The sequence below is a fragment of the Ammospiza caudacuta genome, chromosome 16 (genome assembly GCF_027887145.1).
Source record: "Ammospiza caudacuta isolate bAmmCau1 chromosome 16, bAmmCau1.pri, whole genome shotgun sequence".
Lineage (NCBI taxonomy): Eukaryota > Metazoa > Chordata > Aves > Passeriformes > Passerellidae > Ammospiza > Ammospiza caudacuta.
This window is the reverse complement of record NC_080608.1, coordinates 6,615,083-6,685,186: the sequence shown is the minus strand read 5'-3', so window position 1 is coordinate 6,685,186 and position 70,104 is coordinate 6,615,083. Positions and strand designations below refer to the sequence as shown.

The 70,104-nt window shown below is 42.3% G+C and overlaps 4 protein-coding genes across 4 annotated transcripts; 3 read left to right on the top strand and 1 right to left on the bottom strand.

The window, feature by feature from the left end:
* The first annotated feature begins 6,864 nt into the window (after positions 1-6,864).
* On the top strand, positions 6,865-13,192 carry CCNG1 (cyclin G1). Its single transcript, XM_058815184.1, has 7 exons — positions 6,865-7,017; positions 7,425-7,682; positions 8,685-8,938; positions 9,527-9,605; positions 9,688-9,786; positions 10,032-10,226; positions 10,839-13,192. Exons 2-6 carry the CDS (start codon positions 7,425-7,427, stop codon positions 10,221-10,223), a joined length of 882 nt encoding a protein of 293 aa, XP_058671167.1. The 5' UTR covers positions 6,865-7,017; the 3' UTR covers positions 10,224-10,226; positions 10,839-13,192.
* Positions 13,193-15,143: 1,951 nt separating this feature from the next.
* NUDCD2 (NudC domain containing 2) lies at positions 15,144-19,371 on the bottom strand. Its single transcript, XM_058815375.1, has 4 exons — positions 19,080-19,371; positions 17,753-17,801; positions 16,386-16,537; positions 15,144-15,479 (listed from the first exon to the last, which is right to left on the bottom strand). Exons 1-4 carry the CDS (start codon positions 19,266-19,268, stop codon positions 15,396-15,398), a joined length of 474 nt encoding a protein of 157 aa, XP_058671358.1. The 5' UTR covers positions 19,269-19,371; the 3' UTR covers positions 15,144-15,395.
* A 190-nt stretch (positions 19,372-19,561) lies between these two features.
* Positions 19,562-31,739, top strand: HMMR (hyaluronan mediated motility receptor). The gene is made up of 18 exons (XM_058815280.1): positions 19,562-19,616; positions 20,077-20,175; positions 20,774-20,850; positions 21,413-21,493; positions 22,165-22,353; positions 22,590-22,676; positions 22,957-23,057; positions 24,119-24,193; positions 24,327-24,505; positions 25,263-25,411; positions 25,702-25,916; positions 26,574-26,690; positions 27,480-27,638; positions 28,768-28,920; positions 29,030-29,129; positions 29,369-29,545; positions 30,039-30,201; positions 30,832-31,739. Exons 1-18 carry the CDS (start codon positions 19,562-19,564, stop codon positions 30,849-30,851), a joined length of 2,196 nt encoding a protein of 731 aa, XP_058671263.1. The 3' UTR covers positions 30,852-31,739.
* A 3,564-nt stretch (positions 31,740-35,303) lies between these two features.
* Positions 35,304-46,421, top strand: MAT2B (methionine adenosyltransferase 2 non-catalytic beta subunit). Its single transcript, XM_058815176.1, has 7 exons — positions 35,304-35,463; positions 38,394-38,588; positions 39,401-39,515; positions 39,800-39,952; positions 42,569-42,762; positions 43,679-43,792; positions 44,811-46,421. Exons 1-7 carry the CDS (start codon positions 35,401-35,403, stop codon positions 44,979-44,981), a joined length of 1,005 nt encoding a protein of 334 aa, XP_058671159.1. The 5' UTR covers positions 35,304-35,400; the 3' UTR covers positions 44,982-46,421.
* The last annotated feature ends 23,683 nt before the right edge of the window (positions 46,422-70,104 follow it).

Here is a 70,104-nt window from a genome sequence, read left to right as displayed (position 1 = left end):
TGATGATTTGAAAATCTAGAACACTTCAGATATAGATTTGCAAACTCTATTTGTCAAGTGAGTGCATCTTATTCCCTTCAGCAAGTTGTCCTGATTTTCTTCAAAATTCAAAAATCCTTCTGGCGGGAGGTTAAGTTGAAAGTTCTCTATATAAAAATATCTCCCTTCACATTCTTTTCTCGTATTTCTCAGCCCTGAATTTATAAAAGTAATTCCACAACACATTCGCTGAAACTCCTAATATAAATACAGCAAATCTCGCAGTCTGTAATGAGCGTCACATGAAACATGAGCAGGGACTGTGCTATCTGTGAGCCACCACTGCCCTCATCTGGGAGAAGGCTGAATCTCCCTTTCTACCAGGACAGATTTTAATTTTCCACATGATTGTTTGTTTCATTAGTTTTGGTACTACAGATCTGAGAATACATGCTGTCATTTACATTTTCCTTCAAGTTTAAGTGTCCTCTCTCAACGAAGAGATTCCTTTTAGATCCCCTAGCAAGACAAGGAGAAAAACCTGCTAGTACACCTGGGCAAACGAACAAATCAAATCACCAAGCCAAGAAAACCACAGCACTTTCTTCCACACGAGTGGTAACAAGTGATTTCAGTGCTGAATCCATCTACATACAAATGCAAACACCAAATATGCAGTGCAAACAAATCAAAAGCTGAAAACAACTGGGATTGAGATCAAATAGAAAGAGGTAACAACAAAAATAGTGACAATGGGAATAGCTTAAACATTCTCCACTGTTATTCATAAAGGAATAACTACTCAAGGGTGGATGAAAAACCAACCTAAAGGGGGCAGAAGGACAAGAACTGCTATTGAACAGATCTGATTTCCAAAAAAGGCAAGGAAATGGAGTCATGACAAGAAAAAATTTATTAACCATAATTTAAACCAATCAATGTGTCAAAAACAATAAGGAACCAGATCAGTTTAAAGGAGCAGAAGGACTCACACAGCCTTGACCCAGTATGACACAGAAACAGAAAAAACCCAACTAACAAACCAACATTATTTTGCTCTCCTCTTAAGTAAATCACAGCCCTATTGAAATAGCATTTTAAACAATAATTTTGGCTGTTAACCTTTAATTAATAGCAAAAAACTATTTGAAATGCCTCTATTCCACAAGACATGCATTCATAAAGAGCATTCTGTGCCATTTAAGTTGATTTTTAAACACTCCCTCCAGAAGCTGAGGTCAGGATGATATTTTTAAGGAAAATAATTAGTTAGCTGTTTAGTCTAAATCAATCCCTAGCAGTATCATTAAATATTTGCCTATTTATGCCTTCAATGCACTACTCATTTGGCCCTTTCCACAAAAAAAAAAAAGCTAAGTCATCCCTTCTCAGACTGGAAACCCAGTCCCTAAAACTGGCAGCTAGTTCTGAGGCTCACAAGCTAAATTTTAACTGTTCAGTAATCAGTGCTGGTTTCTGCAGAAATTACTTCTCTCAGCTGTTTCAGATCTTGCAGTGGGAGGGTGACACAAGCAGAAGTCAGTGAGGCTGCTCACAAGCATTTCTTTATTTAAGCAAGAAGGAATGTGTTCCATGTTTTCAGCAAACAGCTTTGGCCAGCTGTGAGCAGGTTGCAGGGCATTTGGTCTCACTACAGGATTACTGAGTAGTTACAGCACTGTTTGAGCCTCCACAAAGTGGTATCAGAGACCACTGACTAAAAACTTGGAATTCTATATGCCATAGTTTAAGAAAACTATAAAAATAGTAGAGGCACGTACAGGTCAGAGGCAAGGTGAGAGCAGCACTGAGGGGACTGCAGCATCTCTTTCAATTACCAAATTTCACAGCACCTCTCTCACCCATATATTAAAAACTAAAAAATAGACTTTCTTCATCCTCCTCTGGGATCTGCTTTTCAAATGTGCAGCACCAGACAAGCAGCACAACAGGGCTCATGTTCCCCTCAGAGACAACACTGTCACTCCAGCTACATTTGTCTGACATTTTACATTCACACATTAGGAGACTATGACTATTTCTGGACTGCAAAATACTATCTGAAGGACAGATAGATTATATACCCTGCATTCTAAAGTGGCAGGTTGCTATGGTTTCTCCTTGCAAGAACAAAATTCACTTCATTAGGTTATCTGAAGATCTGCACTAAAACCAAAAGGGGCCATCAGGGAAGCAGCCTGTCCTTTAATCACAGCTCTGCCTTCCTGAACACCAGTCCATTTTTCTTCTGAAACAGCTTTTGAAAAGAAGGATGTAGTTCTGCACATGAACTGAAATATCCTGATACTCCATATTCTGAGATGAGCTCTAACCACAGGGTTGGCACAACAACATGGATCCTGACTGAGTGGAGACTGCTGTACTGAAAACCTATGGTTTAGAAAAAGATATTTAACTCCTGGTTGTTTAAATTACTACATGAACTACTTAAGTCATTTGGTAAATCACATTAGGAATTAGCAGAACCTCTTTTCTTGAAAATAAAACACAGATAACAGGACAAAATATTTATTTTTTAAAAAGATACAAACCCAGCCGAGGCAAACTCCCATGATCAGGTATCACCCTGCTTCTGGAGATTGTGGCAGGAATAATGTATCCAAGTTACTTTTTTTTTTTCCCCAGCAATCTTTTCTGTGTATTTTTGCTTATCTCCAACTCCTATGTGATCCATCAAACAAAAATTACTTGCTCATGCCATCTCTTTGGGCTCTTTAGCCAAGCACAGTGCCAAAGACTCCCAGTACTGCTTTTAGCAAATTGTTTTCAACCACTGAGATCTCCTGAGCCCTCAATTAGTGCATTCTTTTGGGATTTATTGAAAAGTTGACTTTCTAAAAAAGAAATAACATCTTCCAAGTGCAAGTGATTGACTTCCTATTTTTTTTTCTTAACAAAAAAAAGACAAACCATGTATTTCCATCTTGCCAAGTCTCAGCTTAGAGGGCTCACCAACTGTTATTCCAGAGTAGTCAGGAACAATGAGCCCACTATCAGTAAGCCTAAAGCAACTGTGCAGCACCCACACAACCATTGGAAACATTCAGTCCATAAGCAAAAAAAATTAAAATATTGAAACATGAAGCATGACTTTGTACTGTCTTGTAATGACTCAAGTATTTCTAACAGTTCTCTCTGAAGGGAACTGACACTTTCCCCAGGCTGCTCCTCCCAGGGTGATTAACAAAAACACACTTTTGCAGGCCTCTTAATCACCACAAGTGCCCAGTCTCAGCTTTCCCTGTCTGTTCAACAAATTACTCTTTGTTCCAAATCCAGCTGACATGACACTTCCTAAAAAAGCACTCCTGAATCTTCTCAAAGTGGGAGAAAATACCTGGCTGAAAATTATCAGGGGAAAATATGTAACCATGAAGAGCACAGGACTGCTGCTAGTTTTTAAGTTTACACTGCAGATCCATGATTTCATACCTCATCCACACCCTCTTCTTGTAGGGCAGCTAACTACACTCCAGTCATATTCATAATGCTTGCTGATGCTCTTAGCAAGGGCTGGGGGAAAGGAGTGTGAAACAGCAAAGGATTTTCCGGAATGGTGTCAACAGAAACACCATGTCAACACGGGAGCGTGTCTGGCCAAGCAGGAGAGCAGGCCAGCCACAGTCCTTCCTGGACCCTGAACTTACTGAGGCTCCTGGATCCTTGGGTGTATGGGTGTGTGAGAGCATGGGTGTGTGAGAAATGACTGGTCACTTTTAAAATTTCAAAGGTTTATTAAATCTTAACAAAAAATACAACAGAAGGATCAAATACGGAAAAAATACAGCACTGAGAGCCCCTGTGACTCTCAGCCACGTGCTTGTCTTTGAAACAGATGCTCTGCCTTTTATACCACTAGCCCCTCCTAAAGTCTTGTCAGTCGACTCCTTCCTTGCTGTCCAGTGGTGGAGATCACTTTCTTACACCTTGATTTGGGGTCAGGTGTTACTGCAGTAGAGAGCCAACCCTCCCCAAATGCCCCAACCACCAAGGCCATCCTGTGCTAATGCAAGGGTGAGGACATATTACAGTAACATTACATTTACAAAACTTCTCTTAGCATGCATATAATGTTCACCCCCTAACTGTGAGAACCAACCATGTCATTACTCATCTATAACAGGTGGAAATCTCAGGTGAGCCAGTGCACATATTTACACCCTGCAGGTGCTGACTGTGGCAGTGAAGATTAAACAAATAAATTTCTGAAATACATCTGACATGGGTTAAGCAGACAAGAGGTGAAGATACCACTCCTGCAACTATCCACTCTGCTTCTGTGGCAGGCTCCCCACCCAGCCCTGCAGCACTGCCAGCACTCCTCAGCTTGGCACAGGCACTGGGAGCAATGGGGGAGTGCCCTCAGTTACCAGACCAATCCACAAGAAATGTGTGTGTCCTTGTCTCAGGCATGACACCCACTGAAGAGGCGGAACAGACATCTAGGAGAGAAGAGGTAGCATCTTTGCTATCCAGTCTGAATCCTCCATCTCATCTCTGCCCTCTCTTGAAGCAGCCTGCAGAGCAGATGGACTATGAGCACTCACTGCAGCCACTCCAGTGAGAAGTCTGGCAGCTCACAGCAAGACACTTCTCAAGCTGCTGCCCAAGTGCCCACAGTAGCCCCACAAAGGTGTTTTGGGCTTCTGTTTGCCAAATGCCTAATCCCAAATTTTAGAATCATAACTTATATGTTATATTTAATCAACATGAACTGCTTTTCCTTGCTGTCACCTCAGTCCAGAATCCTTCTGAAAGAACAAAAAGCAGTGTTGATGAGTTTGCCTGCTGTCAGTGGCTTCAAACCAGATCCATGGCCCTCTGCTTTTTACAGCACTCCCTTAGTCTATTTTTAAGAGCAGTTTGAGAAATAAAAAATAAAAGCTATTTAAAACAAGCAGCATGAAAAGAAGTATCATTTGCTTCACATGATTATTATGTGCATAGTAATGACAGGAAGAATACTGCAAATGTTTTCCAACTCTTAAAAAAAAAAAAAAAAGAAGAACACTTCCTTTGCAATATATAATTTTGAATTTTAATTTAGATAACTCAGACTATTTACTGGCAACATAAATATCCATATTCATGACATCTGATTTGCTATAATCTTTATTTCTGATGTGCTGCATCTGTGAATACTTGAAGTACTTGAGTTTGCTTTCATGGGCAATTATATGGGAATGTCATCCAATAGCAACAGATTGATTTACAGTTTAGACTTCATAGCACCAAAAGACAATTCATTTTCTCTCAGATGGGCTGTGGCATGAGACCTGGGATTGATGCTTCAATTCTCATTTTTTTAACAAATTACTTTTTCTTGTCCAATAGACATGCAAATCAAGGGCATTATAATGAAGGTCAAACCAGTGCCTTTTCAATGCATTCTCTCAGTGCATCTCAGTGGTTTGCAAAGGTCAGAGGAAGGAAGCGAAATGGACAGCAAGTAGAAGAAATCTTAAGTTTCTACTTCAAGTGTTTTGGAGGGGAAAGAGGCACAGGTATGGTATTTGGTCATTTCACCTTCACACCCAAGGACTCCCTCATTCTGACTTCCACTGAGCCTTCCAGAAATCCAAGCTTTTGCTATGAAAAACACATTTTTCTTAAAAACTTCTGCATCTCTAACTATATTTCCTTCCAGTCCTGCCTGCTGGAAGTTATTCTGAAGTAGAAAGGTTCTTCCAATAAAACAAATTTTAATTAATTTCCACAGGTGACAGGAAGAATTAAACAAACCCACAATAAATCCACAGTAAGTACAATAGGAGAAAGTAGTATGAATATCACTTTTGATGCATATATTGTCAGAGGGGCTGGAAAGTGTTAAAGACATGAACCCTTTAATGCCTTGTACTGGAGAAGTTTCAGTCATGCAGGAGGTGGGAGCAGTAAAGCATTGAACCTCACCAGCCTTCAGCCCTGGGGCACAGCATCTGCCCTGGCCCGGAAACCCAGCCAGGAGCCACCCCAGGGCTGAGAAGCCATTTATGCTTTAAGAGCCATTTGTACTGATGCCTTACCAAGGCTGGCCTAGAACAGAGGCTAGACAGACTTAAAGAGTAAAGCAGGTATTTATTAAAAGGCCTCAGTGGATCCACCTTGAGCAGCACAAGAGCCCAGCCAGGACTACACTCAAGATGAACCAAAGTGGCCACAAAAATATGGATGACTGGTCACAAGATCTCTCACTTTTATAAGTTCTGGTCCATTTGCATATTGGAATTAATTGTGCCATTACAGCTTTAGGTTATGAAGTCCCATCCTTCTTGTTTTTTTCTTTGTTGTTTGGCCACGTTGTTGTCCATGCTCTTGGGCCTGAAATCTGGGTGGCTGTCCTTAGTCCCAAGCTAGAGAAGGAACTGTTTTGTCTCCCTACTCTGTGAAGAAATCTTACCAACACTTAAAATGAAGCTCAGAACTACATACTAAAGCAGCACAGAACCTGAAAAATACAAAAGTTAAAACCTAAGCGTTTTAACTCTAAGTTAATACCGCACGCTCGGGGAGCTCCAAGCGCCCCAACGAGCGGGACTATCAGAGCGGTCGGGCCGGGCTGGGCCGGGCCGGGTCGGTCCCTCTATGGCCGGGCCGGTCCCTCGATGGCCGAGCCACACCGGGCCAGTCCCTCAATGGCCAAGGCCAGGCCGATCCCTCAGCGGCCGGGACACACCGGGCGGCTCCCTCCCGGTCCCTCCCCGCCTAGGGGTGAAAGGAGCGCGGGCACGCTCCCCCTTCAGGCGCGGGAAGGGGCGGGGCCAGCTGGCGGGGGCGGGGCCTGGCGCGGCGGGGCCGCCAGAGGGCGCCACTGCGCGGGCGGGGCGCGGCTCGCGGGCTGGGGCTGCGCGCCGGTGCCGCGGGGCCGGACAGAGCCCGGCCCGACCGCCGGCCCCAACCGCCCGGCCCTGCTCCCCCTCCGGACACTCCAGCCCGTCCGGCCCTGCTCCCCCTCTGGACACTCCAGCCCGTCCGGCCCTTCCCCTCCCGGGCAGGGAGCGGGGCCGCACAGACAAGGTAAGGGCGCGCGGCCGGCTCCCGTCCCGCCGGCTGCGCGTTTGGCGTCTCCGTGCCGTGTCTGTCCCGTCGTCTCCCGTCCCTTCCGTGGGGGGGGCGTTGTCCCTCCGTCCCTCTGTTCCTCTGTGTTTCTGTCCCTCTGTTCCTCCGTCCCCCGGCGGAGCGCGCAGGTCGCCCGTCCACCGGCCGAGCCCCGCGGCAGCGAGGGCAGGCCCGGGCATGTCCCGGGAGGCGCGGCCGGCGCGGCCCCGCCGTGCCCCTCACAGCCCCGGGCTGCGGGGCCGCGGGTGCCCCGGCGCGCTCCGAGCGTGTGCCCGGCCTGCCGCGCCTCGCCGCAGAGTTTGTGCGGGTTTGGTGAGTTTGCCGCGTTCCAGCTGTTTGACCGGCCGCGCTGTTTCTCTCGGCAGATGATCGATACCCCGGCGAGCGCTCGGGACCCGGTGCTGGAGCTGCCCGCGATGCTGGAGCAGGAGCTGCGGGCCCAGCCCCGCGCCGCCGGGCTCCGGCTGCTCGAGGCTGCCCACGACAATGGGCTGCGAATGACAGCACGGCTGCGAGACTTCGAGGTGAAGGATCTCCTCAGCTTGACTCAGTTCTTTGGCTTCCACACCGAGACGTTCTCTCTAGCCGTGAATTTCTTGGATAGATTCTTGTCAAAAATGAAGGTAAGGCTTTTTAAAGGGTAAGCTCTCAGCTTAGTTCCTATTCGAAACTGGAATGTCTTGGGTTTAGATAAAGGTTAAGCTCCTTCCAGAGATTTATGATTGCGCAGAGCTAAAAAATTGTGTTCTCCGTTCAGATTTTGGTATTGTTAAGAAAGGTTTCCTCTGGAAAAGAAATAACTGAAGGATGTCCATGGGCTGGGAAACAGGACATGTTAATGACTTAGACCAACACAGACTGCCTGTGCTGCTGCATTGATACAGAAAAAGTTAAATTACTTCTTATTTAACTGCCTTTTCAACCTATCAATTTACCCTGTGTATATGAAGATCCTGTTGAACACTTAAAATCTGGTCAGACATCAGTTAGCACTGCACTCTCCTGTGCAGATGTGACATGCTGACCTGAGTTGTTTTAAATTGTCGAACAAGACAGGATTACCATTGTACAATTTGGACAAGGACAAAAGCTTGTTTTGCTTGTGTGTTCAAACAAAAATGAGAAAGCTAGATGGAATGGATGGGAAAATGATGATTTCAAAGACTTGTGAATCCAGATTAGGCAGTAAAAATCAGGGAATAAAATAAGACCATTTATATATACATGTACATATATATGTTTGTATACATAGTTAAAATAAAGTTGTAATCCCCCAATATTTTACTATCACTCACCACGCAGAACACTTTATGTCCTAAAGCCTTCCTATTAGGCTATTTTAGAACTTTATTAGCAAGTCAGTTCTACCTCAATCAAAATTGCTCTGCAGTCTTTGCTTTTTAGAAGAATGAGACGCAATTTACAGTGCATAACTGTTTATTTGTTCAGCTAAATAAAGATAGTAACATAGAGTAAAAGATTTAGTTTTCAGTCTCCAAAACAAAACAACCCCTCATCCCTCATAATTTTTTGATGAAATAGATTGGTGCCTACAGTTTGATACTTGCATGTTGTAATAACTGATCAGAGGCCTTCTTCTCTAAAAATAATTCACTTTTCTTTAGGTACAGCCTAAACACTTGGGCTGTGTTGGACTCAGCTGCTTCTACTTGGCTGTGAAGGCATCAGAAGAAGAGAGGAATGTGCCCTTGGCCACTGATTTAATCCGAATCAGCCAGTATAGATTCACTGTTTCTGATATGATGAGGATGGAGAAAATCATACTGGAGAAATTGGGTTGGAAAATCAAAGCTATAACTGCCTTCCAATTTCTACAGCTCTATCATTCATTCATTCATGAGAATTTAAGCTGTGAAAGGTACAATAACTAATGCTGATTTTGCTATAACTGCCTAAGACCAGAAAATGTAGAATGTAGAACAATAAGCAGGGAAATTGCTTGAGTGCTTGGCCTTTCTATACTTTAAAAATTCCACAGACTTTTCCCCCTACTTGTAATTGTCATAAATGTGAGCATCTGTGGTTTAATATTATTGTAACTTTAAATATTATTTGTATAAATGGAGTATTGCTCTCTGAGCCGAAAACCAAACTTGCTCAATAATGATGGTATAATAAATCTCTGCTTATGCTGCAGTGAAGTATTGCCTCATTGTAAAGATTGCAAAATCTGGTTTAAAAAGATTCCTTTTGCTAGTAAGCACTGAAATTCCTTGTTAAGCCTGCTTTGGTAATGCAACTCTTCCCCAGTGTAACACAAGATTTATTTTTGGCATTGAGGCTGCCAAAACTGAACACCTGTTTGAATGTAACCCCAGAAGTTCTGGGACAAATGAGGCCTTTGTTTAGATAATGAACATTCTTGCTGCTTCTCTGAGTTCCCAGAGTGATGTTGCCTTGATCAATCTTGCATTCCTCTAGATTCACTTATCTGTTCTTATTACAGGAGAAAATACCTTAATTTTGAGAGACTTGAGACCCAGCTTAAGGCCTGTCACTGCAGAATCATGTTTTCTAAAGCCAAGGTAAAGATCTTCAAAGTTCAGAGAAAATTAAACTGCTGAAACTTAGCAAAGCAGTGTCTAAAACCATCTTCTCTCTCTCCAGCCTTCTGTCTTGGCACTGTCTATTTTGGCACTAGAGATAGAAGAGCAAAAACTGCTGGAGTTGACAGAGCCATTGGAATTTCTACAGTTACATTCCAAGGTATGTGCAGATAAAGTTTCAGGGGAGGGTGGAAGCAAAGTGCATGGAAAGGTCTACACAGTGGGGAAGGAACAGGTGCATTGGCATATTGGTTTCTTTTGTGGCTTTCTTGTGATGTTTTGTTGGTTTTTTTTCATTTGGCCTGAGATATTTGGCTGCCTGTCTTGTTGAAGAAGCTGAAAGTGCATGTACAAAGTAAAGATTTAGCTAGCTGTTAACACAGGACATTCTGTCTTGTTATGTAGATAAGCAACAGAGAATTGACCTTCTGGAAGGAGCTAGTGTTGAAGTGCCTTAGAGAATATTCCTCAAGCAAGTGTTCCAAACCAAATGTGCAGAAATTAAAATGGATTGTGTCTGGACGTACAGCTCGGCAGCTTAAACACAGCTACTACAGAATAGCACACCTTCCTACCATTCCAGAGACCACCTCATAATAGGTAAGGCTTTGTAAAATCTGTAAAATCAACTTCTGATAATGTAGAAGTAAAATTAGCTGTTAACTACCTCCAGGGTTTTACAGGTTACCTCCTGGAATCATGGAATAGAAGTGTAGTTGCCTGTTCTCATGTTCATGCTTAGACCATGCTGTACCTAAAGAAGGGACAACCTAATCAATGTATGAACTGGAGAAAGAACTGATGTGTGTTGTGGTGCCAGAAATGTTCTACAGACATTGGGACCACACTCACACTAAAATGTGAAGTAAAGCTTGGAAAAGGGGAAAAAAACCTTTGCCTTGCTCTTAGCCAAAAATAAAACCAGGCTGTTAGAATGAGTTTCTTGTAATTGTTCACTTAAGCCACTTAGACAGTTTAATACAGTTTTACTTGTAGAACTGCTTAGTGAAGGCTAAAATCTGTAATTCAGTTATTCCTGTTACTGTTGTTTTACTCTGTAAAATGGTAAACTTCTTACCTGGACTTTACTTCCAGAGGCTACACGTTTTTCTCTAACAGCCATCTTGCTGTTTTGCTATATTAAGATCTCATGCTTTGCTTGCTCTTGTAGAAAGCATTTCTGTTGACTGCTTTGTTTGGGTTTTTTTACAGGAGTACAATAAAATGGGAAGACCATCCTGTGACCTTGTCAACAGGCACACAGATATCTGAAAAACAGTCTGAACCGTGATCTTAATAATGAAGAGCTCAACTCATGGAAAGAACATGTAACATTTCAGACTAAAGATCCTTCCAGCAAATACCAGTTCTTTTCATGATGAATTCAGTATGTGGTGTCAGTTTTCATTCTTACTTGGTAGACTGTTCACTAGTCAGTGGAATAACACAATCCCAATACAAGGGATTTTAACACCTTAGAGTTTGTAGAGCAGTTTGTGTAATCTAACCTCAGTTTACAGTAACTGCAGGTGCTGAATTAGGTATTAATTTTTAAAACCTGGTTCACTTTCTGAGGATTATGCAATACTAGGAAAATCTGATGTGCAGTAGTGCAGTGCTGCAGTGTGTTAAGAAAAGAAAGACTAATCCAACTCAATCCTGATGACAACAGCAAATGCCTGCCAGCTCACCTGGTGTGCTGCTTGGGCAGTACCTTGTGTCCACGTGTTCCTGCCAGGATGGGCACTGGCCTCCTACCACAGACACATTAAACAGCAGCCTGTGATACCCACTGAATGTGTCAGGTAGGTAGAGCAGGAGAAAGGAGGAACTTTACTGTGTTCCTTTAGCAAAGACAGTCACTAGCACAGCATCAGTCATTGCAGTATTTGGTAAGAGCTGTAGTTTGCTGATGCCACTCATTGAGTGTAAAACTTGGTGATACCTGATAAAGGACTAAGGCAAAGAACTGGGTCACATGTAACCCTGTCATGCCCTAAATCTGACATTAGTTTTCCAGAGTTTTGCTGTACTAGAGGTAAATGCTGATACTGAACAGGCACATTGTTACAGGTACAGTAGGAGCAGGGCTAGTTCCCCCCGTGGCCTCTGTGTAGGAGTAATCCAGATGAGAAACACTGAAGATTGCTTCAACTCTGATCTCTTTCATGGTAAGCTTTGTAAAACACAACTGTTCTGAAGACCAGGTCAATATTTGAGGCATTCATGCTTCTAGTGCTACCAAGGAAGTGAATAATAAGAGTGTATTATTGTAAGTTAGATGAAAAGGGGTTCTGGGAGAGTTGCTAATGTCCTCTTGAATTCTGCATCACTGTGGGACAGAGGCTGTTGGCAACAGGCTGTTAAAGCTAATTGTTATATGGACTGATGGAGTGGAGAAGGAGAGATCAGAGTGTGGGATGAGGTGTTGGCCAGCCAACCCTTCCCTGTCATGGTACCAGCTGAGGTGGAAACCATTCTTTGCATATCTCAAACTAGTTAAAGCTTTCACAGAAGACTCCATACCAAAGCTCTCTATTGGACAAATCAAATCCTCTCATGAGCTCATGGGAGTGATTGCACTGCAAAACATGTAAGTGGCTGTCACACCTGTCAGTGCTGCCTGGGCATTGTGCTGACCTGTGCAAAGTGATTCAAAGGTGTGGTCAGCCTGCTGGGAGAGGATGCAGTGTGCAATTCTAATTGTCCTGTCTCAAGATATGTACCTTTAAATTAAACATTGAAATGTGCTTAACTAAGTAGCTTTTTTCCTGTAATGTGTGTTATGAAAGATTAGTAGGAAGCCTATAAATGTGACTTAGACCTGAACAGAACCTGGAGAAAAATTTTCAGGCAGGAGGTAAGACATAATGCAGATTTTTTTTTCCCCCAGTTTATTTTTATAAGAGGTTGAGGCTGTGTAGGAGGAACCATATGAGAAAATGCTAAATATATGAAAATATCTGTTCTTCAGCAGTGAATCACAGAATGGTCAGGATGGAAGGGACCATGGGTGGGATCAGCTGGTCCCACCTTGCTCAAGCAGGGTTATCCCAGAGCACATGACACCAGATTTTGTCCAGACATTTCTTGATTAACTCCAGTAAGTCAGACTCCATACCATCCTAGGGAAACCTGTTCCTGTGCACAGTGGCTGCACAGGAAAGAATTTGTTCCTCATGTCCAGGTGGAACACAGGCATCACAGAATGACTAGGTTTGAAGAGACCTTCAAGATAACATTGAGTCCAACCCATGCCCTGACACCTCAATTAAGCCATGGCACTGAGTGCCACATCCAGTCTTTTTAAACACATTTGGGGGTGGTGACTCCACCACCTCCCCAGGCAGGCCTTTTTAATTCATCATCACTCTTTCCATAAATAACTTTTTCCTAGTATCCAACCTGTATTTCCTTTGGTACAGCTTAAGGCTGTGTCCTCTCATTCTGTCAGTTGCTGCCTGGAGAAAGAGACCACCTCCCACCTGAATACAGGCACCTTTCAGGGATCTGTAGAGAGTGATGAGGTCACCCCTGAGTCTCCTTTTCTCCAGGCTGAGCACCCCCAGCTCCCTCTGGTTCCTCTCAGGTTTGTGTTCCCAGCCCCTCTCCAGCCTCGTTGCCTCCTCTGGATGCGCTCAAGCATCTCAACATCCTTCCCAAGCTGAGGGGCCAGAGCTGGACACAGCACCCAGGGTGTGCCCTCACCAGTGCGCAGTACAGGGGCAGACTGACCTTCCTGCTGCCCACACCATTCCTGATCCAGGCCAGGAGCCACTGGCCTTCCTGGCCACCAGGGCACGCTGCTGGCTCATGTTCAGCGGGCTGTCAGCCAGTACCCCCAGGTCCCTTTGTGCCTGGGCACTGTCCAGCCACACCGTCCCCAGCCTATAACACTGCAGGGGGTTACTGTGGCCAAAATGCAGGACTTGGCACTCAGGTTTATTAAATTTCATCCCACTGGACTCTGCCCATCCATCCAACCATTCCAGGTCTCCCTGCAGAGCCTTCCTACCTTCCAGCAGATCAACACATGTTCCCAGCTTAGTGTCATCTGCAAATTTACTAATGAAAGACTCAATCCCCTCATCCGTGCCATCAATAAAGATACTGAACAGAGCTGGCCCCAGCACAGAGCCCTGAGAACACAACTGGTGCCTGGCTGCCAGCTGGATGCAGCACTGCTCACCACCAGTCTGGGCTGGCCATGCAGCCAGCTCTGAACGCAGCACAGAGTGCTCCTGTCCCAGCCCTGGGCTGCAGCTTCTCCAGGAGTGTGCCAAAGTGCCAAAGGCCTTGCTGAAGTCCAGATACACAACATCCACAGCCTTTCCTGCACCCACCAGGCAGGTCACCTGGTCATGAAAAGAGACCAGGCTGGTCAAACATGACCTACCCCTCCTAAACCCCTGCTGGCTGGATCTGATACCCTGGCCATCCTGTAAGTGCTGTGTGATGGTACTCAATATAAAATGTTCCATTTCCTTACTGGGTACTGAGGGCAGGCTAACTGGCCTGTAATTACCAGGATCCTCCTTCCCACCCTTGTGAATGAGTGTCACATTGGCCAGCTTCCAGTCATCTGGAACATCACCAGTGAGCCAGGACTGCTGGTAAATGATGGAGAGCAGCTTTGCAAGCTCATCTGCCAGCTCCCTCATCATCCTGGGGTGGATCCCATCTGGCCCCACCGATTTATGAACATCCAAGAGGCTCAGCAGTTCTGACTGCCTCCTCCTGGATAACGGGGACCATTGTGCATTGCTCCCTCACACCATCTACCAACCCAGGAGGAGAGTTGTCCTGAGGACAAGGCATCTTCCCACTACAGACTGAGGCAAAGAGTGTGTTAAGCACTTCCTCCTTCTCATCTGTGGGTACTGAGTTCTCTCCCACATCCCATAGGTTGGTCTTAACAAAGGTTGGTTGGTTTGTGCCCATTGTCTCTTGTCCTGTTGCTGGGCACCATGGAGCAGAGTCTGGTCCCTGCTGTGAGCCCTCCCTGCAGACAGGGACAGACAGGGATGAGGTCCCCTCTCAGCTCTATCTCCTCTGGAGGCTGAACAGCCCCAGCTCCCAAAGCCTTTCCTTGTAGGGACATCCTTCAATCCCTTCCACAGCCTCTGCTGGACTCACTCCATGTCCCTCTCATCTTGAGCAGCCTAGCTGGACACAGCACTCCAGATCTGGCCTCACCATGGCTGAGCAGAGGGGCAGGATCACCACCCTGACCTTCTGGCAATGTTGTTCTTGATTCACCCCAGGATATAATTGGCCTTCTTGCCCCCAGGGCACTGCTGGCTCAGGGACAGCTCATTGTCCACCAGGACTCCAAGGTCCTTCTGCACAGAGCTGCTCTCCAGCAGATCAGCCCCAGCCTGGTGCATGGGGAGATGCCTTCCCAAGTGCACATAAGCAAGAATAAGAATATATCCTTGCATTAAGACAAGTGGTAGATTAATATCTGACTTGTTTACTATAGTGTTTCTAAAAAGAAAAAACCACCCAAACCAAACATTCTGCTTAAAGGCATTACTTTTTATGTACACCTTTCTCTATAGATTGTGCCTTAGTATCATAAAGTTATCACAGCTTATAAATCAGCTGGTAACATTTTGTCTTCAGTCTGCTGGAAAAGATCTTCTTTCTCTTCACTGAAGTAATTTTGACAACAATCCATTGAAGAGATCACTGAAGTCTTCAACAGTTACATGATTCCAGTCCTTAACTGTAACATGTAATTTGTCTAAAGGGTCACATATAAAAAGTTCACTTTTCAAGACTAGAAAAGTCTGGTCCTCCTTTGCTGTAGTTTCCAGAAATTTCTGCCCCACTGAAGTCAAATCCAGGGTTCTGATGGAAGTAAAATTAAAAATTGTTTAGTAAGTAAATTATGTAGAATAAAAATGCCTTAAAAAATCCCAGACAACCCACAAAATAATATTCTGCCATTGTAACAAGAACATACAACAATCAACTTGTCATACATTTATCACAGCACTGAAATTCTTGGAACATGCATCAACAAACACTGAATTGTCATGGGTTGGTTGCCTGCTGCTGAAGTGACTTTGTAATGCTGTTCTTGCTTAGCAAGTAGTCAGATCTGTCAGAAAAGAATTGTTAAGGAAAGTTTAAGAACAAGATATGGCTTTTGGTGTCCTTTGAAACTGCTTTTTGAAAATCTAAGTATGTGTGCTGATGGATAGCAAGGTTCATAAAACTGCTGTTCTCTGCTGCAGTACAGAGCCTGCTGATTCAGCTGGTATGTAAAATGTAATTGTACACCTCTGCAGACATGTACAGGAATAGTTGTGTGCCAAAGGTAGAGCAAAAGAATTTAGGCAATTTTAGTAAAAGTGCAAGGAACATCTTTTCCAGCCAACTATTGTACTCCATCTTACATCATAAACAAGCATATCCAGCAGAGTTGATGTTCAGATTTTATTGTAAATATGGTTTTGTCACAATTCTAGATAATAACAGAAGCTGTGTGGAGCCTAACAGGTGAAAAGTTGTTAGGAAGATGCAATTACTAGAACAGCAACAGCACCTCCAAACTCACCTGAACTTATCACAAACCCTGCAGACAGAGTGCAAACAGAATAATCTCTTCAAAGCACAGTGATAAAACCTTGTAAGCATTTTATAGATATTTAACTAAAACATGTATTTCCATGGCATTTGCTCAGCTTTCCTGGCCATAACCTCTGTGTGCTAACAAAACATCTAAGGAGTAATTATGGTGCTTTAACTTACTTCTCTTTGGAATCTCTCCAGCGTAAGTTTCCTTTGCATCTGGTCCTGTACCCAAGGGTCAGCAGCATATTCATTTTCTAACAGAGAGGTCCAACAATTTCCAGCATCTCTATTTGTCTTCATTAGAACAATTCGTATCAGCTGCCTGTCTTCTGTTGAATGAAAACACACAGAGCAACTTTAAACTCAGTCCTACCTGCTGGTTCTTTTCTTGGTTTGGTGAATTCAACATTAACAAGCACAAGATATGAAGTAATTTAAATTCTTAATGCCAGTGCCAACCTAGTTCTTGATAAATAAATAAATAAACATTAACAAAAAAAGGCTGAGGCAAAGACAGCCTGTACTGTCATCTCTCTCCTTCTGGCCTGTAAGATGCTGAAGCTGTTTTAAGGGATTAAACACAGTTCATAAGTGCTTCTATTGCAAACATAAAGTAACCTTTTGGAGATGTTCACAACAAAGATTTAATCTACTAATACACACAACTCTGCTAAGGCAATAATGAAAAATTTAAGGTCAGACTGTACAGAGAGTTATTACCAACAAAAAGCCAGAACTAAGTTTTAGCAACATATGAACAGATGGTGTGTATGGCCACAGAGAATATATTGAAAGTATGTTTCAAAATAAATGTGCAGTGCAGGGTGTTCAGTTCTACTGAAGTGAATAAATACAGCATTATAAATGTATTTTGAAGATTATTTGTGTACTGTTAAATACTGGGTTTCACTTCACAATGTGTATTAACACTGTAAATTTTATTGGCTTAAATTACTAAATTATCAATAAATATTTAATATAAATATTGAATGGAAAAGAAAACCCTTCACAGAAAATCACTGAGAGGCACAGTCCACAAATATGATTGTCAAACCCCAAAATATTCAGAATACTTTACAGTATTTATGATACAATGGCCCAATATGCTTTTTTTTCTCATTATATGTAGGAACCTTAGTGTGATTTTAAAATTTCTTTCTGATTCTCTTGGACTGTAGATTTTGTCATTCATTCAAAAAATGTAATGCATAAAGAGTAGTAATTATGGGGAGTCATGGACCACACAGCTCTACCATAACTGTTTACCTTCAAATAAAAGTTTGCAAAAAACTTCTCACTTTATGGAAATGTTGGCAACCCATTGATTAAGACCTTCCAGGATGTGGCATTTTCTCATTAACCTTAGTCTCAAGTGCTTTTGTAAAACCTCAGTTCCTTAATCCAGCAATAATGACTTTGCCTTTTTACAAAGCTAAGGGAAGGAAGTAATCTTTTCCATTAATAAAGAGGGGGTAAATTATTCTGCAGTGTCTACTGGAAAGTTTTACTGTCTTTATAATGTCACTTCAGATGTAGATTATTACCTAAGGTCCACGTTCCTTCATCAGTTACTGTAGAGTCAAAAAGTTTACCCTGCAAAAGACAAGTACAATATTACAAATCAGTGAAACTTTTTCAGCATCCAGTTCACATTAAGAAGTTTTACTCACAACTTAACCACCATGTATTCTGCTGAAAATAAACAGGGTGACCTAGCCCTACAAGTATACACTTGTCAAAGAATTATTGCTTATTACACAATTATTTTTTTTTTAACTGGAGCATTTAATACCTTGTTTCAGTATCTGGAGTCATTGAAAAGGCTTGTGTTTCTCAGCAGGAAATGCCATTTTTAATAATCTTGTCATGAAAATGCAAGGGTTTTTGTCAGGAGTAACATCTAGCTCTGGTGCAGGATACAGGTAGCATAAGCAGTTCATTATAAATGTGAAAGTAAATCTGTCTTTAGGCTGGGTTTGTTTTTTTTGGTTTTTTTTTTTTTTTTTTTGTTGTTGTTGCTGTTGTTTGGTTGGTTTTGGGGTTTTTGTTTTTTTTTTTTACCTTCTCGAGCAATTAAAGCTGTACACTGAAATGCTGTCCATATTCACAGTAAAATCCATGTGAATTAGTATTTTTATTTTTCATAGAATCACAGAATGGATTGGATTGAAAGGGACCTTAAAGTTTATCTAATTCCAGCTCCCTGCCATGGGCAGGGACACTTTCCACTATCCCAGGTTGCTCCAACCCCTGTCTAACCTGGCCTTGAACACTTCCAGGGACGGGGCATCCACAGCTCCTCTGGGCACCCTGTGCCAAGGTCTCCCCACCCTCACACGAAACAACTTCTTCCTAATATCCAATATAACACTGTATTCTGACAGCTTAAAGCTTTTCCTCCTTGTCCCATCACCACATGGCCTTGTAAGAGCCTCTCTACAGATCTTTCCAAGTACTGGAGAACAGGCACCATCTGTAAAACCTCGTGCAAGTGAACACAATTGTTTCCAATAAATGCCATTTTTAATGTATCAAACCTGGCATAAAGAACAGAGAGGTGGCACAGGCGTGCCAACCTTCTCCCAGGCGACTAATGACAGCACATGGGGACACAGTCTGGGCTGTGCCAGGGCAGGTCTGGGCTGGACATCAGGAAGAAATTTCACAGAGTGTGACCAGACCTCGGATCGGGCTCCGGGGGAAGTGGCGCGGTCACAGTTTAAGCAAAGCCCGGCTGACACAGTGCTGGGTCAGGGGCTGTACTCGGTGATCTCAGGTATTTTATAACCCAGCTGAGCCCGTGCCTCCCCGGTGCCCCGCGGCCTACGCGTCGGACGGGCCGGCGCCCGCTGCCCGGGCTGCCCGCGGTACCTGCAGCAGCTCCTGCCCGCCCACGGCCAGGGCGATGTGCCGGCTCCGCAGGCTGCAGCGCACGTCCTTGGCGCGGGTGCCCGGCGGGACGCGCACCTCGATGAACACCTCCTCCAGCGTCTGGTACCAGCGGCCCCAGGGCGTCGCGCAGGGCACCACCCCGCTGCGCTCCTCGAACGGAGCCGACATGGGACACGGCGGCAGCGCGCGGCTCCGCGACCCGCACCGAGCCCCGCACACACGGAGTGAGCGAGCCCCACACAGCGAGGGAGCCCCGCACCGCTCCCGGCCCCGCTCCCCGCGCCCGCCCCGCGCACGCGCACCGCCGGCCACGCCCCCCGGCAAGTCCGCAACGCGCGTGCCCCGCGCCGGGCGCTCCGATTGGCCGAGGCGGGCGGGGCGGCGGCAGCTGATTGGCTGGTCGGCGCACGCCGCGGCCGTTGGCCCCTTTGAACGCCGGTCCGCGGGGTCCCGGCGCCGTAATGGCCTCCGCGCGCGCGCCGCTCCGCCGCCCCCTACGCCGCGATGGCAGCGCCGGTACGTGAGGGGAGCGCACGGGGGGAGCGGGGAGACCTTCGGCGGGACAGAGGGCCCGGACCGGCCTCCTTTCCTGTGGGCAGCAGCCCGCAGCGCAGTGCCCCAGGGCTCTTGCAGGGGTCCGCTTCTAAGGCAGAAGGTGCCGACTTCGTGTCTAGCCTTGGCTTGCCGAATACAGCCGTGAACGTGTATAATGTTCCGTGTATTTAGTTAGGTGTAGTAACTAAAGCGGTGCCAAGCCTTGCTGACCTCTGGTTCCGTAGTACAGCGCTGTAAGAGGAGCATGCAGAGCTTGCCACGGCTGAGGCACTGCTAGCCAGAGTGTTTGCTGATGTACGAGTCTCTCACAGTGAGGTTTCGGTTGTAGATTTACCCCAGATGTGTGATCAGTCTCATCGAAGCTGAAAACCCTGTCGTTTGCCTTCATTGTTGCCTATTGTTCTGAAAATCTCATTTTTAGCACGTACTCCCTTGCAAGAATCCCGTAACGTTAAGCCATCAGGTGGAGGGGGAAGTTTGCTGTCCTCTGAAGCATGCCAAGGGGTTAGGAAACAGAAAAGTAAGTAAACATTGCACAGAATACACAATGATAAGGTATCTTTAGATGCTGCAGCTGTTAGTGCTGTTGCTGTTCTGCTGCCCAGAAATTGGTTTCTGTTGCAGAGACTCGCTGCCTGCTTTCCAGCTCAAAGGAACAGCTGTAAAAACATCTATTGGAGTCTACCAAAAATAGCTTTATATGGGACTTCTGCTAATTAGGGGGGCGTCTCTGGAGGTCTAATCAACTACTTATTAACCTAGGGTTTAGAGATATTTTCATGCCTATTTAATATCTAAAGCATCCCTCAGTTTAAAACTGACTTTATGGATCTGGATCATGGCAGGGAATTTTGGCAGAAATGGAAATATCAAAGCTAGTCTGGTAGTCTCTTAACTTGGTCAAGTACCCAGAGGAACAATATTGAACTGGCTGATTGCAATAGAAAAGTAGCTGGTATTGAGTTGTGAAGTTGATGGCCTAACAAACAGGTGGAATGCTGTGTTTTGTACACAATTAACCTTGTGTAGTTTTTGTTGCATTTGCCTCACACTCTTTTTTCACCATTTGTACATGCACACCCTCTTTTTTCACCATTCCCTTCTACTTCCTTCTGCAGGTGAGACCAATCTGAGCAGTGAGAAGAGTGTACCCACCCCAGTGACTGCAAGGAGACTCACATCTCTTGGATCAACAGTAAGACTCTGCTGTGGTGTCTGTAGCTCTGTTAAATCCCAGCTAAATCTCTGACTGCTTAAACAATGCAGCCTCTTCATACAACTGTCATTAATCTGCCAAAGTGGAATATGGAACATATTGTTTTATCTGTGTTCCTTAAGACCTAAGCAGGAAAAATGAAGTTGCTGCATTCTTGGGAATCATGTGATAATTAACTTGGGACTAGAGAGCAGCTTGCTATTTTTGATGCTACACTCGTGTTCTTTTTCTGTTTTTCACCATATAAGTATGGTGTGACTCCTTTTTAAGGAGATGGTGTTCCTGCTCTCAGGGGATGGGCAAGGCAGAGTGGAAACCTGGTGGTGAAAGGAACAGGGTACTGCATGTACAGGTTCTGAATGTCCTATGCTGGCATATGGATTTCAAGATTAATAGCTTAACAGGCTGAAAAATTATATCCCTGACATGCTAATTAGATTCATGAGTATTGATGATGTAGGATGAAATTCTGCAAATTCTTGTATTTAACTGTGTTCAGCTACTTGAAGCTACAGATTTCTAACACATCTCTCTTCCAAAGCCTGCTAATGGGATTGGGAAGACTAAAAAAGATGTTCTCCTTATGAAGGAGAAAAAGAAGCAGAAGGCACTGGAGAAGGAGGTATGAATCCATCATCTGAGTCAAATCCTGTCATGTCTCCTCCCCCTTACAATAACAATAAATATTAGCTGATAGACAGCATGCAAGTATTTTACAAACAGCTCTGTGCAAAATAAAGATTATCAGATTTTATGGGTGTATAAAGCTCATGGAATTGCATTAATTCCTGCTGACTGTGATCAACTGTTCTGTCAGTGTTTTCAAAAACAGAACTAAGTCCTCTGTTTGGCTGCCCAAAAAAATTCTGTTTTATTGAACATTGTCTAGCTGAAATTTTTTGCTCACTAATTGTCATACTTTTGATGCTGAAGAGGCACCCTGAACTGTATCAGTGCACTTTGGTGTGCTAATTAGTGCCTTGTGTCTCAAATGTCACGTTCTGCCTTTTTGTGTCTCACAGCCAAAAAAGAGTTGGTTTGTGTTGCCCATTAAACCGAAGACTATTCTAATTTTTACATTTTGTATTGGCTTGGAAGCATAAAATAAGTCAGATTAAATGTTGCTGTTGTATGCTGTGTGATAATGGGGAATTGTGGTGATTATTTCCTTCCTGTGAATGAGTTGCAGATACATATTCTGAATGAAAGTAAACACAATTTGGATACCTATGCCTGTGGTTTACTTGACTAAACTAAAGATAGTAGGAAATAAAGAAATACCTCATATTTTAGATTCGTGCATTAGTGAGAGAACGTGGAGAGCAGGACAAAAAACTTCATGCTCTGGATGAAGATCTTGTAAAGATGGAAGCAAAGCTGAGTGCTGCATTTCAGGAGAAAACCTCTCTTTCAGCAAACGTTGCGTGCCTGAAGAAACAGCTGCTGGAGTTAACAAGAAGCAATGAGCTACTAAAGTCAAAGGTATTCAGACAAATAAATGCAACTTTGCTTTGCCTTGGCTGTTATTGAGCTTCCTGTGCAAGAGGAGGCTTTACTTGCTGATCAGCAGGTGTTTTGATGTAAAGCCTGTCTGGTTTGGGATCTTGTGCCCCCCTGTCTAAACACAGAGTGGGAGGGGAACACTTGGAAAGGGTTGTGTGAGCAGCAATTCATAGAAAGGAATTACACTGAGTGATTTTATCTTCTTTTCTAACAAGCTGTCGGAAGATGGTGTGCAGAAGAAAATGAGCAGCCTGTGCATGGAGTTGATGAAGCTCAGAAACATGAGGGATGCTAAGGAAAAGGTATGACCATTTGTACAGGACAGTAATTCTGAGCTTCTCATCAGGAATAAAGCCAGTGATCCTCAGTATAGCTTGAAGCTCTTGGTGATAGTAGTTGTTTAACAAGTGGCTGATATCTTTACAGAGGGATACCTGCAGTCACATTTAGCATTGTAGCTGGTGCTGTCATAAAATTTAATCATCACTCCTGTTTAATTTCACCACTGTTTCCCACGATGCCTTTTTATTTACTAAATCTCATTTTAATGTTAATATGGTGTATTTTGTTTGGTTTTTTCAGAGTGCACTGGCAAAGCAGGAAAACATGGAAATGAAGCTGCAGGAAGTGCAGAGGAATCTAGAGCATTCAAAGGGCAAAGTAGCTCAGTTACAAGAAAAATTGTAAGTACTATGAAGGGAATTAGATGATATGATATGACTTGGCCGCATTTCCATGCGTATCCTTAGTAGTAACCAAAATCAACGCTGTCTCTCTACTGAGAAGGAGCAAACATTATCAGTGTTTGGAATAAATACAGTGAAATGAAGTTCTAACAACTGCTGTGGTGTGATAAAGCTACCATTAGAAACATTGTTTCTCTAGTGTATGTAGCCAGTTTTGAAAATACAAACTGTATCACATCAACCCTTTGTCTTCCAGTGTGGTATGGGTGGGGTTTTTGTGGGTATGGGGTGGGGAGGGAAGACATAGGTTGTTAGAAAAGAATGGTTATTGAGGTTGGAGGAGAATGTTTGTATGGATGGGATATTTCTGGCCCTTCAGACTACTAAGTCAGCCATAAGCAAGAATAGAAAAGCATTAGAGCAGGAGCTGAAATCCTAATTAAGCAGGCATTTGGCTTGGATTTGATGAACACATTTATGTCCTCCAGAGAAGTGCTCTGAAGAGCCACTGTGGTGCCTTCAGAGCTGCTTTGGTGTAGACACATGCTCTGTAGAAAGGCAACTGCAGGGTCTCTTGGTTCCAGCAGCTCTAGGTAGATAGAGTGGATTCTAACTCAGCACTTTCTATTCTGCCCAAACCATGTCATGTGCTGCACAGCAACAGAGCACTAACATGCAGCCTGTTGCTGAGGACAGTGACCTGGGATCAACTTCCAGCCATGTTCAATGTAAGGTTGGCACAATTGGCACTGCGGCACAAACTTGGCTGTGAAAATACACAAAGGTAATAATGCAGGTAGTGCAGGTCACAAAGGGAGGAGGTGCTGATTTGCTAAAAAACTGCTTTATGTTAATGCATTATCGTGCTTGTGGCAAAATGTGGCACAGCATCATTACTACAATGAGAAGACAATCTGGAACAAGGATGAAAAGAGGGTAGAATCACCTCTTAGAGCCAGTATCAATTTTTCAGCTAAACTAGGAGATGAAAAGTATGTGTTACTGCTTAACTCTGGATTTGTTTAAATGTATCTGTCATAAAAACTGTCTGGTTTTAGGTCTGCTACTGAGAGAGACAAAGTTGAAGAAAAGTCTGACACTGAAAAACTCTTGGAATATGTTACAGAGCTCAGGTAAAAACAAATTATTGTCAAGAAGGCAGTTTTCCTCTTGAAAACGAACAGTCCTAAGCGTTTTCCTTTGTGTTGGTGTGGAAGCCTGCAAACAAAATTTAGTGGTCACAAGTGCCTGAATTTTCTTCTACAGTAGCGTTGCAGAAACAGCAGAAAAATACAAACTACAAGTTGCCCAGATGGAGGAGACACTGAGTAAGAAAGACCAAGATATTGAGATCCTGAGGAATACCTTCAAAGCAAAAGAGGAAGAGTCAGGTAAACTGATGAAAGAACTTAATGAGCGGTGTCAACTGCTTCAACAAGAGAAAGGTAATTGTTCTTGTACACTGTTCCATATGTGGGATCACTCCCATGTCTTAAAGCACCTCAAATAGGTGTTTTCTAAAATGTCAATTTAGACTGGTTTTTCTACATGATAAGTCAAATTTCTGAGCTCCAGCTAGAAACACCAAGGCATGTTTTTAACAACAGGGAAATCACTTCACATCTGACATCTCTTAAGTCTGAATTGGTGTTTCCATGGAGGGTGACTTGGGTAGTATACAATGAAAATTGTAGGAGTGGCTTTCATCTGAAAGGTGAACACTAAGTTCTTGTTGCTTACTCTTCACTGAGAAGCAGTGTAATATTGTGTGAATTCACTGCTAGCAGCTTGTTCACAGATTCACTGAGGTGTTGGGAATGTGGCAAGGATCCTTCTTCACCTCCTTTCTCCTCCTCTCCCAACTCTAGCAACTCTGCAATCTGAGACATGTACTCACTTTTCTGTATCAGCTGCTTTCTGTGTGCTAGCTTGTGCAAGAATCTTTGGGGAACTCATGTAGTTGCTTGTCCCTGCTCTTCTGGTGGAAAAAGCTTGGTCCAAACACTCCTGCTGTTAAAATGATTTTGAAGTGGTTACCCTGAGCCAGTTTTGAGGAGTTTTCAGATGAGTTGTAGGTATGGATTTGTTTCCCTAGATAGGCAAGGGAAAAACTAAGATAGAATGGCAGTGTTATGATTAATATATTGTAGCTATTTGAAGATAGAAAAGGGAATTTGTTATATTGACAATTTTTCTATGCAGAGAAGGAGTCATCTGAGGCCAAAGGACAGTTCCTGAGTATGAATGCTGAAATAGAAGACCTGAAAAAGAAAATTGATTTGGTGGAACAAGAACACCAAAAACTCCTTCAGAAACATGAGGAAGTAATCTCTCAGCTGCAGCAAGAGAAGGTAAATACACACTATGAATTAGTCTAAAAATAGATTGTAATCCCAAGGACTGGCACTAAAAATTGTTGTTTGCACATGAGATGTGCATTCCACAGATTAGGTTATCATTAATATGGCCAAGTGGGAACTGGCCTGCAGAACTTATGTGATCTAATAGGTCTAAGAACCATTCCTGGTGTGATGGGGGGTTTGGTTCTTCCCATAGATTTGAAACTTAAACACTGCAAATTAACCCTTGACTACTCAGGAACTACTGGTAGTTTTAAAATCTGTGGTATTCTGGCATGCAGGAGTCATCTGCATCAATGCAGCAGAAGTTACTGGAGTTTGAAAATGAAGTAACAAGTGAGAGACATCTTCTGGAAGAAGAGCTGAAAGGTACCATGAAGGAGCTGAATAAATTGCATGCAAAGGAAAAGAAAGCTGAAAAGTTGGTGAAGCGACTGGAACAGGAAATCAAGTCTCAAGGTCTTGAACTCACACAGATGGAAGAAGAATTGAAAGGGTTTGTGGAAGAAACTTTTTAATTCAAGCTTTGAAAGGAAAAATGTTAGTTAGTAGTGTAAGCAGAGCTTCTGAGCGCAATTCAGGTTTTAGAGACCTGAGCAGATCTGAAGTGATTTCTTGCTGATTGTTGATTATTGATAGTGATGAGATCTAATCACTTGCACTAGTAACTTGAGTCAGTATCAATAGTAATTTGAGTCAGTTTTACGTTGTTGTAATTTAAAACAAAAAAAGCCAGTTGGGATTTGCTTGGAAGGCTGGTGTTGTAGTGCTCTGGCTTTGCTGTGCTGGACAAGATCTGTGCATGTTGCACTGGCTATTTCTGTCCTGGTGAAGGCTATGACAAAAGTACTTTCAAACCCGTTCTTTCTTGTTTAAGTTTACTATTAGGTTTTTAATCTATTCTATAGCTCCCTTAGAAAACAAAGGGAGGGGGAAATCCTTAGCAATACCTGTTATGAAGATTGTGCTTTAGTATGTGAGAAGTTACTGGTTTGTCACAGTTAATTTATTGCTGCTGCTTCAAGCTTTCTGTAACTGATGGCAGCATTTGGTGATGTGTTCACACTTCAAGCTTTCTGTAACTGATGGCAGCATTTGGTGATGTGTTCACACATGCTTCTCTGCAGAGTGCAATGCTGAGTTTTTATTTCAGGAAGAATGCAGAGCTGGAGCAAATCAAGGCAATGCATAGCAGTGCTGTATTGAAAATCCAAGAAGAGCACAGCAATACACTGCAGGAACTTGGAAAGATTATTGCTGACTTTGACAGGTATTTAGGTTTTATTAATGTATAGGAGAGGCATTATCTCTAAGATGACAATAAAATGTACTGTTCCTTTATGTGCCACATGTGAGTGTTGGCATGGTATTTGAGCAGAGAATTTTGTGATGGTGTTTGGTGGCATTAAGAATTTATTTCCTGAGTACTAGGCTAGTATAGTGACACAGTATCACTATCTAGTTCAACAAGTTGGATATTTCTTCTTCCAAAATGTAACCAGTTGTCAGTGGTCTTGAATCACAAAGACTTGTAACTAGTGATGGTGTTCTTGATAATGAAATATCTTACAAAAAGACTTATATAGACTCAAAATTTGCACTGAATTGAATGTAGTTTCCTACAGTTACTGCAATTATTGTACCTTAAAATACTCAGGTAGAGAAAGGATATAAAAAGTGATACTGTTATTACTGGGTATGTGTGTCACCCATGAAGGATCCTGTGGGATATTTCCAAATGCCAACTACAGACAGTAGGTGCTTTACTGTTTAAAATAAATTTCAGAGGGAGTAGGCCCTTTGTTTTAAAACACCTACAAAATATAGTAATATCTGTATCAGAGTTTGTCATAGTGTTACTGCTTATGGCTTTAGGGAGCTGTGTGTGGTTTCTTTCTTACCTTTGGATTTATCAGTGCCTGTACACTGCCACATCTTCTGGTTATACAATCTTGATACTTGCTAGCACAAGTTTGTATTGCTCTTGTAAGGTGTGAAGATTTCCATCTGTTTTTTGCCTGAAGTAACAAGGTTTTTCTCATTTGTACTGTAATACCAGCTACAAGAAAACATCAGCTGAAGAAATTTGCAGTTTGAAACTGGAGAATTTCTCTCTGCAAAAAGAAGTTGCCAGCCTGAAAAGAGCAGGCCAAGAGAATCTGCAGTTGCTTCAAGAGGCAGAATACACTAAAAACAAAGCAAAGGAAGAATATGCAAGGTACTACACAGACAGACTTTTTCTTAAGCTAAAGAATGCAAACTGAGGCTAGGCTTTCTAACTAGAACCTCATGTGATGCTCTAAAGATCACATCAGTAGCTGGTGTAAGCTGAAGTTTCTTGCTTTTCCCATTGGAAAAGGTTGAAAATACTGATAGACAAAATTCGTTAAGTTAATATGCATTAGAAAACTGGTCTGTCCAATCAGTTATTTTGACTTTTGTTTATACATGGAACATGGAGGAAAAGGAAAATACTTGAATGAAATATGTAGGAGTATTGTCTGTTCCAGAAATATCAGTTACAGTGGCTTCTCTGCAAATGAGATCCCCAGGGATGACAAGCAGATGGTTAATGCACAACTCACTCCCTGCCACTCCAGTCTGAATGATGTCAGCTCAAATTCTGCTCACAAGCAGATGCCAATTAATCATCCATGAGATGCTGCACTGTGATGATAGAACTGAGGTCCTTTCTCTGCCTAATATGAAGCATCACAGTGCAGCTGATGAGAAACAGAACCCAAGAAGTTGTGTTAGGCCAGTAGCTGAGAACGTGCTTCTGACTGTCTAGCAGTTTAGTGATCCATGTTCTCTATGCTTCTGTGCTGTTAAAATGCTGCCCTTTCTTTCCTCCCACCTGCTTAATGTCTCCAGTTCTGATTAGAGCTGGTAAAAGAAAAACTGAAGAGCTGTTTGCTGGCTCAGGTGGCAGGGGGGGATGGAGCAAAGCTCTTCAGCTGGGGCTGAAGAGAGGGTCAATGCTTTTTTGATATATCCACACTGAACAGTATTGATTAGTTCCTGCTTGAGCAAATCTCTCCATGAAAAGCTTAACTACTAAACCATCCCTGCTAAAAGCTGTTTGGCTTGAACAACCTTAAATGAGCAACACCATCTTTCTTTGCTTGAAAAGGACTGCTTGCATCCTTATAGAAAAAGCTTAAAATGTTGTTCGTCTTAAACTTTACTGCTTTCTGTACTTTTGTTTTCTTTGTGGCAGTTTTTGTGCAAACTTTTATTTCAGTTCTACTAACAGCTTTTCAACCATGGTTATTTGTGGGTTTTAGATTTAGTGTAGTGGAAAAAAAGTAAAAATCAAAGGCTCAATACAAAATGATCTTCCTCAGGATGCTTTCAGAAGTCCAGACCAAGCTTGCACTAAAAGAAGCAGAAACAGAGAGAACAAAAGAGTCTTGCCTTGCACAAGTGACTAAACTTCAGGAAAAATTTGAGGAGCAAACTGAAGATCTGAAAAGAGAACTTGAAGCAGAAAGAGCAAGGTGACTTTCTCAAACTTAAACTGCATATGATGGCATAGCCACGTTTTATTGGGAAGAAGTGCTGAGAGCTAACAAGGAACATAACAAAACTCTGTTCCTTGCTTTTTAGGGAAACCATAAGTGAAGATGTGACCTCTGCCTTAAACAAAGAGATCCAGACCTGGCGTAAACTGTATGAAGATTTACATAACAAAGTGAAGCCTTTTCAGGTGTGTTGTGCAGTAGGTGTTTGTTAGTATCTCTTGACATAAGACTTTTGCACTTGGCTCAAGTTGTACTCTTGAAAGGTAAATATGCTTCTAAGGCATTTATTCTGCAGTGGTTTCCTAAGTTACTATCCAATGAGCCAGCTATTCCCTTTGCCAAACTCATCTTCCTTGGTAGATTTCAGTTCAATAAAAAGTTATGCTGAGTTGCAAGATTTCTAAAACATTCAAGTATATTTCAGCAACAACTAGATGCTTTTGAAGCAGAGAAGAATGCTCTCCTAGAGGAGCAGGGGGCAGCCCAAGAACAACTGAATAAACTGAGTGATGCATATGCTAAACTACTTGGCCACCAGAACATGAAGCAAAAAATCAAGCATGTTATGAAGCTGAAGGAAGACAATGTCCACCTGAAACAGGTTTGTGAAATGAAAAATTAGAAATCTGCATGTTACTAATGTGCTTGATACCTTTGTTAATTACTCTAAATATTTACAGACTAGTCCTGCAAGCTACTTATTTCTTGGTTTTTAAATTCCCTGCATGAAACAGATTACAATAAACCACCAGACTCCAGAAATGCCAAGAGTTTTATTTTTGACAGGATTTACAACATACAAAGGGATCAGCAGTACAAATAAGTACTTTTACTCTTAGCTTGGTTGGCTTTTCTTAGTTTTTTTTGGGGTCCTAGACTTAAACTATCTGCTGAAAGTTTGAGACTGCCATACTGCTTGTTGGTGTTACACAGTACCTGTATGTGCTGTTGGTTTCTCTACACCTGCATGTTTGGGTTGTTTTAATGCCACCAATAATTGTCTCTATGTTTAGCATTAGGCAAAATGGCTCCCTCAGTAAATGATGAAGCAGAATCTTGTCATGTTCTTTATCTAACATCCAAGTTTTGCCTAGGATGTGTTCAAGCTGCGTGCACTGCTGGCCAAGGAGAAGCAAACCAGCAGGCAGCTTCAGGAGCAGCTGTGTGCAGTACAGGGCATCAAGCGCTTTGATCCTTCCAAAGCTTTCCAGCATGACAGCAAGGAAAATGTTCCTCCAAAAACACCTCTAAAAGAAGGTAAGTGTGAGCTTGATGTAGCCTTTGTACCTCTTAGCCTTAACCAAGGCAGGTATGAGAGCCTTGCATGGTCTGCTGCATCTGAGGGAGGTGAATGGCATCTCTGGTTCCAGAGCAGGTGTTGGAGGCTGCCAGCAGTGGGGCACTCCCAGGGTACTTTCCAGCCCAGATCCCTACAGCCTGGCAGGAATAGGTGTTGTGCCAGGTCAGACAGCAGAGCCATTCTCCTTCTGTCACCAGCTCACATATATTCCTGCTGATGAGGTGACAGGAAATGTCTCCTGCACAGGTGATGGGGTACAAGTGGCTCAGCCAGACCCCTTTGCACCCTGGTTCTTTAGCTGCTACCTGGCAGGACCTTACACCACTGCAGGTGTCAAAGTAAGGTGCAAAAGGTCCTCAGATAAATGTGGAGTGGAAGAACAGATGGAGAGAACATGGGGACACACCAAGGGAAGCAGGGTAGGGGACGGAGTTTCATTATAGGATCTGTTCCAGGGTCTGAAATCCTGGCTTGCCTGCATGGTTCAGAGTGTAGGGCTTTCTGCCCCCCAGGAGACAAGAAATTTACTTACTGTGGTGGGAGCAATAAGTGAAAAACTGAAACTTATTAACGTTTTTCCATTGCAGGTAATAAAAACAAAATTTGAAGTTTTCTTGTTATCAAGAAAATAAATCACCCATAAATTTGTGTGCTACAGGAGACTTCAACAGACTGCTGCTTCAAGGTGAAATTGGATGCTCTATATAATGCAAATAAGTACGAGCCCTAGAGAAATGATCTAAAATTACATGTATGTCTAAAAACTGTTTTACTGAGAAGCAACAGGTGACAGCTCATTCCTGACTCCTGGTAACATCCTTACAGGCATGAACTCTGAAAAGTGTTCACTGTTGCACATTTTGGATATGCTGAGGCTGCTTAGTTAGGTTTTGAACAGAGCATTTTAAGCACCGGAGATTAAGATGACAAATGAAATCAGATTTTATGTGAGTTTTTTAATTTTTATGTTTTTAATTTTTTTTGCATCTATCCAGTGTATACAATTCTATGATAAATTAATTTTGCTGTTTATAGCTGCTTTGGTACCAATACTGCCAAGAGACCTTTTTACTTCTGTGGCCTACGCACTATAGAACCTGATTAGAAATGGGACTGTACACTTAATTTTGATATTTTACAGGATCTATATTCAGTATGTGTGAACTTAAATCCTGGGGCTAGGTGTTGCAGCTGTTGATCTTCAGAAGAGCATTTTCAGGTCAAAGTTGAATTGACTGCATTTATCTGAATGTCTGTGCACTGTGACTAAGATTAGTGTCTGTCTCAAGAGCAGTGCTGTGTCCTCTGGACTCTTGAACTGCCATAAAATCTCTGTAGCCAGCTGTTGTACGTGATCAGTGCCACAGTCAGGGAATAACAACACAACTTCTCTCACTGGGGTGGGAGGGCATCACAGAGCTCACATGCATTGTACAGACTGGAACTTGGACAGTGGGGAAAGAATCTGTTAAACTGCATTGAAAATTAGGAATATTTTGGCGCAATAAAAATTTTAAATTCATGAATTTGTCCTTTTCCTTTGCAAGCCAGTTATAAAACCCAAAATTACATTACAGTGGGATTCATCTAATGTTCTTTTTTTCTAGTCCGGTCTTCAAAGCGAAGCCCAATGTCAGTCTTGCTTCAAAAACTATGTGTTCTCTAGTCTTAGGCAAGTTATTTAGCTGAACTGTACAATACATAGAACCTGCTATTCTCTGATTTCTCTTAATACAAAAGCGAATACTGAATTTAAGTCAAAGGTGGAACTGTGTTTTTGTTATTGTATCTCTGTGCAGCTCCCTTACACAGAGGTGCTGCAGAGGCAGCACCCAAAGCTTAGCTGGTAGAATTTGTTTGCATTTATGCTGACATTTTGAGCCTTACAGAGATATCATAATTCCTAGGAAATTATATACAGAAAATGCAAATTAAGTCCAAGGAAAGAAGTTGCTAAATGATTTCTCTTAATGTCATATTTGTGTATTTGCTGGATTACTTAGTCCTTTGAAGATTGAGGGTGAGGATTACTTCGTGTTTTAATTAAGAGAGCACTTGGTGTTCAGCCTGAAGTGTTGAGAGATTTTTGATTAAGTTGCTAGAAGTATTTTTTTAATGGAGTTCTCTCCTTGTGGAGAAAAAAAATTAAGGTTTTCTTGTCTAAAGGGTGTAAATGGAGTAAAAAATTGTAGAGGAAACGGGCATTTGTCTGAACGTTGATGAAAGATTCCACTAAACTCAAAACAGAAAAATGGGGATGCTGATTTAAGGTTTTGATTTTTTTTGACTGAAGGTACCAGTATGCCAAGGGAAGCCGAGAATGGCAGGTGTCACAGGACTGGGCTTTTAGGGATCCTACATCGTTTGATACAGCTGGCAGGAGCAGGCTTATACTGACAGAAGACAAACTCCAGCAAATAATTCTGCTAGCCTTACAGCAAGGGGCATCCTTGAGCTTTAAAACATTGATAAGTCATAGAGGAGAGTGGGGAGAGAAGCAAAGGATGGAAGTCAAGGCAAAGTTGAGGGCTTTTGTCAACTTCAGCCTAGGAGGCTTTTTTGTTTCATGCACTATGAAATGAAGTATTAAAATCTAAAACCTTGACACTTATAGCTCAACTGACATTAGTATTCACTGCAGGAATCCATTATTTTCATGTCGTGGAAGACTTTTAATTGCAAAATCCATGATTTAACATAAATCTCTGATCATGTCTTGCTGTATTGTAGCAAGAGCTGGGCTGTGCTCATTTGAAATGTAACATGAAGAGCTCCTGGAATTCTCAACCTGCCTGACCTAATTAGAGCCCTCCTCCTGTTTGCCATAAGAGACAAACTGTCTAACACTCAGTGCCAGTGCTTTGACTGGATCTCATGCACACAATGGCTGTGCCTGCTCATGCTGGCTGTTGTGAGGTAAAAATTTAAGCTCATACTGAGCTGCTTAAATGGTACCAGTGGGACCAGACCAAAAGCTTACCAGGAATCAGAGGCACACGTGATGCAGGCTTGGATGTGTGTTGTGGTTCCAAAGGTCAGCAGAGCCAGTGCTGCTCCCAGCCCATGTGCTCTCTGCAGGCACAGCACACAAAGGGACAAGTGCACAGTTGAGCTGCAATGATTTCCCAGGCTGCTAATTCCCCCTGTGCCTTGGCAGTGCCTGAAATGCTGCTGGAAATGGAGCAGGTAAGGCTCTGAATATTTGCATTAACAGGTTACTACCACACTTCGGTTACAAAATCAAGGGAAAAACAAATGGGGAGGAGAGAGAGACTTAATTATGCTGTATTCTCTGTGAATTACAGTCTGAAATGTGAATTTAATGAGTGGTCCATTTAATCACCCAGGGATGCATAATGCTTAAGGGACTGTGATCTAGACAACAATACAATTCTTATTGTAAAATCACGGTGTTTCACAAAGTGGATGTAACAATAATAAAGAAATTAAAACTATAGGTAGAAGACTACAGAACTTGAAGTAAATATTTGAGGGAAAAATAGATTCTATTATATAATTAATATACAAAAACTGTATATAATTAATCAGGTGACAAAGATGGTAAGATCTTTTACAGGCTGATTGATGATTGTAGGTTGAGATTTCAGTGTTTGCTTTTGGCTATTTTTCTCTTGATCTGAGCCCAGATGACCAACTTTTTATTTCTCTATCATGGTTTTTGTTAAAAAAAGAGCCCAGGGAGCTCATCCAAGCTGTGCTGGGAGGAGATGGTGTGACATCAGGTGTACTGGGAGTTCTTGCATCCATGCTGCTAAACAGTTTGGTATTGCTTTGTGGTTTCTTCTTGATTTCAAGTTATGAATTACTGATTTGGAATAGAATTCTGAGGTTAATGGAAAGGGATTAAATGGGAATAGCTTGTTACAGGGGAAAAAAGGGCATCCGTATGAAGGCAGAAACTGGCTGAAGTGCTTTATTTTTTTATGAGTATACACATTTTTTACCTTAAACATTGTGATAAAGGTAATTTACAACATTCTGTAAAATTTCAGTATGATTTGATTAAATTTTGGTAGACTTTTCTGGTTTCCTTCCTTGAGTTGTACCAATTAAAACTAGTTTAATCAAGTCTAGTTGAAATAAACCAATTGGCATAGATACAAGTGTGAAGTAGCTACAGTGAGTTTTGGCCAATAATTTTTATGCATCTACTTATCTTTGGTTCTGTTGATAAAAAAATCTCTTGCCAGGTACAGTCTCTGCCTTTGTGGGTCAGAAATGGTACAGTAACACTTTGGATACAGTATCCTGTTACCTTCAAAACTTTGTAATGCAGAAATCAAATCTGTCACCTTGTAAGCATGTAATGATACATTCAGGATCAGTACTGTAAGCAGGGATTGCTCTCTCAAAAACAACCTCTCTCTCTGTGGGATTTACCAGTTGCTTTAATATTAAACATTGGATAAAGGCAATTGAAAATGCTTTTCTCCACTCTAAAACGAGGAATTCAGTAATTTATAGTGAATATATAAAGTCACTATAAATGCCAGAGCTATATGCAGGATCATATGGCATTTTGGCCTAATTCTGAAGTTTAACTTTGTTTCTTACAAATGAGAACTCCCAGTAAAAAGTTGACAGTTTCAATAGGGGAGGTGTGGTTAGATGTTAAAGGGCAGCGCCAGACGTGCTCGGTGCAGTGACTTTTGTTACTGTTTAGAGCCCCATGAACACGGCCAGAGGAGCGGCCCTGCAGGCAAGGCGGCCCCGGGAGCACGGAACCCCGTTTCCCTTCTGCCGCGAGGCCAGCAGTGCTCGGGGTGCCCGTGGCGTGTTGCCGTGGCGGTACCGTGGCGCTGGCTGCGGGCACTGTCCCTGACAGCCCCATTGTCGCTGGCAGCTCCCCTGCCCCTCACAGCCCGCTTCTCCCTCCGGCCCCGCGGCTGCCCCGCCCGCCCCGTGTGGGCCCTCCCTGCCCCGCGGGGCCGCGTCTTCCTCTTTAAATACCGGTGCTGGCCCCGCCCCCTCCGGCGCGCTCCGGCCAATCAGCGCGCGGCGAAGGGAGGCGCGTGCGTGGGACGCGCGGCGGGGCGAGGGCGCCCCCCTGTGGCTCAGGCCGGGCGCGGAGCCGCGGTCGCGCAGCGCCGGGAGCCGCGGGCGCGGAGCGGCGCCAGGCCCGGCCCGGCCCCGCCATGGTGGGCCGGGAGAAGGAGCTCCGCATCCGCTTCGCGCCGGGACGCTGCGAGCTCGTGGAGGTGAGGGCGGAGGGGCCGGCAGCCCGCGCGGGGCGGCTGTGCCGCTGTGCAGCGCGGGGCCGGGCGGGCAGGCCCGGAGCGCTGACGCCTTCGCGGTGGGGTTGGGCCCGGGGGGCCGGGGCTGCGGCCAGAGGGGCCGCGGGTGCCTGAGAGCCGCGGCTGGGAGCGGTTCCGGGGCTTGGGTCCGTTAGTATCCGCTCGGCCCCGCGGAATGGCCCTCGGGACGCGGCCGTCGGCAGCGCTCGGGGGTCGCGGCGCCGCTCTCGGCGGGCCCCAGGCGCGGGGAAGGGCTCGCAGCCAGAGCCCGAGTGCGGTGGTTCCACGGAGGGTTCATTCCCCGGGCAGGCGCCTCCGTGCCCGCTGTCCCGGGCGGGGCCGGCGGTGAGCCACAGGTGAACGTGAGCTGCCGCAGCAATGAGGGCTGGGCGTGGAGGGAGCGGCACAACAACTTGTGGCAATGCCGATGTCGATTCACCCGTCATTGCGAGCCTTCGGAAAGCCCCAGGTTTGCCTTTTGCTTTCTGCGGCTGCGGGGCATGGCAGAGCTGAGAGAGCTCCGTCTCACGTTCCCTTCCCTGTAGCGACTTGGATCCATCGGATTGTGTTGCGAATCTTTTACACCAGTGGCTTCCGGGTTTTGGTGGCCATTCCTTAAAATTGGTGTTTTCAGTTCATCATTATTTTCTAAATAAAAACATAAAGATTGAAAAGCTTTATGACAAACTCTGAAAGTACTTGTTTCTGGTTTTCAACTTGAAATGCATCGTGTTTTGTTTTTCTTAGAAATTATACTGTTATTTTAGATTTTGGTAGTGTCTGCAAAGTGATCTGGTGTCTCATAAATGCTGTTTTTAAATATGATAATTTTGTGACTTGTTTATGAGACTTCTAAACACAATATTTTTTTGTTGTTCTTGGCTAATATGGACATCAGATAACAATAAATAGCATGGTTCATTGTAAACCTCAAACCTCATAATTGTATGTTGTGGTAGTGGTAGAGGACCACAGAAATGCTGTTGCAGCTAGGTGATGTCCTGTGAAGGAGCAAGGCAGCATACAGGGAAAGAGTTCATCTGTTCAGGTTTTTTATCACCAGAATGTTAGAACTTCTGGCAAGAAGAGGTTCAAACTGATAATTAGTTGGTGTTGGATATATAAGAACCATCTATCATTTGTCTTGCTCTTTCAGAAACAAGTGACTGGAATCGATTAGCCTTGCAGACAGCAGTAGCATGCCAGCTGTGCTTGGTGAAAGCTGTGTTTGTGTCCAGTTCAAGCTGTGCTGCTGATGTAACATCCTCTTCATATGTAAATTAAACAAACTTAGATGAATGAGGTTCTAAAACATCAGGTTTTGTAAATGACACTTGGTTTTGGGTTGGTCACTTCTTACTTACTGAAGATATTCAGTGTACATTTGATGTTTTTAGAAAACCTTTTGACTTTGTTCTGCAGCAAGTGTTGGATGTTTATTAGTGAGCACCTCTGGCTGTGGAACTCTGATTATAGATCCTGTGACACTGTGCAGACTTTGCTAAGAGGAGTAGAAGAAGAAAATAGTAGTTGCATGTTCTTGCTCACGCTGTTCAGAGAGGCCTGGGTAGCCTTAAAAATGGTCAACCAGCTTGTGTTCTCAGGTAATGTTTAAGGATAAAAGTAACTTTGAAATGTCACTTGCTGTAGTCTGTCATTTTCAGGCAACTGTCCAGATATATATTATTAATTTTCATCTAGTACTAATGGGAATAAAGCTTTTATCTGGAGATTTAGAGTTGAGAAAAATTCCTGCCCTGTGCTGGGAGCTTGGAACAATTGTTTTGGGTAGGCATTTCCATCGTGCCCTCTGCATATGCCCTTATGGAACAAAAGCTTTGTAACTTTGTGGGTGAAAGACACTGAGTGGGAGTGATTGCTGAGCCTTCCTGTGCTGCAGTCAAAAAGCACCAGTCTGGTACAATGCTTAGAAATTACAGGGCTATTGAAATTGCATAGCAGAAAGCATTCTGTCATGTACAGAATTATAGTAATTAGTCACAAATTGTCCTTTGGTCAGGAAATCCAAGATCTGTGGCTTCTGCACACAAAGTTTTTTCTGCACAGGCATGGTGAAGATATGCTTTCATTTTTGTTTTTAGCAGGAGGTTTTTGGGTTTATTCATGGCAGATACAGAAGGAAAGCATTAAAGGAAAATAAAGATTGCAGAAACAGACAAAATCTTGTGTTTTTTGTCTTGAAAACCTGATGTTCTAGTGAGAGGTGGGATGAAGTTCATGTGTGCTGATGTTCACAGCTGTCCCAAGTACCAAAGGGAGCAGGAGCTGAAGTACAGCTTTAGTCTGTTGTATAGATTGAGAGCTGAAATTGTCACATTGCTTCCAGGTGCATTTTGTAAAAAGAGATCCATATCTTGGTTTTACTTACTATTAGACTATTGTGTTGAATAGCAATTAATTACTCTTCTCTTTGATAATAGAATTCAATATTTTAATCACTACAGTAAGTGATGTTGTATTGCTGTACCTTTTAACAGGCAGTCTATCCAGAGTTATTTGTTGAAGGATTTGGACCCTATGTGTTAAATCTTTTGGGTCCGTTTTCTAAGGAAGTTAATTCTTTCCTTTCAGATTGCACAAAGTTATCAGCTTTTGAATGAACTTAAAATTCTGTGTTCACTAGTGGTTTGGATTGTTGTAGGAGTAAATGAGTTTGTCACTGAAGTTTTGTTTTCATTACCTTTGAGTGTGTGGTGAAAGAGTTGACTGGCTGCAGTCCTCCCAGATGCTGGTGTTGAATGAGGCACTCCAAAAGACTCAGGAGAATCTTTTTGTAATACAGTAGCCTTTGACTGTAGTTTTGCATACTTTTAAAGAAAAAACAGTACAAAATTACAGTAGAAACAAAACTTTTCCTGTTGTCATTTCCCTAGGAAGATGTTGAGGTTCCCAGCAGGAGAGTTTTGATCACTGGTGCTACGGGACTTCTTGGCAGAGCTGTGTTTAAAGAGTTCAATGAAAACAACTGGAACACAGTGGGTTGTGGATACAGGAGAGCTCAGCCCAGATTTGAGCATGTTAATCTTCTGGACTCTATTGCAGTTCATGACATCATCCATGATTTTCAGGTAAGTTTCTAGAGTATAAAGTGGATGGGAGGGGTACTTTGTGTGCAGTAGTCAGCTGATAGTGCTGCTGAGTTCTGGGCTGTGAGTGGGGCTGGTGCTTGGGCACAGCTCTGATAAAGGGGTGTGCTGTGCCCCACCCAGAGCAGAGGTTTGCTCTGTGGGTACAGACAGCTCTGGCCTTTGCTGTGCTCGCCACAGGCACAGCTGTACCTGCAGCACACTGCAAAGGAACAGATACTTTTGAGTTATTGACACAGCAATGTGTCACTATGCAGTTCTGGGAAAGTGGAGGAGTATTTAAATACAACAACAGTAACTCTGTGTAGTGTGCAGTGTTCGCTGTAGTTTCAGTCTGAGTGCCAAGAGGAATATGTAAAACCTGAAATATATGATCCACTATTCTATAAAATAGTAAATATCATCTTAATAATCTGCAAAAATCAAGTAATCATGTATAAATAGCTTACCTAAAAATTTTAGTAGCCTTGTGTCTATGAGAAATCTATCTTATGTTAATGTATATTTTACTATACAAAGTTAAAAAAGAAAAAATCCCCACAACTTCCAAGCTGCTGCAAGATTGAAGTTACTGAAGACCATAATTGCACAATTAATGATAAATGTTTTTCATATCTTGAAATAGCATGGTTTTATTGTGAAGAGATACTAAGGGAAAGGTGTTCCTTGGAATGCCAGAATTAAAAAAGACAGTTTTTATTACTTAATTTTGCCTGAGGTGTGTCATCACTAGTTAGGGTGCAACTGCCATCTCTTGACATGTTGGTTGTTTAAAATTAGTCTTTAATTTCCAGCCTCATGTTATAGTGCACTGTGCTGCTGAGAGAAGGCCAGATGTTGTAGAAGGTCAACCAGATGCTGCTTCTCAGCTCAATGTGGCTGCTTCAGCAAACTTAGCAAAGGAGGCAGGTAAGGAGATCATCCCATTGGTGTCTGGTTCAAATCCTGCATCTGTTTATACAGGGACATGAGTACAAACAGTGCAAGTGTTGATGTCACTTCTGCCATCAGTGTGCTGTTGATCTGTTTGCCACAAGAGTAGTGTGCACAGCTCTGTGAAGGATCAGGGAACAGACAAAGCAGCAGGAATGAATATGCATGGAAGATGAGGTCCTTGGGAGATTTAAGGGTCTATTGGGATTTCAAAGAAGGCATGAATTAATATCAATTATCTATAAACGTTTTCTTCCTAGCTGGAGTTAGAGCATTTCTGATCTACATTAGCACAGACTATGTATTTGATGGAACAAGCCCTCCATATAAAGAGACTGATGTGCCAAATCCCCTGAATTTATATGGTAAAACCAAACTGGAGGGTGAAAAGGCAGTTCTGGAAAACAATGAAGGTAAGACACTCAACCATTTTTAATGCAGGCTTTCTATTTTTGCTCAGCTATTTATTAGCTTAGTAGGCTCTTAAGTCAACGATGAAGTTGCAAAACCATGGAAACGAGTTTCAGAGAAGAATGTGATTGTGGGTTGGTCTCCTTGCTCATGAGCAATTCCTCTTGCTTGTATGTTGACTAAAGCTTTTGTTTCTAACCTGTTCCTATCTTCATTCATGTTATTTACCTCTTCCTGATGGACATTCATAAGCCTTTGTCTATTGGGAATCTGCTGTTCCTAAGGAAAGATGAAATACTTTACTCAGTATATAGCTGCAGTAATTATGAGGATGCATTACATGTGTTGTCAATGTATGTTTACTTAAAGGAAAAACCAGACTTGTGATTCAGTAATTATACAGCTCAAATCAACATGGAGCCTTATTACTCTTTGGGTTTTGCTCTATTATTCGTACCAACATGCCACCCATCTCAGTTTTACTCGCTTACACACATCATATTCCTGCTTGTAACAAAAGGTTTCATTGCATATTTATGGTTTTAAACCACCAGATTTTTAAAATTTGTTTACGTCTTTTCTTAATGAAAATTTGGCTTATGAAATATACAGACATAATTGTTAAAGTTCTACTTAAGGGAAAAGAGCATGTTCTCTTTAAAATAAGATTTAATTCTTGTATAAAAGAGATTTGGCTGTTTCTAGGTAGTGCACTGTCAATATCCAGTTACAGATTATTAGGAAAGAAGCACTTGTATTTTATCAAAAGATCTGAAGAAAGTAATCTCAGTACACATGCAGAACAGGCTTCTGATACTCACACTGTGGTTCTGTGCTTCCCAACCAGAGAACCAAGCTATTGATAAATTAGTGTGATGGTCTTCCAGTAAGTAAACATATGCTGTGTATGATGAATTTGGCATTATAGTAAGAAACAAACTTTGTAAAAAAAAAAAAACCCTTTTGATAGGAAAAGTCTCAAATTTAAATGGCAAGTTATTCACTCCACCTCTAGATTAAATACCATCTCTGAATTTGACTGTGATGCTGTTTGCTGCCTGTTCTACATTGGCAATGAAGATAAGACTTCAGCAGATCCAGGGATGTGTGGGTATCCTGCTAGAGCCTTCCCCCAGCTCAGCACTGCAGTTTGGTTTCGTAACCTTTTGGAGCAGGATCTGTCAGGCAGCAGTGTTTGCAGCAATGGAGTGTTGAGGTGGTGATGAGTAAAGGGTTTGAAAAGATGAGTGCCCTTGATTCATACAAGTATTTTCCACGTCCTGGTGTTCCAACCACTAATTTACTGATACAGAGTAGGTGGAATTCCATTGGTCAAATCTGTAACTGGGAGGAACTGCCCTGTCCATTTCTGCTGTAAGATGCAAAAATCTCCAGTAAATGGTTTTAACATTTTTTTAAAAGATACTTTACTTTGGTTAGAAGGGGATACATATAAATATATATGTATATGTATAAAGTCATGCTTAGAGAACTACAAAGTGTCAGAAGGTGCTCAGAGCTGTTAATCATGAGGCTGATCCTCTCCATATCCTATAGAGCTGAGAACAACAGGAAGGCAGTTGTGTTCTCAAGAAATGAATATTTTTAAAACGAGTTAAAAATAGATGTTTCAACCAGTATTTAAAGAGAAGAGCATATCTGCTGCGTGACCAAAAAACTGCATCTAGAGCAGCAGGAAATCAGTGTTTTGTTGGGTTTTCTATTTGTTTTTCTTGTCTAAGTACTTATTCTGGTTTACTTCTCTGTGAGAATAATTTCTGTGTTAGTTTTTTCTGTTTGTCTCTCCAGTAGCTATAGCATTTCCTCCAAGTATATTAAGAATGGCAATGTTTTGATGACTTCAGCTTCTAATTTCAGGTCAAATTTTTTTGTTTTCTCTTTCAGCAAAACTATTACTTTTAGGTACTTTGTCATAGTCTTGGATTTCTCCTCAGAGGCTTTTTGAGTCTTCATGACAGAGATAGACTAGTATGATGTATTCCATCATAAAATATGCTTCTCTTTGCATTTTGTTAATTTTTCAAATCACTGTCCTGGAATCTAACACTGTTTACTACTGTATTCTGTGAACCTGTTCCTTATTTGTCAAGCTTTTCATTTATTTCAAGGTTCATGGTTTTTATTTTTTCTGGTAAATAATATCCTCCTTTTTACAGGAGGCTTCTGCATGATGGGTGAAAAATCTTTGTAATTTATGCCTAAATATGATGACCTGGGATTGGTGGCAATTTTTTTCCTTTCTCTTACCCAGAGGGGAGTGCTGGAGAAACTGCACAGAGTAGTTGGGTTTTTTAATTTTTTAATTTTTGTTCTAACCCACACAGGCATCTTTATGTAATTAATGAAAACTTGTTAACTTTCTGGAAATCAATGGCATAAATGAAAATAAATAATAATAATACAATAATTTCTATAATCTTAGTGTTTATAAACTGGTTTTGATATAAATTAAAATGATATTCTGTGGGCTAACATACTGCTTGCATTTTATTTGTGATTTGTAGATGCTTAATCAGCATATTTCTTAACACTTCCACTTCTCAGATTGTGCTGCAACATTGCTACCCACCCATGATCTAAAATATTCTTTCTTTTAGACACTGCAGTACTTAGGATTCCTGTCTTGTATGGGGAGGTGGAAAGACTGGAAGAAAGTGCTGTGACAGTTATGTTTGATAAAGTGCAGTTCAGTAATAAATCTGCCAACATGGACCACTGGCAACAGAGATTTCCTACCAATGTCAAGGATGTAGCAGCTGTTTGCAGACAACTAGCAGAGAAGAGAATGTTGGTAAGAATGGCAAGAAATGAGCCTCTGCAAGGGGAAAACAGTTGGAGTTCTCAGCTTTGCTTCTGAACAACTGAGAACTGCACATCACCTGGATTATTTGCATTTCTGGAACGCTGGAGGGAGGAAGGAACTGACTGTAATATTACAGGATCTGTGCATGACTGTGAGGGTATTGTAGTCTTTGGAACAAAAGTGGTTAAAGAGATTGGACAGAACCTTCTGAAAACTGTCTTGTGTCTCCTGGTATAGAGGAGAGAATTAGAAATGCCAACTTATTCTGATATGCTTTTTACAAATTGCTAGTTTGAACTAAAAAACTCATGGTTGAATGTAATTCTCAAAGATGCCCTTGTTTATTGTATTAATTACACTGAAATGGCCAAACAGTGCCCCTGGACTGAAGCACTTCCTTGTATTTGTTCACCACAGCACCTTCAGATTACAATCTTTGCAAGGTAACAGAGCCAAACAACAAACAGCCACCTTTATGTTTTTCACACAGTAACTTTGAAAACATGGACTGTACTTGTACAGAGTTTGCAGTTTAACATTCAGAATGTGTGTGATGCCTTTTGCCTTTGTTTTTGAGTAAGTGAACATCACAGAACAGCTGAGTTCCTCCTCCCCAGCTCTTTGACCTTGCTTGGTTGCTGGGCAGCTCCTTTCCCTCCTGTTCATTCTACAGGACACAAACTGTCTGTGAAGTCAGGTCAGGTAGAAGTAACACCATTGTCCAGTCTCAGGTCCTGGTCAGGTGAAAGGGTACAGATGTTTCTAGAACACCACTGAGGTGCTGTAAGATGCCTTTTGAGATAGGGTCTTGCTGGATGCTAATTCTGCACAGTTCTTGCACAGGAATTAGCCTGAGGGCCAACTGACTGCCTCCTTTCATCTGTGTTTCCTCTTTCTTCTCTAGGACCCATCAATAAAAGGAACCTTTCACTGGTCTGGCAATGAACAGATGACTAAGTATGAGATGGCCTGTGCAATTGCTGATGCTTTCAACCTTCCCAGCAGCCACTTGAGACCAGTAAGTGATGTGCTGTTGGACCTGTGGGCAGACAGATGTGCCTGATCATTGCAAGTAGCAGGTCTCTCACTGGCTGTACAAGTGAACTTCCCCTTCAGGACAGGCTGTGCACATGTCCAGCACAGCAGCTGTGTAGCTGAGGAGACTGGCTGGTATCAAGCTCAGGACAAAAACAGCTGCTTTGACTCGCTGAATTAGGAAAATTATACAGTTAGTCACCAGTTTCCCAGTCTATAATGTAATGGTATTTCTGCAGAACAGTTCCCCTTAGTCACAAGCAAATCTGTACTTTTATGTTTGATTGATAGAACCTTTTATAGAGCCCTTGAAGACAGAGCTCTGTAAAAGCTGTGCAATGCCCAGATTTATTTCTGAGTACATGCACTTAAGAACTGCAAATGATTTTTGCTTTGCTTAAACCACTTATCCTGCAGTTTTATTGACATTTCAGACTATACTTAAAGACATACTGGTAATGTGATGGGCATATGACATGTCAAGAAGATTTTACCTATGTACAAAATAAATTCTAAGGATTCTGAATTGGTGAACACTGGAACTGAAATGTGACTTGGAAGATGGAAGAAAAACAATGGAGAACACTTAGTCTAAATTTTTTCTGCTCAATTCTATTTCTCTTCAAGACATGGTTGTCTTCATATTGATCAAGACATGGTTCTATTTACATTCTGGAATATTCCTTACCTTGTGACAGTAATCACAGAATGAAAATATGAATAAAATGTGGAGAACCACAAATAGTAGCAGTAAATAGAGTGAGAATAAGTTGCCTTAAAACAGTTCACATGGCCTGATGGGTTGAAATAAAGTTAACTACATAACAAACAGATAGCAAAAAAATCCAAACCATAGAAACCCTCACAAAATAGAAGGGAGGAGGCAACCATACCTATATAGAAAGCTGTGAAGAAGTAGTTGTAATGTACAAGTATTTTTCTGTCACTTCTGTTTACTTATTCCTGTGGGGTTTTTTTTTGTCTCCTGTTTCTGTTTTCAGATTACTGACAGTCCAGTTGTGGGTGCTCTTCGTCCCAAGAACGCTCAGCTGGACTGCTCCAAGCTGGAGATGCTGGGAATAGGGCAGAGAACACCATTTCGAGCTGGGATCAGAGAATCACTTTGGCCTTTCCTTGTTGACAAGAGATGGAGACAGACAGTCTTCCATTAGTTTGTAACTTTTTTAGTAAAAGTATGGTATGTGGCACTTTTTTAAAAGAAAAAAAAAATAGTTTTGTATGAGTGTTCTTAAATTGTGACATTTATGAGCTTTCATTTAATTGGGTAAACAAATGGTCTTGCACTAGTGAAACTTAGCCTAAAAAAAGTTCAGTGACAAAAACTGAGCCTATTTGATGTCATGGATTTTTTCCTTCCATTTATACCAGTCTAACTTACTATCTGTTCTTGGTGGGTTGAGGTTCTTAGTAATGAGTACTGTGTGATGCTAAGAATGACTCCAATCACTTGCTGACTTACTTTTGGCTGAAATGTTGTTGATGCTTAAGGTCTGTGCCGTTGTTGTATATACCATTTCTCTTCATTAAAAGACATGGTCAGTTACTTTATCACCAAAAATCTGAGCTTTTTGTTTTGAATTTCTGAAGATGGTGTTCTTAGGGAGTTAAGCTGAAGTAGGAATCCTTAAATGTTTGTTTTGCCTGAGCTCTGATCAAAATGTTTTTTAAAAAAGTGAAAATTTATTTTTGCAATTATCAAGTGTACTTTTTATGCTTGAAATATTTTCAGAATGTTCTGTACATTGAATGCCTGCAGCTTTGTATTTGTACAGTAAGTTGTATGCATTTGTTTTCATGGTGACTTATAAAAGCTAGGGGAGGGTGGGGACAGTGGGCAACCAATAGTTTTGAACTGGGCTTTTTTTGGGTGGGGGATTGGAGTTGAAGGATTTTTTTTTTCTGGGTGGTTGTTTGTTTTTTTGTATGAAAGCACAAAATATCTTGATCCTTCCCTTCCCTTTTTGGTGAGAGCATTTGCAACTTGTTAAATTACTGGAAGATGTTTGTTAATCAGGACATGGGAGATGGACAGGAAAGTGTTCAATAATTTGTAGCACTGCAGCAGCTTTTGCACAGACTGTCAGACCTGCCACTGCTGCAGCTTGTTGTGGAACAGCAAAGTGTGTGTTTGGTGAAGGTTTGCAGCATAATAAAACTGCAGTAGTCCAATATAAGTCAGTCTTTAAAGCTGGAGTCAATAGCCAGATAATGTGGAGGAAGAACATTGTGAAGCTTTGCTTCATTTTGAAGTTGTAGAATCAACAATATGAATGTTCTGATATTGCTAGCAGATTATTAGTAAAGCTAGTAAAAAGTCCAGTTAGATCGTCATTTGTTTTTCTGAGGCTGAAATGAAGGGGAGGGAAAGATGTTCAGATTTGTTTTTTTTTTTTTTAAAGTGTGTGGGGGAGACACATGCAAAAATAGACCAATGAAGGTCTTGTAAGGGTGAGCTTTACATTCAGTCATTTCATTTCCACTGGCATATGCTAAACTATCATAATCCCAATCTCTTTTAGTCTGAAGTCCTGATACACACATGGTAACCTATCTCCAAAATGACAATAAATATATATTGCCAGCATGAGAAACAGTTGTTGATTCTTTCTTTACCATCAGGATTTGTTTATCTGAATCAGAAATGTTTGCAGTTCTTCTTGAAATCTGTTTGCCCTTTCAATGCTGGGGTTTTTTTCCTTCTTTAATTCAGTGATTATTTCTGGACTTGGATTAGATTGCATCAGTTTCTCTGTCAGTGTCACTGCCTTGGAGATGTGATTAATGTTCACACCAAAGATGCCTAAGGTGTTGAAAATATGAGCCCTGAAGCATGTTGGGCCTCAGGGCTGGATCAGGAAGATTCTATGTCCCTTCCCCTTGCAGAGAGCAGTTTGACCAGGAATGAGAAAAGGATGACTTCTCTCCCAAGTGAGAAGAGTTGGGCATTTTACTGGGAGGACAAAATTGAAATATTTCAACTTCTTTTTCCACACTGAGCAAGTAAATCTAACTGTCCAGTTGTAGCCTGTCAGAGGGGATCCATGTCCTCAGCATCCCTCTTGAAGACTGCAGTTTTGAGGCATTTTGCTACTGGACAGATACCTTGGATGACATTTCCCTCCTTTGGCTATAGAAGTCTAAGACAGCACCAATAAATACTGCAAGAGGCAGTGGAACTAACACTGTCATTTTCCAGTCACTTGAAAGAGATGCTGCTGTTGAAATAACTTGTTAATACTCTTCCCTTTTTGTTTCTGGCTCCATGACACTGGAGGTGTTTGTGTTCATCCACAAGGGCCCAGGAACTTTTAGGGTCAAAACTGTTGTGCTTGCATGAGACACAGTCTTGGTGTTGGGAGGAAAGCGTGGCCTCTTTTTACAGAAGCAGTGCCAGTTTCTGGCAGGTTAGTGCTTGTGAAGTATGGCCATACAGAGTCCTGCTCCTGTCCCACGTGAGGGTTGTTGGAGGTTCATACTCATTTATTCACTGCTGTCTGTCAGCAGTGGGCATAAAGGAAGAAAAGTCACTGGTTGTGAAGTCTTATTTTCTGTTCAGGCTGGTGATGCTGTGGAAGCCCAGCAGAGCAGGAGCTGATGTGTGTCTCAAACACCAATAGCAGAGGATGGTTGCAGAGCCAGCCAAGGGCCACACAGGGGTTGGGCAGCATTTTCCTGGGACAAATGTCCTTGTTCTGGCTGCTGGACATGAGCGCAACACAGAGCACACGCACAGGAGTGTGGCCCAGATGTGGATGTATATTTTTCAAAAATACTCCAAAGCTCTCTGACCCATTTCCAGAAAGGTTTAGGAAAAGGAACTGCAGGCTAATTAATTTGCACAGAAAGTGATAAACTCATCTCTAGGGCAGGGAAAACATATCTAGAGAAAGGTATCCCCACCAGGCTCAGGACTCAGGGCACATCAGCTGGAGCAGCACTGGAGCCAGGACTGGTGATCTCCCTTTTTCCATCTCTGCCCCTCTTTAATTCATCTTTTCTTTCACCCTACTCCTTTATGCAAAACCCCCTGCCATGTGCTTATGTAGGAGGTCAGGGACTAACTGGTATCACTTTCCATGCCAAGTGTGTAATTCAGTAATGAAATTTGATAAGCTTTTGCAGAACCTCTGACTTTTGCCATCCTTTACAACCCTTAGTAAGTAATTTGAGGAAATTTGGTTGTTTGTGTCTGAAGGGACTGCATGTCTCTCCAGGAGGCTCAGGAAGCACCTGCTTGTGGAGAGCAGGATGGCAGCAGGGGAGCAACAACTGCTCCAGACCCCCTGGATGTACCTGCAGAGCTGTGACCTGTGCCTGTGGGGCAGCTGGCAGGGCAGGTAACACAATCTCCCATGATATCAGTCATTTCTGCCCTAATATACAGGAGGCTGTTTTACATTAACTCACTAATGACATAAATTATCCAAGTTTTAACTATTCTGATCCTACATACTTGGTAATTAAATTGAAACTGGATGTTATTTTAACTGACACATCTTCATTTAAGCTATTTGCTTCATGTGTTTACAACCAGTCCCTCACATACAAAGCTGCTTGTGCATTAGCAATTACAGTATAGCAGGAACTTAAATGAACTGTAAAACAAGATGAAAATATATAGCCTCCTACAATATCCACTGGGTTTGATGAGCTTTTGGACTTCAGAGATGCATTGAATGATGAGCTTAGTGCTGTCTTGAGGGCCCCTGAGTTGCAGCTTTGAGGTCAGGGAACTTGTGGCTTTGCAGTGTTGCTTGTTTACTTTATAACAGCTTTATTCAGTTGCTTGCCTGAGCTAGTATTTAATGAAAACCTTAGAGAAGTGAGACTTCTGTCTGAAATGGCTTCTTTATAACCTGAAAGAGGTCTCTTGAGTAGGATTGACTGCTCAGTGACACTGACTTCCAAAATAATGACTGCTGTGTAATGTCATAGGGCATTTGCCAGCATGAAAAAATGTCATTAATAGGTATGGAAAAGAAAAAATGTGTAGGCAGCAGGGATTAGGAATTACATTAAGAAAACTATTACAGAAAAGATTTCTCTCTGTGCTTAATGTTTCACTGATTTCAGTAGGGTTCCTTCCCATGCTTACATTTAAGTACAGGATAAAACTTCTAAGCATCAGTGCTTGGGAGTACCTTGATGAGAGGTGAATAAGGATACAGATTATGGACCTCCATGTATTTTTAAGTTTTGATAGTACTCTGTTGGGGATACTGTAATTCAAATTGGTATCAAAGAGTGCAGCAGTTAAGTTCCAAATCTTTTCACAGGCAGTTAGTGCAATCACAGGGGATGGATCTGATGAGATCCCCAAAGCCACTGCTCCTATCCCGGCCCAGTGACCCTCACGCTGAGAACTGCTCTCCTTTGTTCATCAGGAGAAAAGTCCAGCTCCTTCAGCTTCCAGAAACCTGATCCACCCAGCTGTGACAAGGGGGCACTCCTGTCAGTGCCTGCACACCCCACAGATCTAGAGGATTCACTTCTGGAGGATAATGTTAAACTAGTGTAGAGGAAAAGAAGAGAAAGATTTATTAACAAGTCCAGACAAAAGGAAGGGGACTATGAAAACACTGGCTCTGAGCCTTTCCCAAAACACAGCAAAGGACTCTTATTTCTTCCTTTCTTTGGGGCAATACAGTTGGAGTTGAATGGAAGTTCAGCAAAATACCTTTGTATCCAGGCTTTCTTTTATTTCTATTTTAGTTGCAGATGTCATGTTATGATTGGTCTCCTTCTTGTTTGATTTTTGAAGAGAACTTCCAGTAGGAAGAGATAAAAAACACAGAAAGCTGAGAGTATGGAAATGAATGACAGCAAGGGGCAATGCAGGAAACAGAACAAATACTGAACTGATGAGAAAAACACAAGCTCATGTTGTTAACAGTGGAGTGCAAGGCTCAGGGACATGATTTAGACCACCAGGGTACACTGCAGACACATGTCAGAGCCCTGAGGGAGCCACTGGCCCTGCAGCCCCTTGCCCTGGGCTTGCTGCAGTGTGGGGGCAGCTCTGGGATGGGTTCAGGGGGGAACAGCTGTGGGAAACTCGCTGGGCCCTTCCCCCAGTGCCCGTGGTCACTGTCCCTCCCTGTCAGCTGGGGACAGGCTGTGCATGAGGAGCTGAGCCTTCCTGCCCCTCTGGCTTCCCCCTGGCCAGGGAAGTAAGAAAGCCTAGAGGAATAAAAAGGCCTCTAGGCTGGCTGAGATCACTGAACCGACTTAGAATGTTTCCCTTCTTGAGTCTTAATGGTGGCTATTTTGACTTTTTCTTTCTTAAGTGTGTTTTTTACTGATAATTTATTAAAGGACAAAGCACAGCATTAGGCACCAGTGAGCATAATAGAAACAGAAGGAGTAGAAGAAGATTGAGAACACTGTGGGCTTGTAAATCTGATCTCAGCAGCAGAAAATGCATGGAGAGCAATTATGCACACAGAACATTTAGATATATGTAATTGCTTAAGGGGAGTCAGCATGGATCCTGGAAAAGAAGATTAGGCAAGATAAATGTGCTTGGCAGCTCTGAGTAGGCAGGACAGCTAGAGTGGATATCATTTATCTGGATTATGGGGAAGGAGGGGAAAATTTCCTAATTCTGCATAAACTGAAAGAAGACTCATTTTCCAAGTCCATAAACATAGCTTGAGAAAAGGAAGCTGGTGGCCTGGGTTATGGCAGGTAGAGACAACAGGCATAAATATCATGTAACACTTTTACAAAAATTCCCCATCTGATTTTCATACTGCTTAGTGAACCCCTGAGGCTTTGTGCTTCTCTCAATTGCATTTAAGTAACCCCCACTGGCTCTAGGACTGTCCTAACATAACCTGAGCCAGGGCAGCAGTTTGTGAGGCAGGGGCTGGAGCCTGCACTCACCTGTGAATATCCACTGCCACAGAAGTAGGGGTACAGCCTGGCACCAAGGCAGTAATTGAGTTACCCATTTTAAGATGTATTGGAACCTCTTTTAAGACGAGTTGCATTAACTCAGGGGTGGAAAGCATTGGAACTAGGACAACTCTCAGGGCTTTCATTTCCATCTCCAGCAGCCATTCTTACGATTTCGCTTTTATTCTACATGGAACATTTCAGAACTCAGAGCAGAGCAAGGACATTATCACTTTAGAATATACAGCCGAGCTGCAAAACTCTTCACAGATTGGACTCCAGTGTGTTTTTCATGTCTCCAGCTGGAGTGGTCACAGACACCCATCCCTGGCACATTCATGGCCTTTCTGCTGCTGTGCCACCACTCCAGAGCATGTCCCCAGCACTCCTCAGGAGTCAAAACCAGCTGGAGCTTTAAACTCAAGTCACTGCAAAAGCTCATTTTCATTCTGCACTGAAGGCTTCACTCAGTTTACACAGAGGAATTAAATTGATCAGAGTGCCTTTCACAGGGGACAGCCTCATTTCTAGCTCTCAAGGGAGCTTTGGGTTTCTTGGGTGCTTCTGGCACTGGGGTAAAATGTTTACATACAGACTACCTGCTTTGTTCCTCCCAGACATGGTGAGCACTTCTGTTCCAGCTGTGCTTCACAATCATTTCCCTCCACAAAATTATTTTTCTACAAACCAATCCTCAGTCCTGAGGCACCTTTGAGTTAAAATAGAGCAACTTTGCAAGACTGTTTTCCCCATTTTTCCCTTCTGGAAATGAACCCCTGGGATGTGCACCACAACCACCAGCTGAGGAGAGCTGAGAGTGAAATGGAGAGCTCAGATCCCTCACAGAGGAGCAGCCTGTGAGCTACAGTGGGGTGCGATCTGTGCAAAGCCAGTGAGCCCCAGATGCTGCTGGGGAAGAGCCCCACTCCAGTGCCTAGCCCCAGTGCTAGAGCAGGCACAGCCACTCCTGGAGGATTCCCCAAGCCTGCTCTTGAGACCAGCCTATCCTGGAAAATGTGCTATCTCCATGAGTATCTGTGACACTTCTTTCATGAAAAAGCTGAATATTTTATGTGTGTTGGGGTGGGTGGTTTTTTTTGGTTGTTGTTTGTTAGTTGGGGGGAGGCATGTTCCTGATTCTTTTACTTTCTTTTCCTGTTTGTTTCTCTTCGTTTCTGGATTTTTTTTTTTTTTTTTTTTTTGCTTGCTTTGTTTGGGTTGTCATCTTGTTTAATTGAAGCTCACTGAGAAAGAGATAGAATAGACTGAATGTGAAGCAAGGTAGCAAAGATGGTTTGCAACCACCTTTCCTTTTCGGGTTGCCTACTTGCTCCAGAATCAGTGTTTGAGAGCTGGGGGTGTTTGCTTTGACTCCAGAACCTGTCTGGGGCTGAGAGCCCCTGCCTGTGACCGGAGCTGGCTGTGCTGCTGCAGCCACAGCGCTCGGGGATGGGGGAGCGGGCGGGACCAACCCGTGCCCACCAAGGCCATCAGCCAAACACAGCGGGGACTGCGGGAACACTCCCGGAACCAAACACAAAACCGGCCGGGGACAGGAACGGGATATTGGGGAATGCCCGGATTTGCCTCAATTAGCCAAACACCTGGGCGATCAGTGCCGGGGTGGGATGGCAGAGCTGGATTCCCTGTTTGGGACAATTATCCGCACCCGCGGTGCCGGGCTGGATTCCCCGTTTGGGCCGGGTTTTCCGCACCCGCGGTACTGGTTCCGGCGGGGTATTGGGGCTGGGTTCCCCGTTTGGGACAATTTTTCGCACCCCAAGGTGCCAGGCTGGGTTCCCCGTTTGGGCCGGGTTTCCGCACCCGCAGTGCCGGGCTGGGTTCCTTATTTGGGACAATTTTCCGCACCCGCGGTGCCGGTTCCGGGAGGATTTTGGGGCTGGGTTCCCCGTTTGGGCCGGGTTTCCGCACCCGCGGTGCCGGTTCCGGGGGGATTTTGGGGCTGGGTTCCCCGTTTGGGCCGGGTTTCCGCACCCGCGGTGCCGGTTCCGGGGGGATTTTGGGGCTGCGTTCCCCGCTGGCCGCCGTTCCCCGTTTGGTGCAGTTGCGCAGCGCGGCCGCCGGAGGGCGCTGCTGCCCACCCGGCGTGTCCCGGCTGTCGAAGGCAGAGCGAGTCCGCGGTTAAACATTTCTATTGTTTATTATTTCTTTATTATTTCTTCCTGTGCTTGCATTGATGCAAGCGGCCAAGCAGATGATTTATCTTCATTTGTCAGTTTGATGGACTCGTGCTAATTGTGTGAGTGGGGCCCTCCTTTCCCCGCCGATACACGGCTTGTACAACAGGTGATGTTTAGTTGCTGGTGCACATCACCTGCTGGATGCTACCTGCCAAACCTGTCATTAAGATTTCAGGTGTGTTTTTATACAGGCAGAGTAAAATGGCTGGAGGCAATAGGATCAGTTTTTGGGGGGCTGTGTAGTAATGAGTTTACATGCTCCTTTTCTGCTGGATGGCTGAGAAGCAATAACAATGCCCAAAGTCTGAAAGTTTGTACGCCATCAAGCATGATGCTACACTGCAGCTTTCTCGACTGGTAAGGAAATCCTGAACACAATTGGTTTTCGAGTTTTCTTGTAAAATATACTGTGAGAAAAACTCTACAAGATTTAGTTTTGTTTATGTAGCTTAAATATAAACAATCTCATTTTCATAATGTGTGAGATTTCTCTGTTTTAAATGGAGTGTTCATCTGCTTCGTCTGCAAGTGTCAGTTATCATACATGATGACAGAAGTGCATTAATAAGGCAGTCAGGAACAAAATGCCAGGGCCTTCACGTTCTGTCTCTTGACACCCTGAAATCCTGGTGTTTAGTTTTCACTTACCATGGCAGATTGCATAAGCATCAAAAAGAAATGCTCCTAATCCTGAAATGCACTTTTGACCCCTTGTCTTTGACCCTGACACATGTTGACATTGGAAATTAAATTTCAGTAAGGGGAAATTACTGCGTTCAGTAAAGGGGAGTTTGCAGAGGCAGACAGGAAATCCATTCCTACTCTGCAGATTTATCACAAAAATGCCGAAAGCAAACAACAAAGCAAGTTTGCTTTACTGGAAACAAACTCACACCTTTGCTCTTTCAAAGATCCTGTTTACAAGTTAAAGCCATGGCTCAGGCTGTCTTTCTTCTTAAACTACCAATCTATAGGTGCTGCCTGGAGGCACTTGCAAAGGAAGAGATCGGGAGATATCCTGCTGCTATCACGGTCTAACAGAAGCACTTGATGTTCTGAATGCTGGATGATTGTGTTTCAGTAGTCGGAGAGCCTGGAGAGCTGAAGCTGAAATGGAGGCACAGGTGTGCTGTCACCAGCAAAATGATTGCTCTGTGCAGAAAATCTCCAGCTGACGTTGCCCAGACCAATAGAAATCTTTCTGGCTCAAAGTGTGTTCCCAATCAGCCTATTAATGGGTTATATAATATAAAGATTCTAAAAAGGTCAGTTGAAAGGACTCTTGATGTTACCTTGCTCAAAGGCTCTGCCCATGCTTGGAATAGAGCTGTGTTCAAAGTGATGTTGAGGCACAGTTTGGGTTCAGCTCTGGCTGTTCCATTAGCAGCCTGGCAAGAGCTTGGATGAGATGTCAGGAGCTATATTTTCTTCTTGGAGGAGGAGGGGAAGCTTTTGAATTTTGTTAGTATTAAACTAGGTGCTGTGAGGCACAAGTAACTTTATTTTTTAAAATTTTTAAATTATTTTTAATTCCTTAATGTGATTGGATTTGTGCTGAACATATTTCTATGTTACAGGCATGCATGACACAAAATTCATCGTGGATTGCTTCTAAGACTGTTGTCAGTGTGGAATTCCTTCTCAGAATGGACCCAATCTGTATTTGGAGAGAATTAAATGAAATCATTATAGATGGTGAAACAGACCTAGCAATGAAAGTGTTATGAGAACATGACAAGAAATTGCTCCTGTCACATGGTGGTTGTGAAAGTTAATGCACAGAAAGAAGAAAGTAATGAAGGAGTAAAGGTTTAGATTTGTTATGCTGGCTGGAAAATAAATGCAATAAGTTTGTAGTATAATTGGGAATAAAACCCGAGTATTTTGGTGCCCAGTTCTGTGCATTGTTTGCTAGCAATGACTAATTTGAATTTTGGCACTCTAAGAAAGGTGTATATGGAGGTGATTTGTTATGATTGCTGATAACTTGTCAGGTGTCCACTGGGCACTGTTGTTGGCATAGTTTCTGGTGTGAAACTCCATTTTAAATATAGAAACAGATCCGTTAAAAAGAAGCAAAAATTTCTCTTTTTTCTTTCTGTCCTGTAAGCATTTTTCCAAACTGTTTCCTCTTTCCAGAAGATTTTTTTAAGTCAATGAAGTAGGCACCATGATATCAGGACACCAAACAGAAGAGAAGCTCCAAACTTTATATCCATGGAAGCTGCTGGCAGCTGCTTTTTACTCTGCATTCTCTCTCGCTGGCTGGTTCTGCATCCTCACTGCCTCACGTGGGTGTGTTTGTACCATTCTCAGTTATGCCATGGCATTTCTTATTTGTGACAGTGTTCACAGGGGTTTTCAGATTGGGGAAGAGATGAGGATCTGACTCCATGTTTCAGAAGGCTTGATTTATTATTTTATGATATATATTACATTAAAACTATACTAAAAGAATAGAAGAAAAGGTTTCATCAGAAGGCTAGCTAAGAATAGAATAGGAAAGAATGATAACAAAGGCTTGTGTCTCAGACAGAGTCTGAGCCAGCTGACTGTGATTGGCCATTCATTAGCAACAACCACATCAGACCAATCACAGATGCACCTGTTGCATCCCACAGCAGCAGATAACCATTGTTTACCTTTTGTTCCTGAGGGCTCTCAGCTCCTCAGGAGGAAAAATCCTAAGGAAAGGATTTTTCATAAAATATGTCTGCAACATTACTGGCAGCTAAAGATCACCTACAAATATAATATAAATGTAAGGGTATTGTTGCAATGCCTCACCTAAACGTTTGCTCAAGAACAGGTGCCTTATCTTTAAAATCCTCTGGGTGGCACTGAAGCCTTAGCTATATCTACTGAGAGTCTTCTATCGGGTACCAAATCCTATTATCTAGGTTAGCTCATCTGTATTCAAAAGATCAATGTTGCATTATTACAAAGATCCTTTCAAGTGTAAAAAGGATGGCACTTCATTACAGAAAGTAAAAGAAACTAATCAAACTTTCTTGGTGAAATCATTGACTTTTTATAGTAAAGGGCAAATTTAAGAATTTGAAAGTCCGAAATGTAAGAGTCTTACAGTTGAGGCTCTGTGCTGCTCTAACTTAAATCTTCTGTAGCACAGTCCTTGGATTTTCACATAATCTGGAGAAGAAAGTGGTGTGATGTAACTCTCCTGATGGCTTCTGGCTAAGCCAAGTTGCCATTTGCCCTGCTGCAATCTGATATTCTGTGTTGCTTAGGAAGTGTCCAGCATGCAAAGAGGGTCTTTAGATGAGATAATCTCTTTGCTGAGGATACTTAGTTGTGTCTTAGCAGATATTCAGTTAACCTGAAATCATAATGTGTTTGAGTCCTTACCTAAAATGTCTTTTAGCTTTGTGCAACTTGTCATAACAAATACTCAGCTATTTTTCCCCTTTTTGTTGTGTTTCACTTGTGAAAGGCCAGCACACAGTTATACAGTTTCCTGGTTTATTTCTGATAGCCAGATCTCCTGTCTCTTCCTTGTAGCTTTTCAAATGCTTTGCTATAGAAATGGTTATTGCTGCCTTGCATAGCCTGAGGATAGATCCAGGACAGAACTCAGACCCCTGAACTTCCACTCCTCAGAGAGCTGGTGCTGATCAGCAGCTCCTCTATAAACACCTCACTCCCAGTATTGGTAATCACATTTTTTTCCCCTTTTGCTTGTTTCCTTGCCTGATTAGGTGACTTGTGTAGCTCACCAGCCATTGCCATTGAAAATTTTGCTCAGAATTCCCTTTTGTTGACTGAGTATTCAGTTCATTTTCATGAATAAATCTCCAGCATCTGATCATCCACAGAAATGAATATAAATGGATTATGAATGCAGCCAAATCAAAATTCAGCTTTAGTTTGCATGCATATTCATGCATGTTTCTTCTCACCAGCTCCTTTCTCACTGACAACAGGCACGAGTGGAGCTGCCAAAGGTCAGGGCAAGAGCAGATCTCAGCAGCACTTACAGCAGATCAGTCCAACCAGCTTGTACCAGTTTGCACTTTGGGCTCTGTTCCTGCTTCTCCATCACATCTCAGTTTTACACCTTCCTTTGTGCAGGGAGAACTGGACTGGCTGTTTTGTGGTCAAGGTGAGTTTGACGGTGGTCACAGGAGTCTTAGGATGAGGGAAGAGACGTAGATCTGACTCTATGTTACAGAAGGCTTGATTTATTATTTTATGATATATATTACTTTAAAACTACACTAAAAGAATAGAAGGAAAAGTTTCATCTCAGAAAGCTAACTAAGCTAAGAATAGAAAAGAAAATATGATAACAAAGGCAGCTGTCTCAGACTCTCTGTCCGAGTCAGCTCTGCTGAGATTGGCCATTAATTACAAACAACCACATGAGACCAATCCCAGATGCACCTGTTGCATTCCACAGCAGCAGATAACCATTGTTTACATTTTGTTCCTCAGCTTCTCAGGAGGAAAAAATCCTAAGGAAAGGATGTTCATAAAAAGATGTCTGCGACAGGTGAGGTGTTGGAGACTGCAACCGTGAAATAAACTGTAATTAACATGATAACCCAACTCCTCCATCCTCAGTACTTAAAGGTGTTTGCTGGAGAAAACTGAGCATAAAGTAGTATTTACCTCAAGGAGAGAGAGAAACATCTTGGCTTTTGTGTTAGGATGGGCTCACCTGGGGATTTCTTGAGATGAGCTCAGCTGGTTGGAGCCTGGTGTTGATAATGCTGAGATCGATCCTGGCCTGGATCCCTCTGTGGCCATCACCTGAGCTGAACTCAATCATCCCTGTGGGTCCCTCACACTGAGGATATCCTGTGATTTCCTGCGTTTCTGGAAACAGCTGGCATTGTTTGCTGTCACAGATGAGGGGCTGGATTAGATGAGCACTTTATAGTTCTGAGGTTGGTAGGATTTTTCTCTTTCTGGAAATACTGGCAACAAATGTACTGCATAGGTTGTGCAAGGCTATCAAAGGGTAGAAATGTACTGGGCTGAGGTTTCACATTATTAACCATGCCATTTGTAAGAGCACATAAAAACCTAGTTAGTAATTATTAGGTTATTTCTGGTAAATAATGGAAGACCACAAAAAACTAATTTATTTTCTTTAGAGCTGATTGTATTTACAGATTGTAGTGTGATTTGTAAATTATGTTAGATGTGCTTTTTTCCTCTACTCTACTCTACTACTATTATTATTATTATTATTATTATTATTATTATTATTATTATTATTATTATTTTGGTGGGTGTTTATATTTTATCTAGTTTGCTGAGGTCATTTAACAGTTCTGTTACAAGTGTCCTTGGCACTACTGTCCCAGAACAGAATGTACTAAAAAAAAGAAATGGAAATATCTTACTTTTCCCCCTCATGGCTTCTGTTTGCCATTTCTGTCACTGATATTGTAGCTTTAGAGGATGCAGAACTGAAATCCTCTGCCATTTCACCATGACTCAGAAAGGCTAAAGCAGACTGCACAAAGCTATCAAGCTGGATTTCAAGCCTTTTCATAGGGCGGTTCTCCTTACATTTCAGCATTTTATTTGCTCACCAAATGTCTTGACTGATCCATCATCTTCAGGTGTTGATTTCAATGGAAACACTGTGCTTGATCTAAAGAACAACACAAATAAATGTGGATTGTATCAGTAGATTTTTTAAAGGCTCAAAATAGTCTTACTATTCTTCTGCAAGAATTTAGAGGAAAACAAGTTGTTTGGGGTTTTTTATAAACATATGATATTGTTATCTATCCTTTGTAGAATATGGCTCTACTAAGAAGGGACTAAAAATATTTGTGTTTTTAGACATCTTTTTCTGACTTTGACAAATGACTTTTACAAAACCTAATGAAGACCAAGATACGCACAGCTGGCAAGTGAATTAATTTCATTTCATAGTAAATAGAGCTATGATTTTTGACTATTTGTATTTTAATATAAGAAATGAATCTTCTACTTAGCTTTTTACTTCTTAGGTCTGTTGTTGACAGCTTAAAATTTGTCCTGGAACTGCATGACTTTTCTTCCTGTGTCTTGATATTTCTGGTGCTGTATCTCCTGTGAATTGGAAGAGCTCGCTTCTGCCAGTGGTACATGGCACTAGGGCACTCCATCATCAGAGGGTAGCAGATTCTGTATCTCAAATCCTTAATATTAGCTTTACTGTTGGGAAGCACTATATTTTAATTAAAAAGTTCAACAAGTCCACTCCTTGGGTTCAAAAGTTGCTGCTTGGGGTGTTTGTGGCATTATGAAAACTCTGTGCCTGATGATAGGTTTTGAAAACATTAAGAGCATGTGAATAGTTCATTATTAGATGTTCATTTTGTTCATCCATGCCCTTTGCTTGGTGTACCAGCCCTGAGTCAGGGCCCAGCCACCCTGGCACTCACAGCCAGCACAGGCCAATCCCCAACAACAATTTTCTATTCCCTATGCATTGGTGAGGGAGTTTGAGAGTAGAGTCCTAAAATACCTTTAATTCTGGTTAAGACCTGTGTCTGACTACAGTTAATTTTCTTCTTCATTATGATTTTGACTCAGGTGGCCCTGAGTGCATCTGGGTTTCCTGTTAATCCCTACCAAAAGAAGTCACACTGATGCATCCTCATATTCCATTAAGCCTGTCTTCCCATCACTTTATCTCATTAACTGCTTGATCAATGTCAAAAAAAAAAGAATAATCTTTCATTAGCTCTCAACTTCAAAAGACTCAGATTTTCAGATCAAACAGTTTCTCAACAGCTGTATAAAAGTCTGTAAATCCAAGAGGTTAACTTCAAAGAACACCTTGTGGGTGTTCTGAAACCAGTTGACAAGTAAACAGTAATTTATGACCAAAGATATGCTCTAATGAAATGCCTTTAACACCGTGGGTCATCTCCTAGTCTTTCCCTTTTTATTCTAGTGGGTGGTTCCTGGACTGACAGCAATACAAATGGATGGCTCAATTAGCCATCACTGCAGTGATGTTCTGGGGATTTTACTATACCATTCTACCAACATGCTTAAAATATGCTTCATTAGGAGTGGGAAGCTACTCCCAGAAAAAAAGGAACAGCCAGAACTTTATTTTCACTTGCCTGTAGGCCTTTCTGTTAAGGCTGGCCAAGTTGAATTTGCTGGGCTGATGTGTAGAGCAGCAAAGCTGAGCAGCAGCTGGTGTTCTAAGGGGAAGTGAGTGGGAAGCCTGGAGGAAAACCTGATGTTTCTGTGTTATTCCATACCCATCTTATAGGGGTGATAGTATAAGGACTGTCACTTATTCCATGACCCAGGAGGTTCAGCTGTTCCATGTGCAGAAACTCAGGAAGTGATTTGAGGGAGGATTTCCATGCAGAGCAAGGGGTGGCTGGGAAGAGAATCTGGGCTTTAGGCAAGTCCTGCCTCTTTCCAAATGCCTGACTGAGAGCATCAAAGGAAAGTTGGTGCTTTGGAGTATGGTCTGAATAACTTATTCATTTACTCTGAGGAGTATTACATTAGGGAAAAGGAATTCCTTTACCTTAATACAATGCTGGGAATTCTGGATGTTTTAAAGAGATTAGAAATCCAGGCCTAAGGAAAGAAAAACAGTAAAAGCCATGTCAGATCATTGCTTCTTACATTTGTGATTGTATGATCCTAAATGGAAACACCTGAATTGTTTTCTTCTGGAAGACAGAGAGTAGTGTGTCACTCTATGTGGATGGAAGAGGAAAATACTTCTTTTAGTTAGAACTGTTTCAAGTTTCTGCAAGTAATTATTCTATTGCATTAGTATTCTCCACAACTTATTTTTATTACTATATCTAGTAATTATATACAATATATATTATTGTATTAATTATTATTTCAGTTCTTCAGACTTGCTTTAACATCTCAATCTTGTGTAACAGTGAAGGAGGGGAAAAAATTTCTTTTGTGATAAATGTATATGCACAAGGGATTGTGAAGTGAGATAGCAACTGAGCTGGTTTGGGCTGGGTAGGGTTAATTTTCTTCACATTGGCTGGTATGGGCTGTGGTTTGGATTTGTGGTGGGAAAGGCACTGATAACACGGGTATTTCAGTTATTGCTGAGCAGTGCTTGCACAGAGTCAGGGGTTTTGCTGCTTGTACATCACCCCACAGAGAGGAGGGTGGGTGCACAAGGAGCTGGGAGGGGACACAGCTGACCCCAAATGACCTAAAGGATATCCCAGTGTTATGTTCAGCATATAAAGCCAGGGGGAAAGGGAGGAAGGAGACATTTGCTTTTGGTGACATTTGTCTTTAAAACTCCTGTTACACAGCCCTGCTTTCCTGGGGAAGGCTGAGTTCCTGCCTGGACATAGAAAGTGGTGAATAAATTCCTTGCTTTTCTTTGCTTGTGCGCATGGCTTCTGCTTTACCTGCTAAACTTTCTTTATTTCAATGCCCAAGTTTTCTGAGAGTTCCTGCTCTGGTTCTCTCCCCATCCCAGCAGTGAGGGAGGCTGTGAGTGGCTGCTGGGGCTGAGGGGGCAGCTGGGCTAAACCACAGCACTGGAACCTCAGCTGCTCAGAACCATAATGGGGCCACTGCTGGAACAGAGGGAGAACAGATTTAATCTAAGACAGTTCTGCTCAACAAAACCTTAGGCAATTTTACCCCCAGGAATATTTCTGGGATGGGGATCATGGGAAAAGCACACCAAAGTCTTTTTCTCTTCTTTGGTCTTTCAGACCTATAATATTCTCAATACTAGACTGAGCAGAAGTAACCCGTTGTGCTCCATGGTAGCACAGTAAAAATTATTTCAAGCAGTGGTAAGTCAGATATCCTCACTTGTGGAATGATTTCCATGCTTGAGGCTGACCATGATGAGCAGGGAAAGGTGATTCTACACAAAGGATTCTGTAACCTCGGGTCCCACCCCTGCAGCTGCCTGCTGATGTAGAGACTCGTAATTGGGTTTATCACTAAATAATTAAGTAAATGGTAAAACCCAATTCTAACATAAACTGAATCCAAACACCTCCTAGCTGAACAGTACATCAGAGATTTTCCCTCTTGAGATTCATCCCTAGTTATGTGGTCCTAACTATGTAAAATAAAGCTCCTGGTATGTGGCATGTGGCAATAAAACAAACATCTGGGTTTAGGTTTTTTCATAATATTGATTTTTAATTGAGTTGAAGGGGCAGCATGTGAACTGTCTGTGAATAAATTATAATTCAATGTGCTTGTTTTCTGTTCTGAGAGCTGGGCTGGGCCAGCTTGAAGTATTTAATCAGTCTGAACAAAGAAACAGACAAATCAAAGGCACGATTTAGGTGACTCAGCTGGACAATGCTTTCATAAAAATATGAAACTGTGGATTATTAATTATTTTTAGCAGTTAATATGTATGGCATAGTGGAGAGGGTTGTGGTTTTTTTTGTTGTTGTTGTTTTATCTTTTTTCCTTCTGAATGATACTGGAAATTAAGGATTTTCACATGAATGGCTGCCACCTGCAGAGTGACTGATTCTCATTGCTTTCAGAGATATTTATACATCGAGTTTCTTTTAAATAATAAGAAAAATAATTACATTATCCATTGAGATTTATAAAATTCCTACTAGTGTCAAAAATATTGGACCTTTCAAAGATTTCCAGATCACTTGTCTGTCCTTCCAGGTGGCCACTTCATTATCTAAAGTATGCGTACCTTTTGGGAAAAAGAATAAACCTCTTACACAGTCTTGATACTCTTGAAGAAGCATCTCTCTGGCTATTGAAGGGTTGATACCAGGCTATGGATGTAAAGTAAAAGCTTAATGATCTGATTATAGCAAAACTTGTTTATGTGAATTTGTTCTGCTCCTGTGTACTGATCAGCTTCAGCAGTTTTGGGGCTGTTAGGCTATTTGCAAAGGAGAATTTTGAAGCTGTAACTGACAAATAAATATCCTGAAGAGTGCGGTGATCTTTGTCTCTACACCATTGCTATCAGCAGAACCACCCATGTGCTCCTTGGCTGTTGGAGTTGCCCTCACGAGTGCCTTTGTGTTAGAAAGGTGCAGACAGGAGTGCAATGTGACATCGGGCTGGGGTCTCTCCCTCACTGCAGAGCCCTCGAGGTGCCCTTCCTGTGCCCTGCAGCCTCACAAACCATTTCTCTCCTGGCCCCCTTTTGTAGCTGGCCGTGTGTGCTTCGTGTCCTTCAGTGACAAGCCAAATCCTTGCCAAGTGTTTGTGATGGACCAGAGTTATTTACACGTTGTGTAAAAGAGGCAGTGGGCAGGGAAACAGCACTAAGGTGTCAAGCTTCTTGATCTGTGGGCCATTAAGGCTCCAGATTGTTTTTAGTTAGCAACATTTTACCGTGTAAATGATGCCACTGCTGAGGCAGGGAGGTGGGAGAGAGATAAGGTGTCTGAAATGATTAATTGATGTTCTAGTGACCATGCTAATTTTGTGTGGTGTTGGACTCCTATGTACATTTCCTTGCCTGATGCAAACAAACACAGGCTCATCCTCCTCCCTCTGCCTTTCATTTAATTATGGTCCATAACAGCTAATCCCTTTTCCTAGCCTGAGAGCAGCCTCTTCTGAAAGAGGAGTTCTTCTCCTCTTCTCTCACTCAGGTGCTTTGTGAAACTCGGTGGCCCTTCAGTTAGGGCATGAAGGCCACACATGACCCACTGCTTGTTCAGAAAAGCACAAAAGCCTCAAGGCAGACTAATGGAAATAATGATCAAGTTCTTTCTAGGTGAGTGTCAGTGTTAAGACCAGATAAAATTGTCCTACTGTTCTTCAGCTGCACAAAAAAGGTACATTCAATTCAAAGCCAACACTGGATCCACACCATGCAGAGCTGTCAACAGACTCAGCAGAGAGCTCTCAAGCTGCTGGTGCTCAGATGCTCAGGTAGCCTCTGCTCTTGGGATGTGGCCCGTCCAGGACCAGGTTGGACCATCCAGGCAGGCTGAGGGGGCAGCATGTGAAGGCTGACACCACCCTTGCCTATGCTGCATCTGTCTGTCGGATTGCAGGAGAACTTTCACATTCCCTTTCTGCTGCCTTTATCGAACACTTAAAAACCAAACCCCTTTGTGACGGTGTTCACAGGGGCTCTTGGATGAGGTAGGAGATGAAGATCTGACTCCATGTTTCAGAAGGGTTGATTTATTATTTTATGATATATATTACATTAAAACTACACTAAAAGAAAAGAAGAAAAGGTTCTCATCAGAAGGCTAGCTAAGCGAAAAATAGAAAGGAATGATAACAAAGGTTTGTGGCTCGGACAGAGCCCGAGCTGGGCTGTGATTGGCCATTAATTAGAAACAACCACATGAGAGCAATCACAGATGCACCTGTTGCATTCCACAGCAGCAGATAACCATTGTTTACATTTTGTTCCTGAGGCCTGTCAGCTTCTTAGGAGGAAAAATCCTAAAGAAAGGATTTTTCATAAAAAGATGTCTGTGACACCCCTTTTAGAGTGCACTTTTAGAGTCTCACAGCTCCCATGATTGGGCATGTCCAGAGCTATCCTGCTGTTCAGTGCAGGTGTGATGATGCTGCAGGACTGTAGTGTTGTTCAAATGAAGGAATAGATCATGTCAAGGAGCACAAGGGGAACTTGTAAAAGTGTGGTACCCACAGAAGAAGGGAGGGATGTTTAGGGTAAGCCTGGCTAAGCATTAGTAAGCAGATATCCAACTGCAGAAGTACTCAAAGGCAGCTGAGAGCAGAATGAATCAACAGATGGATCAGTGAAAGTTATCCAGAGGTTAATTCTGCAAATGGATTTGTATGGAAGCTTATTAATATTTTCTCATTTTCATGAGGAGTTTTGCCTGAATAAGCAAGATTGATTGAGCCTGCAGTTGTTGCATTACTATTAGAATTGTGAACTGGACATTCAGATCCCTCCGGCAGCTGGGAAAATGTCAGCCCTACCCATGCAATAAATACCATCCATATTGACCTGCTGCAGGACAATGTTTCCCTCGTTCCTGGAGTGCTGAAATACACTGTTACTGCCTTCCAGGATAACTCTTCTGATCTCTTAGTTCAGCCAAAAAACTAATGCATTTCTGTATAAAAGTCATAGATTCAATATGTCCAGACATCCTTTGTGTACCAATGCCCAGAAATAGGCTAAATCAATCAATCAATTTTCTGAGCCACACAGACAATGTCTTGCTAAAGGAAGGAATCTCTTCCTGCTGCATCCGGTTTATGACATGCTTATGTAAATTTCAATGTCTTTATGCTGATGCACAAGAGATCACTGAAATTAAAAAATAAAAAAAAGGTAGGCAATGGATAGCCAGAAAGTCTGGAAAGGTTCAATACTTGGGCAGAGATCCTGAAAATAGCCTGAAAATATATCCAAAGTTTGTTCAGCATACCTTCAGCATTTTGTGGAGTGAAAAAGCTGAGAAATGTCCTGTTACTGCCTACATTTGCTTTTAAAGAGCCAAGAACTTGACACTTCAGTGTTTTTGTCTGTGTATGAGCATGTCTTCTTGTCTGTATTTTGAAAAGACATGTATTGTTTTGTATGGCTGCAATGAGAGAGAGAAAAACACAGGACACAGCTTGGGAGCCACCTGTGAGTAACTTGCTCTTTCATTTTTAGCTCATTTTTTTTGTGATGTCTTGGCATGTATTGATTACATGGGTAGATCTTCAAGATGATGAGCTAAAGAAATTGAGCAGCACATGCAGTGAGAATAAAACAGTTTGATGAAGAATGATATTTTTAATTTCAACTTAGAGGCCACTTTGCCACTTGCTTTGTGCCGTACTCTGTCTTTACCTGTTCACTGTTCAGTTGCTCTGTTGTAATCTAGAGTCTAAACAAATCTGAATTTAGGACCATAAAACCATATTTTTCTTGACCTTTTTTTTTTTTATTTTCTTACTTTGCTGTAATTTTAAATTTAACCTGACTCCTGCACATCTTTCATGAATTTTGATTGTGAAGGTTGATCCCTATTAATTCCAGCTAAATGATGTGGAACAGGATGGTAGGATAGTCAAACTCTCTTGGTTTGGGGATTGGGGTGGGGGGAGTGAAGGACAGAAACTACAGGAATACTTAGTAGTGCAGTAGAATACCTTCATAAATAATTCATGGTAAACAGGATTTTTTTTTTCTTACTGCATTTTCTTCTATCACTGAAAAATCTAATTGAATATGAAGAAAAGAACAGCACTAAAGTATGTCAATGGGATAATTTGCAAAAGACAGAACATACCTTTTCTCTGGGGCATAGTAAACTTCAGGAAAAATACCCACCAAAGTGAAGATTGCTGCCTATCTTTAGGTTGTTTAGTTTTGTGCTATGTTTTATGTCTTTTCCTTTTTTTTTTTTTTAATTCTTCTCACTTAATTTTCTGTTGTTACTGTTCCAAAATGAATGAAGCAACTAAAGTAATTTAGACTATCAGAGGATTTACAGGGAATGTACCTGGATAGGTTGTGAGGGGTGATAATGTTAAATACAATTGTCTCCTCCCTGCTTTGGACATTTAGGCTTGCAGTTTGACCAGGCTGATGTCTGGTGCCAGGGACCACAAACAATAAATCAGATTTTTTTTCCCCTACCATTTTTCTTTCTTGCCAACTTTCATAGTTAAAGGCTGTGGCTTATGGGATGGGGGGTTTCAATCTTTGTGGCTCCATTTGCTCTGGTGGAGATGGAATGCCTTCTTGCTTATATAGAATTGATTGAAGTAAAATGAAGTTGAAGGAAGCGAAAGAGAAAAACACATTAAGTGCTGTGTGTTACACCCTGCATGAGAGGGAAGGGGGTTACAATAACTTGCCATAAGAGTTTTAGAAACCACATCTATGAGGCAATGTTCTGGACTGACAAAGTCATTTGGTAAATGAATTTCAGTCCCTGCAGTTGACTTTGCTCAACTTTGCATAAACTACTGAATGTTCTGTGGAGCTGTGACTGGAGTCCCTGGTACATTGCACGGGGATAGTACTGATTTTAAGCACTCTGATATTTTGCATACAGTGCTCCAGCATGTTCTGCTAGTGCTGTATGTGATTCTGGGGAGCTTTAGCAAAAAGATGAAGCACTGGAGTTGGCAGAATTTCACAGCAATTTGGTGATTTCTACCCCCAGCCTCTGACTTGCCTTCCATTAGCTGCTCCTTCTGTGCCAGGGCTCTGTTCCAGCCTTTTAGGGAGTAAAATGACTGTGGTAAAACCAAAGCAGAGGCTGGGTCCATTCTGCATGGTCAGAGGAAAGATGTGCCCTAAGGTCTTCACAAGCAATTCAGTGGGTGAAGGTGTGGGTGCTAAATGAAATGTGAGATGGCTCTGAAGGTCTCCACTGACTTTGGGCAGCAGGTTTGTTACTGGGCCCAAACAAGGCTCTGCACAAGGCTGAACTTTGGGGTAAAACAGGGGGTTCAAGGGGGGATATGGGGTAGGCAGCTGAGGAAAGCTGTCGCAGACAACTTTTATGAAAAATCCTTTCCTTAGGATTTTTCCTCCTGAGAAGCTGAGAGGCCTCAGGAACAAAATGTAAACAATGGTTATCTGCTGCTGTGGAATGCAACAGGTGCATCTGTGATTGGTCCGTGTTGGTTGTTTCTAATTAATGGCCAATCACAGTCAACTGGCTTGGGCAGAGAGCCAAGCCACAAACCTTTTTTTATCATTCTTTCTTATTCTATTCTTAGCCAGCCTTCTGATGAAACGTTTTCTTCTATTCTTTTAGTATAGTTTTAATGTAATATATATCATAAAATAATAAATCAGCCTTCTGAAACATGGAGTCAGATCTTCATCTCTCCCCTCAGCCTGGTTCCCCTGTGAACACCGTCGCAGAAAGCTGTACTTCCCTCGTGCCTCAGCAATGGGGAAAGGCCGAGGGCACCTTGGGACAGGAGTTTGGGATTAAAGGAGGCTGCACCCACTGAAACCCCAAGAGAGAGAGAGAAAACCCCACGGGTGTGTGCCCCAGTGGGCTCTCTCCCTTTATTTGAATATTGAAGGACTCCTCTGTCTCCTTTTTGGACGTAAACCTCTGGCATTTGTGGATTTTTCCTAACAATGGTGAGTCTGAATGTTTGAATGGTGTTTTGAAGAAAATGTTGCTAAGCCTGAAGATGAGTTGTGCAAAGGATAGCTAACACAGTATAATCTAGTTGATGGGATTAGAATTTGAAGGAGCTGTGGTACTGTGTGTGAGCACTGGAGGTGCTCTTGCAAGCTTCTGGAAGCACTGCAGGTGCTCCAGCAAAGCCCTGTGCTGTGACAGTGGTCACAGGGGTTCTTGGACGAGGGAAGAGATGAGAATGTTGACTCCATGTTCAGAAGGCTTGATTTATTATTTTATAATATATATACTACATTATAACTAACTAAAAAGAAATAGAAGGAAAGGTTTCCTCAGAAGGCTGGCTAAGAATAGAAAGGAATGAATAACAAAGGTCTGTGCCTCGGACAGAGAGTCCAAGCTATCTGGTCTGTGGTTGGCCATTAATTGTAAACATTCAAGGTGGCCCAATCACAGACACACCTGATGCATTCCAGAGCAGCAGATAACCATTATTTACATTTTGTTTCTCAGTCCTCAGCTCCTCAGAAGGGAAAAAATCTTAATGAGAGATTTTCACAGAAGGATGTCTATGACACTGTGCTGAGAATGGCACATCCTCATTCCCCAGGTATCTGCACATTGCAGATTACCCAAACCAAAAAAGAGCTCCTCTCTGTCAGCTTAGCTGTTTTCTCTCCTAATATTGCCACAGTGGAGATTTTAATGAGGTGACAGGCATTTTTGAAATTCCGATTTGCAACGTGAAAGGCGGAATGCCAAATCTGGTTTGGGTTTAAAAGTAGTCTGAGTTGCTTTTTGTGAAACTACCTCTAGTGCTCTGTAGTTCAGTGCAGTAATGCAGCTCTGCTAGCCTTGCTTCAGCTCTGTGCCATGAAGAAAAAAACCTGAAAATAATGAAGAGAGTGACTGTAGGCACAGCACTTACACTGCAGCTCTGCCATGTGGTATTAGTGTCTGCAGCAGCAATGCCACAGCTTTTTACACAGTGACAACTAGATGTAGACAAGACCACACTGAGTTCTCTCCCGTGTCTTCTGCCTTGCAATTTTTTTTTTCTTTTATGCTTGGACACCCTTAGCAGACTTGCATTTGATGAAGCTGGGCTCTGTGGCAGCCCATCCTTGTTAGGCAGAGGGCACAGAGGCACAAACACTCACCCTGGCAGCCCTCTGCTGCTGATTGCTGCAGGGCCCTCTAACCAGGAGCTCAGCATTTGTGAGCATCCCTGAGCTTGCTGGAGCTGCCCTTTGTTTCAGTCTGGGCCCTGGTCATTGCTCCTGTGGGCCAAGCTTTTTACCTTCATTTATTCATAAACCAGTCATTTATTGAGGTAAAATCATCAGACTTTCTGCAGTGTTTACAGGTAAGCTTTCTGTGTGACAGCCATTTAGTCTACCCAACCATTAATATATTAAAGATATTGCACATTGTCCCTTTCTATGTTCAGACAAATCAGCTGCTGATCTCAGTTTCATTAAATGTCAATTTATAGAGATCATCCTATGAGTTCACTCTCCTAACTTCTCTTGGAACAAGAGCACTTTTTGCTGTGCCTGTGCTAGTGTGGCTGTTTGTGGGCTGTTGGTGTAAAAATCACTAATAAAGTGAACTAAATACCTTTATGTGTACTTTATTATGAATCCCTTTTTCTTATCACTGCATAAAAGCAAATACCACTGCCTCATGAGGTTTTTCAAATATTAGTGGTTTGGAACCTGCTGATATTTGCTTTATCAGTTATTCACAAAGTATTAGCTAGAGTTCATTTACAAAAATACAAATATTTTGTTTATTGCCAAGTTTTCCTAGTAACTAAATCTCTGAAGTCTGAGAGTGCTTTAGTGTTTATGAAAGGAACCAAAAAAGTAGAAGAAAGCTGGGATGGGATTCCTGTGAGCACTCTCCTATAGTGAGATGGTTGTTATGTGTCAGGGGTTAACTGAATCAATTCTGGGATGGGCAGTCTGGGTAATCGAGAGCATTTGGGTGATTTTGTCTCCTAAGAAATTGAAATGGATGTTTTTGATGTTACTCATTTAAAATGGGATGAAAGCTAACCATTGATAAGAGTCTCGCTGTTACTTAGAAGTAAAAAAATGTGCAAGGAGAATTCAATGAGCAGAGATCTTTGGGAACTG

Bases quoted from the DNA above. Each gene is read 5' to 3' on its own strand.
- CCNG1 (XM_058815184.1), top strand. From the start codon at position 7,425: ATGATCGATACCCCGGCGAGCGCTCGGGACCCGGTGCTGGAGCTGCCC. The intron at 8,939-9,526 runs GTACAATAACTA...TTCTTATTACAG, and splicing joins GAGAATTTAAGCTGTGAAAG to GAGAAAATACCTTAATTTTG. The intron at 9,787-10,031 runs GTATGTGCAGAT...CTTGTTATGTAG, and splicing joins TTCTACAGTTACATTCCAAG to ATAAGCAACAGAGAATTGAC.
- MAT2B (XM_058815176.1), top strand. From the start codon at position 35,401: ATGGTGGGCCGGGAGAAGGAGCTCCGCATCCGCTTCGCGCCGGGACGC. The intron at 35,464-38,393 runs GTGAGGGCGGAG...TCATTTCCCTAG, and splicing joins GACGCTGCGAGCTCGTGGAG to GAAGATGTTGAGGTTCCCAG. The intron at 39,516-39,799 runs GTAAGGAGATCA...TTTTCTTCCTAG, and splicing joins AAACTTAGCAAAGGAGGCAG to CTGGAGTTAGAGCATTTCTG.
- HMMR (XM_058815280.1), top strand. From the start codon at position 19,562: ATGGCCTCCGCGCGCGCGCCGCTCCGCCGCCCCCTACGCCGCGATGGC. The intron at 19,617-20,076 runs GTACGTGAGGGG...TCTCATTTTTAG, and splicing joins ACGCCGCGATGGCAGCGCCG to CACGTACTCCCTTGCAAGAA. The intron at 30,202-30,831 runs GTAAGTGTGAGC...TTTCCATTGCAG, and splicing joins AAAAACACCTCTAAAAGAAG to GTAATAAAAACAAAATTTGA.
- NUDCD2 (XM_058815375.1), bottom strand. From the start codon at position 19,268: ATGTCGGCTCCGTTCGAGGAGCGCAGCGGGGTGGTGCCCTGCGCGACG. The intron at 17,802-19,079 runs GTACCGCGGGCA...TGTCTTTTGCAG, and splicing joins GCGGGCAGGAGCTGCTGCAG to GGTAAACTTTTTGACTCTAC. The intron at 15,480-16,385 runs GTAAGTTAAAGC...TACTTCCATCAG, and splicing joins TGGAGAGATTCCAAAGAGAA to AACCCTGGATTTGACTTCAG.